This window comes from Saccostrea cucullata, unplaced genomic scaffold (genome assembly GCF_032062105.1).
Source record: "Saccostrea cucullata isolate Sc308-1 unplaced genomic scaffold, CSIRO_AGI_Scuc_v1 ctg406, whole genome shotgun sequence".
Taxonomy (NCBI): Eukaryota; Metazoa; Mollusca; class Bivalvia; order Ostreida; family Ostreidae; genus Saccostrea; species Saccostrea cuccullata.
The window spans coordinates 651921-712868 of record NW_026930103.1 but is presented as its reverse complement, the minus strand read 5'-3'; the positions used below and the strand labels follow the sequence as shown (position 1 = coordinate 712868).

General features: G+C 34.5%; 9 protein-coding genes across 14 annotated transcripts in view; 5 read left to right on the top strand and 4 right to left on the bottom strand.

The window, feature by feature from the left end:
• The first annotated feature begins 2794 nt into the window (after positions 1–2794).
• LOC134282894 (secreted frizzled-related protein 5-like) lies at positions 2795–9059 on the top strand. Its single transcript, XM_062765308.1, has 3 exons — positions 2795–3889; positions 7378–7455; positions 7738–9059. The coding sequence occupies exons 1-3, from the start codon at positions 3400–3402 to the stop codon at positions 8292–8294; spliced, it is 1125 nt and encodes a 374-aa protein (XP_062621292.1). The 5' UTR covers positions 2795–3399; the 3' UTR covers positions 8295–9059.
• A 6330-nt stretch (positions 9060–15389) lies between these two features.
• On the bottom strand, positions 15390–40991 carry LOC134282893 (glycine N-acyltransferase-like). Of its 4 annotated transcripts, none has more exons than XM_062765306.1 (6): positions 40868–40991; positions 18428–18520; positions 18106–18210; positions 17703–17823; positions 17360–17471; positions 15390–16761 (listed from the first exon to the last, which is right to left on the bottom strand). In XM_062765306.1, the coding sequence occupies exons 2-6, from the start codon at positions 18503–18505 to the stop codon at positions 16344–16346; spliced, it is 834 nt and encodes a 277-aa protein (XP_062621290.1). In that variant the 5' UTR covers positions 18506–18520; positions 40868–40991; the 3' UTR covers positions 15390–16343. The 4 variants fall into 4 exon arrangements, with proteins under 4 accessions (XP_062621290.1, XP_062621289.1, XP_062621288.1 ...); XM_062765305.1 differs by having other exon boundaries at positions 15392–16761; positions 18428–18506; XM_062765304.1 differs by lacking the exon at positions 40868–40991 and adding an exon at positions 23137–23157 and having other exon boundaries at positions 15392–16761.
• On the top strand, positions 23577–27186 carry LOC134282890 (uncharacterized). The gene is made up of 3 exons (XM_062765301.1): positions 23577–24166; positions 26019–26243; positions 26351–27186. Exons 1-3 carry the CDS (start codon positions 23829–23831, stop codon positions 27159–27161), a joined length of 1374 nt encoding a protein of 457 aa, XP_062621285.1. The 5' UTR covers positions 23577–23828; the 3' UTR covers positions 27162–27186.
• On the bottom strand, positions 27168–32686 carry LOC134282889 (uncharacterized). Of its 2 annotated transcripts, none has more exons than XM_062765299.1 (9): positions 32373–32686; positions 32103–32196; positions 31860–32018; positions 31332–31466; positions 30874–31208; positions 30013–30604; positions 29240–29409; positions 28534–28857; positions 27168–28221 (listed from the first exon to the last, which is right to left on the bottom strand). In XM_062765299.1, exons 1-9 carry the CDS (start codon positions 32433–32435, stop codon positions 27340–27342), a joined length of 2754 nt encoding a protein of 917 aa, XP_062621283.1. In that variant the 5' UTR covers positions 32436–32686; the 3' UTR covers positions 27168–27339. The 2 variants fall into 2 exon arrangements, with proteins under 2 accessions (XP_062621283.1, XP_062621284.1); XM_062765300.1 differs by having other exon boundaries at positions 31860–32015.
• LOC134282891 (acetylcholinesterase-like) lies at positions 40630–42761 on the top strand. The gene is made up of 2 exons (XM_062765302.1): positions 40630–42248; positions 42364–42761. Exons 1-2 carry the CDS (start codon positions 40714–40716, stop codon positions 42599–42601), a joined length of 1773 nt encoding a protein of 590 aa, XP_062621286.1. The 5' UTR covers positions 40630–40713; the 3' UTR covers positions 42602–42761.
• A 158-nt stretch (positions 42762–42919) lies between these two features.
• Positions 42920–44201, bottom strand: LOC134282846 (uncharacterized). The gene is made up of 2 exons (XM_062765232.1): positions 43754–44201; positions 42920–43467 (listed from the first exon to the last, which is right to left on the bottom strand). The coding sequence occupies exons 1-2, from the start codon at positions 44091–44093 to the stop codon at positions 43319–43321; spliced, it is 489 nt and encodes a 162-aa protein (XP_062621216.1). The 5' UTR covers positions 44094–44201; the 3' UTR covers positions 42920–43318.
• Positions 44202–50029: 5828 nt separating this feature from the next.
• On the bottom strand, positions 50030–51097 carry LOC134282923 (uncharacterized). Its single transcript, XM_062765350.1, has one exon. The coding sequence runs from the start codon at positions 51095–51097 to the stop codon at positions 50030–50032; it is 1068 nt and encodes a 355-aa protein (XP_062621334.1).
• Positions 51098–54357: 3260 nt separating this feature from the next.
• Positions 54358–55188, top strand: LOC134282922 (uncharacterized). Its single transcript, XM_062765349.1, has 2 exons — positions 54358–54899; positions 55103–55188. Exons 1-2 carry the CDS (start codon positions 54488–54490, stop codon positions 55186–55188), a joined length of 498 nt encoding a protein of 165 aa, XP_062621333.1. The 5' UTR covers positions 54358–54487.
• A 3515-nt stretch (positions 55189–58703) lies between these two features.
• Positions 58704–60948, top strand: part of LOC134282845 (uncharacterized) — a 6696-nt gene continuing 4451 nt past the window's right edge. Inside the window, exons 1-3 of one of the 2 annotated variants that reach the window (XM_062765231.1) lie at positions 58704–58887; positions 60678–60731; positions 60902–60948. The exon at positions 60902–60948 is cut by the window's right edge and continues 75 nt beyond it. In XM_062765231.1, the coding sequence (XP_062621215.1) occupies positions 60684–60731; positions 60902–60948 (95 nt within the window). In that variant the 5' untranslated portion in view covers positions 58704–58887; positions 60678–60683. Of the gene's footprint in view, positions 58888–60258; positions 60732–60901 lie in introns of those variants that run through there. The other variant, XM_062765230.1, reaches the window with a different exon arrangement.

Genomic DNA, 60948 nt, shown 5'->3' with positions numbered 1-60948 from the left:
TATGGAAATAAATAGTAAATTGAATCCGTAACACATTTGGAAAAGTCTTACATTCTTCATTCTTTAAACTACTCATAAAAATTAATTGTTATTGATTATACAATAGTAATACACATATACTAAGTACGTTTTTTTAAATAACCAATTTGAATGAAGTCTAGACGAGAGCAAACAAACGTCTTTTAGATGTGATATAATGTGTGATTCCTGTTTTGGCCCGGCTGATCCATATTCATTGAAACGACCTGTTACCCAACATGCAAGTTACTTATCCAGCTCCATATATGGCCATGGGAAGCAATTAAATTTGATTTATTGAAAATTGAATTTCAAATGAAGGTTTAGGTTAAATTTTTGGATGGATTGATTCTCGTTTATTCAAGCAGATAGTTTTCAGTCGTAACCAGATTAGTGATTTCCAAGCGCTGTTAAGTTAAGGTTTGTTAACTTTGTTGGGAAAAAAATATTCTTCTCCTTTTGCTTGTTTCTCGTATATATCTTTCCTTCATGTGGAGTTGTGTCTGAATATTGGTCCTGTAGTAAGTATAATTAATATGCTCAATTACCTGTGCTTTATGCATGCTTCTTGTTTAGGAAAAAATGTGAAGATCATTATCAATTTATGAAAGATTTTATTTGTAGTAAAAATATACAAGTGCTGGAGATGTTTACCCTATTAAGGATTTTTTGGTCTTTTGAAAATAAAATCTTTAGACAGTTTTCATAGCGAATAAATACCGATGTCTTACCCTTTTATATACAGGTATTTTTGGATTTTGAAAAATTAGAAAAAATTGTCTTTGGTTATTTTCCCCAAAACCTTGAAGCTTAAGGTTCCTACTTTTCAGTAAATGAGTAATGACATTTTAACCCTATATGGAATTTTGTAATATTTCATAAAATTGCTGATGATTATGATGATAATTTTCCCACTGCATTGTTGTGTATACCTTTTAACAGGTGTCTGCACTCGTTAATACCTTTACCTGAATGTTTTAAAGGCTCGTAATGACATTCTTTTTACCTGTGTTAACGTAGAAAGACGATCCTCCAAAACTGGATGGGGGGATTAAGTCCTCGAGTGTCAGATGGCAGGATAATTTGTAATGATGACAAATAAATAAATTAGGATTGTGAAGGTGTAAAGACCACTCTACGATTTAACACTTTTAAGGTTTTTTTTTATGTCGGTAATTTAAGATGGTTGGAGTTGGACAGTTGATTCTGAACTAAGACCAAATCGCCCTCATCATAGCGTTGTGGGAAATTTTCCAATTATGATTTTCGTCTGAGGAAAGCTTTCGAAAATCTATATGTATGCGTAAAAAAAATGATACCATAAAGAAAATAACTTATTTACAACAATGTTTTAATAATTAAGCGACCTTTGGATGCTGAAATGGACATGCATACAATTACGTATGTTAGTGCATTTAGTCATGAAAATATCAAATGTATTTGCCAAAAATTCATGTTTTAAAGATAAGGTTTATATGCGAAATTAGACATGTATATACTTTTGAGGATGCATTTAATTCTAACATTTATACCAATTTTTATCTTAACACTTTTATTCTGATATTTAAAAAACAACCTTCTTATCTTGTGTTTTAATAATTTTTAATCTTCACTAGTCTTTTATGTTTATCGTACTATTTCAGTTATATACAGCTGTACTGACATTTAAATTCTCAGAGTCGGCTTTTTAATTTCTCCACTTTAATTAAACCAGTGGTATTTTACCATCAAAAACTTTATTAAATTCAATTTAAAACATTACAACAAAAATCAATTTTTTAAACTCTCTTGGTTTGAAACTGGCAGATAAACAAGCATGCAGATGAAAAAAAGAAGAAAGATTCATTGAAATGAAATTAAGGAAATTAATAGAAAATCTCTGATCTCTTGTGAAATAAAATTTCTGATATTCAGGAAAAGGGCATACACACAGGAATGTGGGAAAATGTACTATTGAATGTACGGAATGTATACAATATTAAATGGTGTAGCAAAAAAAAAAATTAATGAGAATAGAAGTCTGAATTAATGTGCCATACGAGGCGGATATCTTATTATGTTAATAAGGGAAGTACTATCTATATAGTACATGCATCTATTTTACTTTAAAAATGCCGATGAATTTATGAAAATTACAAATAAATCAATATTTTTTTCTGTATGGTAGTTGTACTCTCAGTTTTCGATATTTCTTTCCTTTTTATACAAATTGAATCTTAGCATTCGTTCTTACTTCAACTTAGCGCGTCTTTTAGTGCATAATTTGAATGTACATGCAGATGAAGATAAATGTCTTATCACTCACTTCGTTTTTACACTTTTATCAATGAGCTTTTTTCCCCTGATTACATTAGCAAAACAAAATTATTTGCGAAATCTCGCGAGCGAGTTGTGATATTTGCCTCATTAAAATTTATCAACACGAATTTTTCATTTGTGAGGATGAATCGCAGACGGAAAGATGATGATAAATAAAATGCTAAAAGAAAAAAAAAGCTCAAGCGTTGTCGACTCCCGATTCTCTTTGATCCTCAATGTATAGGTATGACAACTATTCGGCATGCGTAATCGTGCGCAAAGTGCAACAATTTTTCTCTCTCCCTATACTTAACGTTCTTTTCAAATACGTTCAAAGATTTCAGCCAAACATTTAAATGACAGAAAACCCAGATAAAATAGAGAATAATATATTCAGTTTTCAAATCTTTCAAGTTGTTTTATCCAAATTAAATTCTACTCTAATTGCTGAGTAAATATGATCTTATTTCTAACATAGGATTTATAGGTTGTTGAAATGAAAGAAACAACCTGCCGATAAGACTATGGATCCTGCGCCAAGAAAGAGGAGGGCTTTGTAATTCGCTGATTATGTAATGACGAATCACTGAAAGAAGAGCTCATGCAACTAAATAAATCGACAAGAAATTTCAACAGGAAATTTTTTTCCCCCAAGAAATTCTCTTTGCCGAGTGAACTTGCTTTGGTGTGAAAGGTAAAATCAGTGGCGTGTCATCGTCTGATATTCCCTATTTAGCGTTATATTCAGGCAAGGTGACGTCGCATCGGGGCTGATTAGAAGTTGTTTAAAAATATTTAACATAACCACATCGCTTCTTAGACCCCGATGTGAGAGGAAGGGTCTAACACGCATCGCTGAGGCTTAAAAAACCAATTGGTTAAAACAGATTCGTCTGTGGTCGAAGACGAAGTGCATGAAGGAAAAGGGAAGTCGGATTCATTTGGAGACAATGTGATTTATCTGATATTCCTGAAGGAGGATAGGTGTAAAGAATTTTTAAATGTTTTTGTAGTTGCAGTATGCGATTGAAACGACATCCTAAGTGATTTAAACGTATTGGATAAATATTGAAAACTTCCACCATGTGGTTCGTGCTGTTGTTCTGTGCTCTTTTACGTTTTCCGGAGTGTTATTCCTACGGTTCCAATGATGGATATCTACAGGATATAGATCCGGACTGGGCCATGATAAGTGGACGGATTAACCAGCCAAAATGCATCGACATTCCGTCCAATTTAACCTTATGCCAAAATCTCGGATACCATCAAATGAGACTACCGAATCTTTTGGATCATGACACCATCAATGAAGCTATCCAACAATCCAAATCTTGGATATCTCTTTTGGGAGTGGAATGCCATCCCGACACCAAATTGTTCTTGTGTTCTTTGTTTTCTCCAGTTTGTCTGGACAGAAAAATTTACCCGTGTCGGAGTTTGTGTAATGCCGTTAAAAATGGCTGTGAACAAACCATGCTATTTTACAATTATAGCTGGCCAGATATGGTCAAATGTGACCAATTTCCGGAAGATTCGGATCTCTGTATACAACCATTACATAATGTGTCAACAGGTGAGTATAGTTTCATGAAGATGTTGATCCTTCTTAGAGTACAAAAATTAAATTCTATGGGTGTAGAATTAAATTTCAATTTTATGAATTATGAAGATATTTTTGACCCCAAAACTACCATACAAGTGTGTTTTGCATTCTGCAAAAGGTCTTTTTAATCTGAGTTTTTTGCGTCAGGTAAGTGAAATACAGCTTGTTTGTGTAACCTTTATTGTCCCCATACTGACGGATTGTCATTTTGGAGGAGGTGAGTCCATCTGGCACTAAATCGGTCACCAGGGTGACCAGTGTGACACAAGGAATTTGTTTTACTAATGACGAGCAAATATCTTGACGTGTAAGCCGCGGTACTCTGTCCTTAAAAGAGGTCATTTCGGTTCACACGACACCTTACAATTTATATCGAATACAGAGACTACCTTGCGAAATTTTTAATCTAGTAAGCATTTTCCAACATCTTCAACAGTCATTGTGCCTTGGCAGTTTAATACTTTATACATATTCATCTTACTGTAGAAAAAACTCTTCATGCTAAGCAGGTATGCGTGTTTATTCTTACAGCTCATCTTTAAACCTCATCAATATTTCCCTTCTTTAACCTTAATACCTGCTTATCTGGAAAGATTAATATAAGCAGACGATAGATATGTAGGTAATTTCATGGTCCTCGCACAAAATTTATTCAAGAAGTATATTTCATAAACTCGACGCTCAGAATGGAAGAGATCATCAATAGGCCACATTAAATGTTTTGAAAATCATTTTATGGTTTCTTTTATCTATCGCCATGATAAAATCCCACAACGCGACATATTTCCTTTTAACTTTTTACAAGCTACTCATAAAGAATTCAAAGGTTCCTCAAATGTTCTTCTTGTTTAATTAACAATTTCAACCCAGTGAATGAAGTTATAATTATCAATTTAGTTTCTAATTATTATTATGTAACACACGTCACTTCTCTTTCAACTCCACTCTGTGAAGATCTCCTTCTTACACAATCTTTAAAACTCTTGAAATTGCAGCAAATTATGCAACTGCCTTGAAGACATTGATCTATTACTCTTCGTTAGTACTCATTAACTTCCATTTCTTCAATTTTAGAATTCTTAAAATTGTGAACAAAAACGAAAGTGATTTACACTTTACACAATTTCAACAGAGGGTTTTCCCATTAAATATATCAAATTAGACTTCGCATACTTGACTGCAGGATCCAGAAATTTGGAAAATTTTAATCAAGTTAAGGAAAAGTTGGGGTTATTGACCTCTTCTTTTAAAATACGACGGAAAATATCCCTCCAAATGTGATTTACATTAACAACGATGTTCTTGGCATCTTTTAATAAATATTTGAAGAATTATATGGAGAATTTTGAGATATATTCATTAATTTTAGAAGTTGTAGTGGAATATTGTCACACCAAAATAAATATCGCAATCCAAAACAGAAAAGGATCATAATTTGATTGAATGAAAAATAGCTGATATAATATAAACAATTGCAAACATTTCATGCTGAATTCAATTGAAGCATTTTGAGATATAATTCAGATGCAATTTTCTTTTAAAATCAACTATTTTGGGGAAAAAAAACTTTTCCAGGTCCTACTGTTGAACACAATTTGAATTCAATATCATTAAAAAACATCCCTTTATCGTTTGCCCGAATTTTGTCTTCTGAAATAAAATGGGCTGCAAGAAATGATGATTTTTCGGTTATCATACATTGCTCCCGTCGCAGCTTGACATAACTTGGTACAGACCGCTTCGGGTGTTAACATAAGAGACACGGACGTCAATCAACTTAACACGGGCTATGAAATGATTAATCCTGATTGTTTCTGATGACACAGATTATTAATAAACCAACGGATACCGGTTCATGTCTTTCTTAAGTGAAAAATCAAATGATTTTTTCGGCCTATATTTAGGTTAACGAACTTAAAACTGTTCTAGGTTAAGGTTAGTTATCTTTTTAAAGCCATAAATTAAAATTAACCATTCAAAAAGTTTTGACAGTTACAGTTTCACTTCCATAATAGGGTAAGCAGCAATGACGAGTCAGTTATAAGAAGGTCATATACATTTCTTGACGGATGACATCGTTATGTGAAATTAATGACTATCATTTACTATATCTTTCAAAACTGTAATATATACACTGTGAGAAGAACGTTTTTATCAAAGTCTGAAGTGTCAAAATTTGCAGCTGAAACGCTCCGTGAATTGCTTGTCTCGTTTCAGTCTACTCCTGTAAATATCCGATTTCCTTCATATTTTGTGTTTAGCGCTTAACACGTAACGTAATCCACAATAAATTTACACAGTCTTATAAATACCTGCTAATTATGACATGTCGATTCCATTCATCACAATGATGTGATATGCCTCTTGAAATGTATTAATAAGCCCTCGGTCGTCGTAGGTTAATCCTTTCCATTTATTGAAGCGGATAAAGTTGACACGTCAGGTGTCAAGAAATTACTGTACACATGTAACAAACATGTCTTGGTTTACATATACCGGACGTTCATTTGTCACTGCGATTCCTCTCGCTGTACAATTACATGTACCTTAAAGTGCCAAACAAACGTCATTTATCATCTCTTAAATGGGGTTTTAGTTTTGGATCAGTTTCAGCAATATTGCTAAATCATGTTGTAGTTTAAAAAACTAATTTATTAATGAACAATTATTCAGCAGTTCAGATTTCAGACATTCTTATTTTTTTCAAAAAGGGGCTATACATTTGACTTGATATATATTTTCATATACAGTGCATTTAAGAGATGGAGTTTGCATGATTAGCTTGCAACTTCTACAGGCATTTTTAAGGAGGACATTTCCGATACATGCACATGAAATGTAAAAAGCCATACCCCTTTAAGTAAAAATATTACAAACATAAAAATCTCCAAGAATATACTTTTAGAAGATTATCCATTTACCACATAATAAAATAGAAGTAGATTTTATAAACATACAAAAAGATGCAATCCGCTGCTTAGAACGGAATGTGAATATTATTGACAGGGAAATCTCATATTTTGGGGTTTTTATTTTTTAATTTTTATAATAATTAAAAAAGCGAAGAATTTCCACATTTCAGGTGCCTGTAAAGTTTCCGTCAAAACTTATTTAAGGTATAATCTTAGCTGTCCCTTAGACCCACTTGCAACCACAGAACTATCATGGAAATGTATAATTTTCGCCTTTGATTGGCCCTATGAAGACATCAGGGTCTTAATTTGTCATTCCTGACATTTTTTTAAGGCAAAGTACTGTTTAAAATTTCATTGTTTATCTTTAACCAATAAACTGTTTTGAATTACAACATGTACCTGTATGAATTTTTTAAACAATATTTAATTTTCGCGCTATCCATTCTTTTCCGGTAACATTTGGAAACTTTTTACGAATTTGAGATTTCTGTTGTCGAATGCGAGATAACAATTTAACTTCCCTGTTTTTTTTGTTTTTTTTAGCTCACAATCTCTGTAGTGCTTGTCGACAACCTGCAACAGTAGAGGGACTTGTTGACGGATTCTGTCGATCAACGTATGGTAAGTACTACAATGTAAATAGAGCCATTTGTTATTCATTTTTTTAACAGAAAAATCTACATATCATTCTTCAGGAATTTCATCACTTTTTAAAAAAGGTAAATGCAACTGAGACCTTTTGGTGTAGAGGGCATATTGGAATTAAAAGTTGCAGGGGTTTAGATTAGCATATAGCTGGCATAATATTACTACATGAAATAGAAAGTCTTGATAACTCTTACGGGATTATTGTATTTTCTGCATATCAATTTCGACAATAAATTGAGTTTGATTCCTTTACAGTTGTCAGAGCTAAAGTAAAACAAATCAAGCATCAAAATGAAAAGAAAATATTGGTGCTGGAAAGGAGAAAGAAATTCTTCAAAAAGAATGGCCTCTCTAAGAAAGATAAAAAATCACTTAGTCCCTATATTCAAGGTGGAATTCATTGTGATTGTGATCGCATTAATGTCACACTAAATGAAAAATACATCATTATGGGAAATAATACGTCACCGGGCGAGTTTACCGCCATGTATATAGCAAAATGGCGAAAAGAAAGAGATTTTCGCAAAGCGGTGAAACTAATGCGTAAGAAGGGCATTTGTTCAAAACCATTGGACATAGGAGAGAGCGAACATCAAGGAAAAGGAGGCAAAGGGAAAGGTGGCAAAAAGGGGAAAGGAAAGAAAGGAAAGAAGGGGAAGGGGAAGAAAGGAAAGAAAAGAAAGGGAAAGAAAGGAAAAGGGAAAAAGGGCAAGAAGGGAAAAGGAAAGAAGGGAAAAGGAAAAAAGAAAAACCGAAAAAGAAAGGGTAAAAAAGGAGGAAAAGGAAGGAATGTGGTATCTCCCCCTTCGTAGACTTTGGAGAAGAACATAAATCCAATTTGACCCAGAAATGTCTGTGATAATGGTATTTGAATTTTGACACAAAGTTAAAGATGTGCAATCCGGAACCGTGATTCTAAGGAATCTTATAGATGGATACAAGTGTGGAACATGTGATTAACTGACATTGAATGGATATGAAAGTGCAAAGCAATGTGATAGAGTTGTATAAATTTGTTTTGTTTTATAGCATTTTGACATTGTGTATGACGTTTCTTGCAATGTTTGTGCAAAACTGCTTCTTTTTTCCAAGAAGTTGCACTGGCAAATCAAGTGATGCTTTCATTTCCTAGTAAACCGTTCCTGCACTTCCGATTATGTGATTTTAAATTCATGTTCTTTCAGCTGCACCGTTTATTCTATCGATGAACGCAACTCTGAACAAGACCCCTGCAGAGAATAGTGCTATTTATTCAAGACGTCTTTCAGAGTTCATTTACTATAAAAGCTGTGTTTGTGCATAATTACGGTGAAATTGATTTTTTTAAAGGAAAATTCACTCTTTTTTTCTACAAAAGTTTTACACTCAAAGAAAACAATGCATTACGATTAAATTCAAATCAGTCCCCTTTTTCTTCCAAAGACAGGATAAAGGAATGGTACACTTAAACATTTTGTTTGAAGAAATACTTGTCACAAATGTTTTAGAAATTTGCATAATATGTTTATGTTAATTACATTTTGTACATTACATTAATATCCATTCACAATTTTTTAAATAAAAGAAATTCAACCGTTGTTATGAATATATTTAGTTTTATTTCATGTATCCGAGCAATGGCCAACTCAGGTTTTAAATTCCAAGCCAGAGTTTAAAGACCATGAACATCGAACAAAAATAGGTCTACGGGCACAATTGGTACCCATGGGAATCCGAACAAATCGGTGTAAAATTGTTTACATACGAAATATAGATTTTTATTCAAATTCCTCTTCTCGAGAACAAAGCAATGATTAGTCATATTTATGTGGAAGAATAATCGGATTATGTTAAATCAAAGTTGTTCAGATAATTACTATTTTGGATAGGGCGGTGACTCAATACATGATCAATATATGCAGGAAAAGTCTGCTGATGAATAACAGCAGGGTCATAGTGATTCAGGTGAGCTTGGTGGCCCATGGGTCTCTTGTTTCTTATTTCTTCTCTCCTATTAACATCAATGAATAGAGAGACAAATATATATTGAATGTTTTATTTATTCAGTCTTAAAGAAAATGTAAGTGAAATCATGATTTTTGTATCCATCCGTTTATATTTGAGTTTTTTGTCTGCATTCGAATTTAATGAGATGCGTCCCAAATGGGAATAAATGATGTAGGGTTTTTTGCTTATCAGGAATGCAAAATTTTATGGCAACGCAAGGAATGCATGTAAATGAAAAGACTGGACAAGAAGAGAACAAGATTTAAATGTTTGGTCAAATCTGCAATTTCGGATGATGTCCTTTGGGAAAAGTCATTTGTTGTTTCAGTACAATTGGCTGTTTGTTTGTTGAGATTCTATCTCAGTCTACCCCGCGACTGTTGATGTTTTTGTTGAATTACTACACTAACTCCAATTTATCCTACACTTACTTATTTTTTCTTTAGTACTATAAAGTATTGACGATTTTCCGGAAATATGAGTCACGAATATACCCGTTACTTTTAATGTTCCAAGTATTTACCATTATTACAACCCTGGGCCCTTCTGAATGCTAATATTTTCCAGGAATTACATGGCTTGGAGACTATGAGATGTTTATTATGATGTCTGTACAAGAAATTAGAACGAGGTTACTAAGTCAATGCAAGATAATGAGCCATATTAGATTTTCAGAGTCGCTCAGACGCTTAGAGGAAACCAATATTCCATATGCCTGAAACGTCAAAACAACTGAAAAATACCCTTGTTAACGTTATAGAAGAAATTAAATAATTGTTTTAAGAGGAGAGAAACATTGATTGTATAATTTCCACGTGTTTTGTATTAACCTATATATTCAACCGTATATCCTTGTTAATGCCTGAAATTCAATTTCTGCGATTCTCCTTCCACTGAATTTAATTTATGAAATAAACTCACGTACTTTTACAAATTTCTTCTTCGCCTGCACTTTACGTAGTATTTCTAGTTTATCTACTTTAAAAATCAGTTAGTGATTATAACTTTAAAGATAATCAAAATATATACTAGATATTTTGAAGTAAAAAGTGAGTCATATAATTTTTCTTTTCGTAAAATTTATATTCTTTTCTCGTACGTCTAATACATTTTTAAAATTGTTTTACCCTCGACAAATACAATATTTTTTTTCACTATATATGATCTTTCCAAAACTAGGGAAAGAATTACTGTATCAACAATTAAATGCATCATTCTACAGTCTACCAGTTTGAGTTGGTATTGCTGCATTAAGTATTGTTGAAAATATACTTTAGTATTAGAGAAAGTTTGATTACAAAGTTATAAACTGACAAAGATGGAATTTTTACTGTCTGAGACCTGTTGCTTCCAGGAACAGTACACTTAGTTCTGAAATACAAATACTCCATTACATGAATATATGAAAATAATGGATACATGTACATTTGCGATGCAGTCTATTCATTGCCCACTTATTTTTATTAAAAATTAATTAAGATGCATTTGATTACATGTAAAAAAAAATGTGTTAAATCTATGACTACTTTAGCCATTTCATGAAGCCTTGACCTTAAAGCTAAAATGCACCCCCTCATTATATACTATTAAGAATTTAAAATAGAGAAAAAAAAACTGAATATATATACACAGTTTGTAAACAATATCGCTTTTGCCTGAAATATATATATTCCCTTTTTCAATAATTGTGAAAAATTAAATATAAATTTCAACAATGCCCAATAATAATCACACACATGATGTGGAAGAACCGTGTCTTAAAATCCGTAATTTTTTCTTACATTGGGTTCTCGGTCATACTTGGACGAGAAAATCAGCATGAAGAACGAACAGCCTGATAATATACTTTTTGTTCAAAAGACGATTAAATCCTTGATCCTTTTTAGTAGGTGGCAAACGTTTGACAGACTAAGACTAGTGGCAGTGATTGACAGTTGTCAACTGCACTTTTGGTGTGACTAATGACTGGAAAACTCCCTGTGATACGATAGAATTCCATTCTTTTCAAATAAACATCGCCAAAGTGACTCTTAATTAACCCTATTTTAATACCACCTTATATTCTGTCTCTTACAATAATCTTTAGCGCTCGTCTTTTACAGCATATTACGTTTCTAAAAAGATGACATTAAGGGAGGAGGTATGACTGGTTTCTCTTGCATGGCGCCAGTAATGTTAAAAAATATCTGGAGATAACTATATTTCAATAAATTATAGATATCTAACTTTTTACCACATAATTCAGCAACGTTAACACATTCATGATAAACCATCAACTCATAGTGATAGTTATCTTAATTATGACTGACTCGAAGAAAGAAATACGACATAAATAAAATTAGGACGTCGTGAAATTAAGAAAAAGGTTATATATACGAGGCTTCAGTTTGTTTTATTTATTTTGCAGAAGCATATTTGTAATTCAAAGACCTTCAACACAATTTAAAAGGTAAATTTTCATTTGAATTTAGAGAGTTTATATAGGATATTGGTTGATCCCCTTCACAATGCAGAACAGACAACTAGAATGAAGACATAACCAAATTGTATTCCAGAATCATATTCTGATATCCTGTTTCAGATTGCTTGAAAATTAAATAATGAAGCTAACGCTAGATGAATTGCGAAATGATAAGATGTATACTGAAGGCATGCAAGGTATTGTATAAAAACTGTCTATCATTTCATCCTAGTGAGGTTTACCATATGGGCATGCAATTTACATCTACGGCTCGCCGGGCTAATTAAAAAGGCTGCATCCGTTACATCATTGCAGTTTGAAAAAACATAAACTCCGCAGGTGTCGAACGAATGCCATATGGTTAGTTCGTGTTAGTTGTCTTTTGCATCTCCTTCGCTGTGTTGGTGCCGCCCCTAATTACGTCAGTGACAATTAAAACAACATATATATGATTACGCCACATAGTTGTTAGCCGGAAATGTGAGATGCGTCACTTCCGATTAGAAATGAAACTTTTTTGTGTATGCATAAAAGTCGGGAAGCAATATCATTCCGAAGATATATGGAGTGCTTTGTGATAGAAATTCTCAGAGAAGAATGGATACAATAGCAACGAAAATATTTTAAAGCACCCAGTTCCAAAAGAATTGATCAAAACTGTAATTCACAGGAATGAAGCGAGAGCGAAGACTTTTTTTTGAAAATGATATTAAAAAGAACTTATGTTAAAAGTAAAGCAGATGTATAAAATTCTCTTATTCTATAGATAAAAGGCAATAAAAATACAAATTCACTTAATTTATGTAGCGATATACAATGAATTCCTGCACTAGTGATTTATATCTACCAAATGATTCAATACGCGAGAGAAAGATCTGCATACGAACAATTCCTAAACCGATGCAAACTATTGACAACTACCGGTAACTTGATAAAATAAGGATATCAACAGTATTTTTAAAGTCAACATTTCGCAAATTCTTTGGTCGATACAATGACCTAGTCAGCAAATGTAATATATGATTAGGTCGAATGTTCATTAACGTTTTTCATACCAATTGTTAGGCCATCACTTTCAACAGAACTGTCTACGTATTTTTTCTTTTGCCCGATCATGACAATGAGCACGCGGTGGGTGTGGCCAATCGAAAAGGGATACTTACTCCTTTACGATATCTGAACCCATCTCTGATTTTAGAAGTCAGTGTTGCTTTGTATTTAATCTGATTTATTCTAAATAAAAGGACTTTGAGTTTGATTAAAGTTCGTTATTTTCAAATTACATGTACATTGTTTCAAGCACAGATTCTTGTGGACAGGACTCCCCACTCTTGAATCAACCCCAGATTTTAGTGGACATTTTTTACATAAATTATGTTTATTACACTTATTAATCATGTTTACCAACAGGAAAAAATCGTACAATGTACAGTGGTGTATTTTTATTGGAGCGATTGATTTTGGTTTTTTAACGATTTTTTCCTATTGATAAACATGACGAATAAGTGTAATAAATATAATTTGTGAAAAAAATGTCCAGTAAGCCCCGGGTTGAATCGGTGGGTGGGGGGTCCTGTCCACAAGTACCTGTGGTTTCAAGAATAGGTTAATTTAAGTTTTAATATTTTTTATGTTGTGATGTTGCATGAAACAGTCTACCAGAAAGCTAGAAGGTATACGTATTAAAATGAAAATCTATTGTTGAGAGATTGGATGTGATCTGTGTTTAGAAACCATGCGCAGTAGGTAAACGTACTAAAATGAAAATCTTTTGTTTAGAGATTGGATGTGATTTGTGTTTTGCAGCATATATATGCTATTGTTTATAAGAAAAAAATATCCGTAACATGCAAGGTACGTGGCATCCTACTATACCTTGGGCTAGTGTATTAGCCTTATAGCTTTAGCACTGGACTGGCAAGGCAGAGGCCCAGGTTTCAGTTCTAAGCAGAGACAAATAAATGTCTCTGTTACATTTGGCGCCCACGTTGTGGCACAGATGTTCTCTGGCGGGTGGATAGCTGCAGAACTGTAGCTCTCAAAAAAAAAATGTATATTTATAGACTGGAGAGCTACAGTGCCCTCCATCGCAAAAATTGAGTGTATATTTTTTTGCGAACAAAAAGTGCACTCTTTCTCGATTTATTTCTCCGTGTTTTTCAAAGTGCCATTCATTTCTTTGTTACTATGTTTGTCTATTTATTTTCATACCTATATATTGTGTGTTCATCTTGACCTTGTAGGGAGAGGGCTAAAATAGGCTTTGCCTGCTGCCCAATCCCATTCACTTATGTGAATAAAATTTTGTATAAATAAAGTGCTATTCAAATTATTACTAATAGTATGTTCCTAATATTTTCTTTTACTATTTTCACAACAAAATTTTATTTATAACTGTTGTTAATAGCCCTCGCCGGCACGGCAATATATTTTTTTAAATCGAACTTTCGTGCCTTTGAGGTAAGAGAAATTTATCCAGAATCGAGCGCAACTTTTTGTGTGCAATTCAGTTTTTTTCTTCTATGGATGGAAATGGTCGTCCATCCCAATTTTTCAGACCAGCGAGCTACAGCTCTATAGCTAGCGGGTGGGAGTGTTTGCCCCCAAGAACTTCGGCCAACAGCTAGGCGTCGGCACTCCAAAAGGGATAAGGACATCTCATTTTCTAGAGCTGGTATATTTTGTTGTGTAAGATAAATAGCATCCTACCAGCTTGGGCTAGTAGGTTATCCGTTTAGCTCAATTAGTAGAGCACTGGACTGGCAAGCCAGAGGCCCAGATTTCAATCCCAAGTAGAGGTACATAAATGTCTCTGTTCAATATAAATTATTCAATACAGTGCTTGAAGTCCCACCTTCGTCAAGGGACCTTAATTTATATCGTCTCATCCGTAGGAGTTCCACGTCCCGCCATGGATTCGAACCCGCCACGTAAGGATCAACTCTTCACTTCGCAACTCTAGAGGAGACACTCTAACCACTGCGCCACGCGGGCGATTGGAATTTTTGCAAGTCACCTGAGAGGAACTGATGGGGTTGCTCACCGACCGGTATATGGTATCATTTGAGCTAATTGACGCCTCATAAAGACTGGGCTTTGGGAGCAGGGAACGAGAACAGAACGGGTTTAAACTTTCAATCTAATCTTTGAAATAAGTCTGATAGCGAATCAAAATTTTCAAATATTAGAATTCAAATGTTATTCAAAATTGCATTTTTAAAGCAGATGTTAAATAAAACTCAAGATATTTAAAAAATCAGACTTTTGTCTTAACCAATTCTTCATTTTACCGTATAATATTACAACCACTGAAATCGCTGTAATTATTGGAGTAGGAAACCATGGTCAACAATTTCAACCATAAATTAGAACAATTCGAATTTGCAAGTTTGATCGGTCGACCTTACATTTTATTCCTCTCATGCATTGCATATTTATTGTGCAAAACGCCAACTGATATTACTATATTCGATGAAGAGTACATTTTATTTTCTCCGAAGATAAATACCGTCGAGTATTTTTTTTTCTACAAGACGAAAAAAAACAAAAACAAAATAGACTCGCAAAGCAAAGAGCGATAATTCTTTTTAAGAAATAGACTTTGGCGAAAGTATTATCCAATGACTTTTCATCATCTAAATCTTAAACTTTGCCCATTGTTACCTGAAGTGCTTTCGTTACCATACCCGTATACTCAGCTTCTTCTGGGTCTATCAATGTAGAGAGAGAGAGGAGTACAATCCATGAATAATTTTTCGACAATTTTTTGCCTAAGAAGTGTGTTTGTAATAAATCAATATCAAACATTATCAAGTTAATACAAAACCTTTCCTCAAATTTAATTTTTAACAACTTCTAAAATTTTTTAAAAATATATATATTTTCCTATAAGATACAATCAAAATGTTTTCCCCACATACTTCAAAGAATAAAATTTGCCGGTTACTTAGCAAAGACACAATTTCATTGGGTTTAGCATAAACAGTTTTACAACTCCACTAACAGGAATCAATGGCGGCTCCAACACCATACATTACCCATGATCCTTCACTCATTCTTTTAAAAAAGTAATTCATTTCATTTGCAACTGATAAAGTAACAATCTTTTTTGAGAACAGCGTATTTTTCTATTCTCATTACGGAACTTATCGATCACTATCTGTTGGAAAATGAATGAAAAATATGTTTTAGTTAAAGACAAATATGTTGTCCGTAAAGTTCTAGTGAATTATGATCTTTTGTTTTTTAAGTTTGATTAAATCCAGATTTATTGTCCATTAGGTCTGGCTAAATCAAGATATGTTGTCCGTTAGGTCCTATTAAGTACAGATATATTGTCCATTAGGTTTGACTAAGTCAAGATATGTTGCCATGACAAGGTCTGGTATTAATGCAGATACATGTATATTGTTCGTTAAGTTTGGTTATATCCATAATTCACAAAAGCTATAAGAAAATCCGACAGATAATGAAACCCATTCTTTTCATGGAAGGCAAGCGATTGGCTATTTTCGACATTAATGGCGGAGTATATATGGGACCCTTCTTCCCGCAACTTTTGTGCAAGTAACATTGTAACGGCGCTTCCAAGTTTTGCTCTTTTGTACTCAGACTTTACTTGCAGCATTCCAATACAGCCATAGTCTTGTTGTAACACCCAAGCGATGGGTTGTCCCTCCTTGTTCTCTATACAGACGCTTGGTAACACTGCTATCATTTCTTTGATCCACTCCTTAGAATCACTAAACACGCCAGAATATGGCCATTCTTGGACTACTGTATCTAAATGATGCTCTTTCAAATTTGTTATTTTGAAATCATCTGGAATTGGTCTGAAACAGTACAATAGAGTAAAATAAGTAATATATTAATGTCCAAACCACCAACGAAACAAAAACTGCTAAAACATCTTTTCCATAAAACTTGAATAGTTGAACGTTTTGACCTCTTGGCAACAATAAAAATTCATCTATATGGATGAGGACAAAGTGATAGAGAATGAATTTCATTCCAAATGCTTAGACTAATAATCCTAAGAACGTTTTCCATCCTCATTGTGATAGCACTTACAAATGAAGGTCTAGTTATTTTCTGGGTGGAGGTAAATATAAAATTTACATGGTAACTGTTTTCATGTTGCAAATTTTATATAACACGCACTCAAAAATTCTAAAACTACATTATTTATCATTTTCTGTCCGTTTTTTAATTTAAAATTACATCCGTTATCTTTTATGATCTGCTATGGTCGACCACAGATGATTTTATCAGACATCAAATTTGAATTCACTGAATAGGAGTGAACACTCGTTAATTAATACATTTTAAATTTTGTATAAATTTACTCCTATCCATGGAAACTGAAACATAGGTTTATAAGACTGGTTCTCCTTGACCCTTATACATATAAGGCCTTATACATATTCTTACAGAGAAATAATGTTTTCCTCAGGAAGAGTTAGCATGTAGGCATCAGGACTCACACGCCGGACGGAAGAACCCCGGGATTTTATTAAATCATCTACGACACTCGAACGGCAACCTGTAAATATAATTGTGATATAGTGCTCACTGCACACTTTGATAAAGTCACGAAGTCAAACGTTGAAAATTCGCCTTACATTGTACAAAATTATGCTAAAGTCTGTTGAAATTGATTTCCATTGAAATCAATGACAAGAAATAAAGTTTTTAAAAATATATTAATGAAATAATAAAAAAAAAACACAGTGCATATTACATAAAGTATTTGTAATAATTTATAAAATCTTACCAAACATGAGAAGAGAGTTTGATAATTCGTCCGATATAAGACGTAGTACTGAATCCAGAGAGGAAGATTCATGCGTGTCTTTGCAGAAACAATGAATTCGCTGTGGTGAGACATCCTTGTGCTAGAAATTAAAACACGTTAAAAGTTTATAAATCTTTTAATTCTCTAATGAAATCCCATATAAATGGTAGAATGGATAGATAAATTAAAAAAAACATAGGTAGAGAAGCTGAGGGGAACAGAAAATGTCATATTTTAGTTATGAATGTACACACAAGTGGTTTCATCAGAATGCAGAATATTTTTGTAATAAAATCTTTTAAATTTTCTATTACGGTTTTCCGGGATATATCAAACCCAGTTTATAAAAGATAAATTAAAATGCAAAAATAATTTGACTGACCCGGTCGTCTGAAACTACCACAACTTTGAAATCCGGCCATTTGTCTACCCAAACAATTCTGTTGTTTAATAACTTCTTCCGCAGAAGTTTTACCGGATAGTAAGCCTAAAATGAAAGGAAAAAGAAACAGACATTGGAAACTTAAATATTTATATTTTGAATCCAACGAAATGCATGACTATGTAAATATTTTAATTGTAGTTATACATGTACAAACGAATAGTGGCAGTCTTCAATTCAATCTGTGGAAACAAAATAACAACCACTTACAGCAGAGCATTCTAAAAATAGCTTTTTGATTATTTACTTGGACAAGACTTACTTGGACTGAGAAAGGTAATTCCTTTTCTAAGATCTTCTCCAAATCTTCGTATAATCTTTGAGGTATTTTCTGTGGCATTCTTGAAAAATAACTCTGTAACATTGTTAAACTTCCTTAAGTTTCAATTCTTACTATACAAATTGAGAGTTGGCTTTTTGCACAGCCATTCAGAAGCACACAATTGACCGATCCAGGGGTGAAAAACTAGATCGATGTCCGGAAATGTCATGTCCTTCGCGAAAGATTATGAAGTACTTATGTTCCTCCGAGGCCCAGAGGGCCCAAGCTGTAGGGATTTTAAAGAACTAGGGTGCATATAAAATGAATTTGGCTTCAATATGAGCATATCATATCAATTGAGTATTTCGAACTTAACATCTCACAATGCTAAAATGACATGATAAAATAAAATACAACAAATAACAAGCAAATTCAAAGAATTGTGGTCCCCCGCTTTCGGTTTCTTTGTGGATGAGATGTTATTTTTTATGACATATTGTGTCTAATATGAACATCCTATCATATGTCATTTATGTAGAAATTATCATTGAAATTGATTTTTTTTTGAAGGATGAAAACCCTAATCCTGACCGTTAAAAAGTTATGGCCAAAGTAAAAAAGTTTTTTAAAAGTAGGTCAACTCCAAGATCAAGATCAAAAGGTCAAATTTATTTTTATTCAATGAAAGTTTTTCTCACAAGGATAATAATGTGAAGTATGAAAGCCCTAGCCCTTACTGTTCAAAAGTTATGGTCAAGGTTAAAGTTTTTTTCATAAGTACGTAAATCTTTAAGGTCAAGGTCAAAAGGTCAAAGTTGTTGATATCCAATGAAAGGACTTGTCACAAAGAATACATATATAATAAAATATAAATGTCCTAGTATCTACCATTTAAAAGTTGTGACCAAAGTTAAAGTTTTTCTAAAAAGTAGTTATCCAATGTCAAGGTCAAAGGGTAAAAGTTGTTGGTATCCAATAAAAGGTCTTCCCAAAAGGATTACATATGTGAGGTATGAAAGCCCTAGCCCTCACCGTTCAAAAGATATGGTCAAGGTTAAAGTTTTTTTATAAGTACGTAAATCCCTAAGGTCAAGGTCAAAAGGTCAAGGTTGTTGTTATCCAATGAAAGGTCTTGCCACAAACAATATATAAGTGAAATATGAAAGTCCTAGTACCTACTATTCAAAAGTTATTGCCAAAGTAAAAGTTTGGAATTTTTGTGTAAAAGTGGGTCAAACTCCAAGGTCAAGGTCAAAAGGTCAAATTTGGTGGTATCCAAAGAAAGGTCTTGTCACAAGGAATACACATGTGAAATATGAAAGTCATAGCTCCACTAGATCAAAAGTTATGGGCAAGGTTAAAGTTTTTGTGACGGACAGACTGACGGACAGACTGACGGACAGACGGACAGACAGACAGACGGATGAGATTTAATGTCCCCTCGCTTTCGCGAAAGCGGGGGACAACAAGATGGGTTTGTGAAACACAATGCGCCCGTCAGCAACAAATTTAAAATAGGGTAAACTGACCGCAAGTCGAACACCTATTTATATTCGCTGTCGAGGTTGACAACACGGTGCATTATGCGTGGGATAAACCCGGAGATGTATCGAAATGTTTATCTAAAGTGTCATTTTAGCATGCTGTTTACTGTCGCAACCGAATGAAACAGTTGTTATTAAAGGAAAAAGCCCGAGGTACTAAATAGATCGCAAGTCGAACACATTCGACCACAAGTCGAACAGCTAGATATGAAGTCGAACGCCATTTATTCCGAGTCGCACAAATTACATATTTAATGGTGGAAACTGCTTTTAATGATATTAAAATAAATAGGCATATTTCTGAAGAGATTTTTAATTATTTTAAGAAATCTCTCTAGTCTTTCCCTAGATTCATACCAAACATTTAGTAAAATATGTTTATATCAATGTAGACTGGTTAACTTTATACTGCACAATTTTTCAGTCATCCTCCGCCTTTCTGTTGGTTATACTTTATTTCTCTCTGTATGTTTTTTTTCACAGTTTTACATTTTTTTTTTATTTTCCGTTAAACATGTCTGAAAACCTAATTTGAAGTCGCAGCAAAAAAAATTAAAAAGTTTTGTTCACCGTTGTTTAAAGTAGGCCTATTTGTTTCAGACGAATTTTTAAAAGCACTGGTCAAGACTCACTTTGTTCATTATTCAACAACTTTTATGGTAGGAATAATTAAATTTAAACAATATTGCCTCAAAACCAATTCAAGTATATATTTATAAAACCAGAATAAATAAAACGAAAAACAATAGTGCATAGAAGTTTACAATGTTTTCGTTTTTCTTTTAATGATTGAAATGTTCATCTTTTGACACGGCCTCGGTTTTCTTGAGATCAGTCTAAACATATCTCGATTCGCCCCCCCCCCCCTCCCTAGGAACTGTCGCAGATATACTTGCAACATCGTTGTTTTTTTTTAAGGGAAGATCATGACAACTTGCCTTAAAAAGGTGAAGATAGGAAACGCCATCGATCTCAAAAATAAACAAATAAAATCTATACTTACAATCCAAATCGGCGAACAGGATATATCTAGTACTACACAAACACCACCCTGGAAATATCAGAAGTGTGTGTGTGTGTGTGTGTGGGGGGGGGGGGGGGTCCAAGTTTTAAAAAACGCGTAAAGCAGGATACATAAACTATTAGGGTAGGGTAGCAGCTAAACTTGTCAGTAAACATTTTCAAACTAAAAGTACAGTTAAATATTTATATTCGAATATATTTTTCGTGCTTAAGGATCTTTTTAATTCATGACTCGGCTATGTATGTCTTTTCACTGTCGTGTAACTGGCATTAGGAAATTTCTGTTACATTCTTGGGCTCTGGAGAGCAATGAAAATATTGTCCGGCCAGAATTTATTCTCCAGAGGGCGGGGGAGGGGGCAATAGAGAAAAAAAAAAGAATCAAAGATTTTTTATGTTACTTTAAAAAGGAAAATTCTTTCCTAGGGTGAGGATTTAACCACAATTTTTTTAAAACTTGATTTTAGGCATCACTGCCAAAAGAAATAACCTAATGTCCTTAATTTTGAACACGTAAAATGTGGTCTGCATCGTCGAATAATTAAAGTATTCTTGGTATTTCTAATTACTTATGAGTAAAATAAAAATTATTTATATCTTCTAATATTCATTAAAAAAGTTAATTCATTTATATATTCCAATAATTAATTATTTTTTTCTTATAAAGCGTGCATTTCCTCTTATTTGAGGAGTTTTACTACTGTTTTTGATGTCGAACACTGATCGACTTGCGATCATTTTCGGTGTTCGACTTCATATCATTTTTAATATTAATTTAAATGAAGTTTATTTGATGAATTTGCGAATTGAGCATCCAAATCTATATAAAAACAGATTTTAAAATCATTTATATGCATGAAATTGTATTTCAAAATATTGATTAGCTTATTTGGTAATTGTTTGGAGCTTTGAAACAGCATCGATAATTCATTTACGACAGAAAATTCGGACAAATAATCTTTAAATTTCCCGGCATCTAGAACTATTAACATAAGAGTTCGACCTAAGAAAGACAACTCTCATTTATTAGATGGGTAAAAAAGAAGCCAGATAATCAAGAGTTGCCTACCATTTATTGTTTATCGAAAGGAGTAGGCGAGGTTAAAAATGCGTTCGACTCGCGGTCAAGTTCGACTTGCGATCAGTTTACCCTACATACTTTTAGCATAAAGATCACAGTGAAGGTCACAAGGTCATTCATCTTGGTGTCATTTGAAAGATCTTGATCAGTGAAGTATGCATACCAAATATGAAGTATCTGTCTTTAATGGTTGAAAAGTTATGGCGAAGTATCAAAAAGGCTATTTTTAGCATATAAGATACAATCAAGGTCACAAGGTCATTGACCTTGGTGTCATGTGAAAGGGCATCATTAGTGGAGTATGCATGTCAAATATTAGACTCTATCTTTCTTCATTCAAAAGTTATGGCAAAGGTGAAAGTTTGCAAAAAAAACTCCTATTTTTAGCATATAGGTCACAGTCAAGGTCACAAGGTCATTGACCTTGGTGTCATTTGAAAGAGCTTCATTAGTGGAGTAGGCATACCAAATATGAAGTCTCTAGCGTTCATGGTTCAAAAGTTATGGCTAAGGTTAAAGTTTGCAGACAAACAGAAACACAGACAGACAGGACAAAAACAATATACGCCTCGGATCTTTCGATCTGGGCGCATAAAAAGGTCTTGACACTGGTTGGCTTTTTCCCTTCCTGATATACTTTTCATTTCTTTCATTTTATAGTCTTCGTTTCCGACATTTACGAAATATATTGCTTTTCCGACAATAACGGGGATACTTATAAGAACAAAATCATTGATGCATTGGATCAACATAATGTTTTGCTTAGCTTTAAAAAAAAACTATTGTAAAACTTATAAGCTGAAGCTGAAAATATGAAATTTTTATTGAAGTCAATTCTTATTAAAAAAAAACCAGCCAATAAGATCACCTCGCCCTTTTCCGAATTGATCAGATTGAAATACTACAAGATTAATATTGAAGTTACGTTTTTATATTTAACATCATTAAAGGGGGGTAATTAGAATTTTTACAATTCTGCAGATTTTTGGAGTTTTCTTTCTTACACTAGACTTCAAGGGAACGAGTTTGTCAATGAGTAAAGATTTTTGAGACTTTCTCACCGTCTCACCGTTGGCGATACCTCAAATCTCCTATTAGGCCTAATTAGTAGACTTACGTCTTTTGCACCCAATCCAAGAGGTTTCGATCCCGACCAAAATTGCTCTTTGAATAGCTAACCCAACTCAATTAAATAGCAGGGACCAAGTATTTCTCATAAATTATCAGCAACTCAACTATGTAGATGCTATTAAAGCAAATGAACATGTATTCATTGTATTTGTTGTCCTTACCAGGAATTCTTGCTCATTAAAAATTATTGTAACGTTTTCAAAAATTATATTCTGATATTCCAAAATTTAATAATGATAGTCAATAAATCAACAACAATTTATATTTCAAAATATGGTCACACAACGTCACTTGCTAGATTCAAAGGATTCCCCAACACAAGTCTGGGCTGTGATCAACACTCGGCCTTTTCCGTCAAGTCGAGAAAAAACCTCGGATGTAGACGTATGAATACAACGATTTTCATGGAGAAAATGTGAATCGCCTCCGGCGTATTACAGACTACGCATAACAAAATACTAACAAAATAGTAACATAAAAAATAATCTTCCTGCCATTGTTATTGCCAATTAAATATAAGATATTTTAAATTTACCTGTTCTGTATATATATTTGATGTTTTGATGCGGAAAGTATTTGTTATTAGAGAAATCTTCACACGTGGTATCACATGTAAACAAAGATGGCGACTTTCGAAGCTTGTATAGAATATGCCAAGGAGAAAGTTGGGATATACGCATTAAAAGAAAAACAAGAAGAGGCTCTCAGAGCTTTATTTGAAGAGAGAGATGTGGTGTGTGTTCTTCCAACGGGATATGGCAAAAGTGTGATCTTCCAAATACTTCCATTTATGGTGCAGAAGAAAAGAGACTCGGCAACTTTGCCAATAGTGGTAGTTGTTGCCCCCCTTAATGCAATAATGCAAGATCAACTGATGGGCCTTAAAAAGAAAGGCATAGACGCTTGTTTCTTGGACGTTCAAGGAACGGAAGTTGTGACCTGCCACATCAAAGTGAAAAGGTTAGAACAGTTGCCCTCCAACACATATGTATCTAGCTATTTATAAAGCTATATTCAAAATACCTGGCTATAGCTATATGTAATTAATGTATATATTGTGTATATAAAGGTTTTCAGAATTTTTATCCAATCCTTTTTTTAGAAGTAGACAAAAAGTCACAAGTCATATGACTAGGACTATACATGTACATGTATGAAGGACTAGTCATCCAAGTCAAAGATAGTTTACACATACGCTTACATGTACATGTAATTTGCAGCCTTGGAATACTTTTTAAGGAAAAAGATGAATTTTCATTGTTTGAGTAACTGTGCACTAGTATGCAGTTAGGCAAGGATAGGTATCCTGCATTAGCTTTATCTTGTCAACTAAATTAACTGATCTCGAGTGTGGCAATTTACCCAAATGGAAGCACAATTGACCCAAATGAAATGGACTCAAATGAAATATTCAATATACATATTAGCTGCAGATCTGTAGCTCTCCGAAAAAATTATTGATAGACCGGAGAGCTACAGAGCCACCCATTGAAAAAACTGTATATTTATTGCGCACAAATGCGCTCGGTTCTCGATTTATTTCTCAATGTTTTTAAAGTGTAATCTCAAAATATTACTAATCATGTGTTCCTAACATACCGGTATTCAATGACTCTTTCCACAACAAAACATTCCTCATAATTGTTGTTAATAGTCCTGCTGGCCCTGATATTGCGATCATCGGACATTTCGCTTATTTATAATACTGCCATTTTGATTTCAAAGATAATTTGGTCCAATATGCTTCGTTCAGATGTCAACTACGAGAGAACTTGATAGAGGTGAGAGTAATTTTTTGAAATCTTCCATTTTTTGCAATTGAGGTAAGAATTTGGAAAAATTAATCAAGAATCCAGCGCACTTTTTTGTGCGCAATAAATATACAGTTTTTTCAATGGGTGGCACTGTAGCTCTCCGGTCTATCAATAATTTTTTTTCGGAGAGCTACAGATCTGCAGCTATATACATATATATATATCTATTAGCATATTCTCAAGTTGTTACTTGTCTAAAATCTTGAAGAAATTCTACTTAAAAAAATATTTGAATATTATTAAAATTTCTAAATGTATTTAAAAAATATATTTTTTCTGTTTGTAATAACTTTTGCTTAGATTTCTTTTATGAAATCCAGTCAATGTGCCCCCTAATAAAACCGTCCTGGTCAAAGCGTCCCCTCTAAAATTTGGTCAAAGCGCCCCTTATAGAATTTTACAGTAAAATGATGTTGTTACAAGACCGCTATTCTTAATAGCTTAATAAAGCTCAATAACCAAGCAATAAATACAATAAAAGCTTAATCAAAAGATTGTACTGCTTAATATAATAGATTAAATACTTTTGTATTATATGCAGGTACAATCATTAGATTTAGCTTCTTAACTTAAATTATCTACACAGCCTTTTTTCCTACCCGAAGTAGCTTTATTAAGCTTTAGTTTAACTTATTTTTTCAATTAACATTTTTCTCAGGATGTGATGCATTTAACGAATATGACAATACAGGAAGAGATCAGTCTTGAAGATGTGTCTTTTTCTGTGCAATTGCAATTAAGAGGCACAATGAATTAAATTTGGGATTGCATTGATTAAAAGTAGGAGGACTTTTTGACTAGGTGGTTTTGTTAGGGTACACTATGTCTTTTGACTGTATCAAGTTCTACCGGGTAATCACTCAAAACCATCTAAAATATATGCTACATGAGTATTTACAGCATATAAATTCATACCATTTTTCCACACATACAATTTAATAGGTACAGCATCTGTTATAAAAATGATTTTTATGGAATCATTTTCATTGCATTTATAGGATGGATAACGACAATGATGAGGATGAGGATCCAGAAGGAAAGGAGGATGTGGTGTTCTCAAACATATCCATTAACGAAATAAAGAAAGGGGAATTCTGCCTCCTTTATGCCCATCCCGAGACACTACTTAAAAATAAAGAAATAGGCAGAATTCTTAGAAGTCCACTATACCAAAGACAAGTGTGTTGCACAGTCATAGATGAAGTACACATGGTCTCAGAATGGTGTGTAAACTAAAAAGAATATATAATTTGGTTAGATCATTGTTTATTTGTTATTTGTTTGTTTTTCAGCTTTGTTATTGTCAAATTTGTTTTTAATATCTTTACAGGGGGAAAGATTTCCGTAAAGCCTTTTCAGAGCTGGGACAGTTAACATCCATATTTTCCAAAGTTCCACATTTGGCACTCACTGCAACTGCAACTTCATCGGATCTGAAATTGTTAAGTAGTCTCTTAGAGTTCCAGAACACTCATTTCATTGTTGCTAATCCTGATCGGCCAAATATTTATTTAGAAATACGGAAGAGACTACCAAATATCAGAAAGTATGAGAAGTATGATGAAATTTTAAAAACAATTGGAAGTGAAATCCTTGTTCAGTTGGAAGCCTTTCCGGTAACATTAGTTTACTGTGATAATTTAGAGAGTGTTGGCTATAGCTATATGTATATTTACCAAATTCTTGGATCAAAGGCATACTGTGGGAAAGAGGCTATACCCGAGAATAGAATAGTTGCTCAGTATCATAAAGACTATGCTACCCGCATGAAAAACTTCATTGTGCATGAGATTACAAAACCCAATCCTAAAGTAAGACTCATTTTTGCTACAGTTGCTCTAGGCATGGGGCTGAATGCACCATCTGTGACAAGAGTAATTCATTTCAGGCCACCAACCACTCTTGAAAAATACTTGCAGGAAATCGGAAGGGCTGGTAGAACTGGACTACCCTCCCAGGCCATTATGTACTACAACAACAATGACATTGCCCCGAATCGTAAAGGTTTAGATTCTGCTGTTAGGGATTTTGTTCTTAACAATAATGGGTGTCTAAGACTACATCTCTTAAAGTACTTTGGATTTGAGAAATGTATTTATAATGGACCAAAGGAACTCTGTTGTTCCAACTGTAAACAATAAATACCATTTACCTAGAGGTCACATTTTAATGTACATACTTTTGTTGCAAATATATATTACATATGTCAAAACTTAAAGAATTGATATTGTTACATTGTTCATAAAATTTATACATTTACACATAATTGATACAAAGTTATTAAAATACATGTACCATCTAATATGCAATGTTATGTGTTTATTGCTCCTCATCTGATGACCCAGATTCATCCTCAACAGGTACATTGAAATTCATTTTTGAACGCCATACCACAGAGTCTATAAATTTTATGAATCTATCCTTCTTGTCATAAAGTTCATCGTAAACACTCGCTTTAAAGAATTTGAAAGAATTCAATGACCTCCCCTCAGTATACTGAAATGGTTGAAGTTGATGTATGTGTGCAAGTAGAGTTTCTAAATCAGGAATATCTGGTCGAGATTTATGACAGGTGTTCAAAGATTTACAAGTAATTTGCACATCAATGTTTTCGGTAATACTATCTACAATTGGTGCTGCTTTAGACAAGTTAATGATGGAGTTTTCTGTTTTATTAGCACCAAGTCCTTTGATTAATTTTTTCAAGTCCCTCACTTGATTTTCTTTTTCCATGTCGGCAGGTTTATTGGCACCTGGGCCACCATTTGGGTTGACTAAGGAGCTGATTCTAACTTGAAGTGCAAGCCTTGGCTCTAGCAAATGTTCTGTTAGCAAAATAAAATGAATACACTCCACAAAGTATTTAGATAGTTCTGAGTGCGCAAAGAAACACGGTAGCATCATCTTGAGTGCAATATTAATTATAAAAATGTTTCCTTCTCGAATTGCATCTTTAATACACAGCAATATGGAAAAGTAATGAAGGTAATGCTTAGCATAGTTAAATAGATCATCATCTCCTTTGCTCTTGATATTGATACTGGTTCCATTAGGAAACTTCAGCAATAGAGGGTTTGCTAGGGATTTCACCTCAATAGGGACTTGAACAATGCCACCACTACTGTTCAAGTTGAGCACAATTTTATCAGCAGCTAATGGGATAGATGTCTCGACTCCATTCACAAAAATGCTTTTACTGGGCTAAAAAATAAATTTTCCTTAAATGAATTTCAAACATTTAGATGATTACTAGTTATCTGTTAAATAATCAAAATGAAGGAAAAAAAGACTTCAAAAAATGATAAAACAGTGGAACCTGTCTAATCTGACATGCACTGGGATACAAATTTTGTGATGTGAAAAAACATGGTGTCAGATTGCACAGTGTGAAAAAAATAAAAGAACAGTAAAAAAAATTTATGGGAATTGAAATAAGGGTCAAAATTCACAGTGAAGCAGCATAAGTGTCAGATTAAACAGTTTTCACTGTAGTAAGTGAGTGAGTACACGTACTGGTTCAAATTTGCATTTTCCAAGGATGCCAGTTGCAAGATCATTAAAATTTGTCTGAAAGATGCTTTCCTTTTTTGCCTGATGACAGTTTTTTATGTTTTCTGGAATGTGTTTGCGAGGAATGTCATCTAAGGAGTTCATACCAAAGTATGATAAGGCATATTCCAGAAAATAACTTCTTCCTACAAGCATAGAGAAGTCCTCATGTGCTGCATATCTACTTTTCACATTGCCATTCACACTTGACCTCTGGATTAATACTTTTAAGTTCTGCAATGCACCTATGTCCCTTCCATTTTTCTTCATGAATTTTTTGATCATCTTCTGAAATACAAAAACAAAGTATTTTACCAAGGCTTTTTAAAATTTCATAAAGCAAATAAGATAAATTTTACTAGTACATGTATATGTATAGATGTGTCCCTCAATCCCCAAGAAACTTTTAGGTAAAAAATATTATGGAAGATATTGTCTGACAAAAATAAAGCGATTACTGTGGACCTAATTTTGGACAAATTATTAATTAAGTTTAAGGATCATGTATAAAAAGCCTCAATTATTACTAAACATACATGTATATGCATGTGCACTTTTACGAAACTGTAGTTAAAAGAATAGCCAAATGTATATCAGCTTAAAAATGAACCACCTAGGGCATGGGTGTATCAACCATAGGCCTGTCCTTATCTTTGCATTTATTTTTTACCTCCAAAAAATCCATAACTGTATGGAACAGTTCCACAACCACTGGGAATAGAATGTCCAGTCTTTCACGAGCAGTATGACAACCAGCACGAAGAGACTTAGCACCTTGCAAACGAACACGGGTAAGTTGGTCTCCACCTACTGGCACTTTCAAATTGGTCAATTCAGCACCTGTTAAATACATACGAAGGTCATATTACATGAATAAATTCTTATTAATTCTAATGATGACCTTGAATATTTTTTTTTGCATGTACTTGTAAACTAAATCTTATTAATGATTTCACCAGAGACATGTTAAACACATTTCTGCTTTCATGTATCCAAAGTTTCTTTATCTTTAGTAAATAGTTAAATCTACACCCCCCCCCCCCCTTATGTGAATGAAATGAATTAATATAGTCCATTAATAGTTCTAATAAATATTAATTTCATTACTCATTCCATTTCAAAATACATAATTTCAATAACAAAAACACAAGCAAAAAAATCAACATTGTATTTGCTCACTTTAATTTACAAAGGTTGAATCTTGTTCAGAATTGCTAAAAAAGATATTTTTATGCTTATGCTTTTGGTGTATTTTAACAATGTTAGATATGAAGGGAAAAAGTCTGCGAAGATTCTTGCAGAAAAGTCTAGAATGATGTCTGAATACTGAAATTAAACTAGAGCAAAAACAAAATGAAATAAAATATATTCAATTCAAACTAACATGAAACAAAACTCCAAGAAACTGGCAACATTTCAACAGTCTTCAACTGATGGCCAAACCTCTGCCGGCTTTGTTGTACCAGTCTGTTACCATTGTAACATATGATTCCATTATCTGAATACAGTCATCGTACTTTGCTTCATTCTTAAGGAGAATAGGTAATCGGTAAGAAACAGTTTTTCGTGACATAATATCTGACAAAGAATGCTCAATGTGTTTGGGAACTACAGATTCCAGCCACTTAAAGTTTGTACAGGTTTTAGACATTTCTCTACCAAGAAGCTGTGCTAGATAATGAACAAATTTCTTATTTTCATTGTCTGACACCAAAAAATTTTCAGTTGTGGGTTCCAAATCAATGGTACGGTCAATGGCCTCTTGCACTCCAGCATGTTCATTGAAATCTTGTTGCTTGACCCTGTATGGTGTCCAATCAGTGGCAAAGAAGTGGTAATCTTTGTTGTGGTTTGTCATTCTGATATCATTGGTTGTAACAAAAATATCAAGGTTGTCACCATTTAATTTTCCATCTTCTCCAGCTGCAACTGCCTTAATCACTAAGTGTTCATTATAATTAGCATAGTCCTTGATAAGGTTTACCTTACTGTCTCCACTCAGGGTGAGATGAAACTTGTTTAGTCTTGTCATTAACTAAATAAAGATCAGAATACATGTACTTAGAAAAAAATGCAAAAAAAAATGTTCAGTTAAGTTGTCTTGGCTTAGTAAAATGTTAAATGCTTGAATTGATCATAAACTAGGTAGTCCACACAGTAGATTATTTAAATTTATTTTAGTTTAGATCTAAGGGCAGATCATTCTAAATACATGTACATGAAATTAATTCTTTATCATGCCCTTAAAGGTAAATCAAAGGTAAATATAAAGGATTCTTAAATATACAAGTATTGGTTGATTACCATGTTGCTGGCATTACAACTCATTAGAAAAGTTGACATGATCCTCTGCATTCTTGAAGCCTGCTTATTCCTGCTATGTAATATCATGGCATAAATCAAGGCTATGGTACCAGTCTTTGACCCGCTTACTCCAATCATAACATTCAGAAGACTGTACAGAAATGGGAGATGGTTCTTCATTTCATCAACAATTTCAGATAATGTTGAATCACATAGCACTGATGGAGATTTCTTGAACAGTACACTAGCGCCATTGAAGGCTAATTTCTGAAGGGCAGCCAAATGGTGTATAATTATTTCTTTCTTTACCTTTTGCTCTTCATTTGATTCATCAACTGCAAATATTTACATATACTTTAATAAATAACATAGTTCTCTTTTTTTTCCTTCTAAGATATCTCATACTGTCATGTTTGCAATTTTTTTCATTTTTATTTTTTACTTTGAAAAAAGCGTACCTTTGGATAATGTTTCCTTTAGCCACTCAGCAACAGATTTCCTTGGAGTTAAATTGCCGTGTATTTTCTCAGCAACAGATTTCCTTGGAGTTGAATTGCTGTGGATTTTCTTAGCTAGTGTCTCTCCAACAGATTCTAATAAAGAATGCATTCAGTTGAAAAAATATAAATATATTGTATCATGATACTTTGAGAGAGTTGTAATCAGAAACCTTTTAACAAAATACATTTCAAACAAGAGATGTTTGTAAAACACTTATGTCCCCTCCCCCTAATTGGAATTTTTCTAAGTCCAAAAGGGCATAACTCTGTCAAAAATGGCACAATCGTACCCAGCTTGACCTAGATATTCATCTGATAAATCTGTATACCAAATTTCAAAATTTCATTGCAGTATGTGCAACCCCTGCAAAGAAAATGAACGGAAACTTGGTCAACCCTCAGACAGACCTACCGACAGACAGCAGCAAAGCAATATGCCCTCCCTTCTTCAAAGAGGGGCATTATAATGGAAATTTCATTTCATACCCTCATTTTGAAGGCTATAGCCAGGATTACAAGTTTCCTTTAGCCACTCAGCAACAGATTTCCTTGGAGTTAAATTGCTGTGTATTTTCTCAGCAACAGATTTTCTTGGAGTTGAATTGCTGTGGATTTTCTTAGCTAATGTCTCTCCAACAGATTCTACTAAAGAATTCATTCAGTTGAAAAAATTAAAATAAAAATTCAAATAAGAAAATATATTCAAATAATGGAAATTTCAATTCGTACCCTCAGTTTGAAGGCTATAGCCATGATCATGAGCAAAGTCAATACTTCTCCTTGATGAAATTTTTTTTTCAGTAGGCTTGACCTCAGCTATACTCTGTCATAAAATAATGAAGTTAACATGGTTAATAGCCAACAATAAAAAATGATTTGTTTGATATACTCTGACCATACCCATACTAGTATGTTCTGTTTTTCCATTAGTACTATAAAGTATCATATCAGTGCATATTTGCCTTTAATCTAGCACATGACATAATAAAAATAATTTACCTTTAAGGGCGTGTTCATCCGACGACGTTTTGGAGTAGGTCCCTTAGGTGTTGAAGGAGACATAAGAGCCGGTGAAATTGCCAAACTGTTTAACAACTCTGTATTGCCTTTGACCTTTCTTTTAAACTCACAGAATTTTTCACATAACGTAAGGCATGGGACACATATCTTACACGCAAATGTGAAACTGATTTGGAGACATAAAGCGTCAGTTAAAATTTTCTCAATATCTTTTTCGTATGCACGTTTTGTGCCGGTTACCCTCTGAAGATTTCTTTGAATTCGGCCACAAAACGTGCATATGGGCGCCGCCATTTTAATTGTCACGTGACACGTGACCGAGTCCAAGTAATTACATCCGAGGTTTTTTCTCGACTTGACGGAAAAGGCCGAGTGATGTTCCCACAAAACTGACAAATACGGAATTCCCATTAGCATATTGATGTAAACTTCCGGCCCCCCTTTGGCGATTTCTCGGAATGTTGAAGCAGTAGGTCGAGTTTGACGAGGGATTTTCAATATTTGCAAGTGTGATGCGCCTTTCTGGCTGCAGTGTCCGTAAGTTTAGACCTCGAAAGACTGGCCAAAGAAAGAATATGGTTTATTTGACGGAGTTTCAGACGAAAATACAAGTGATGACCTACTTCGAAAATCCAAGATGGCGGATTTCGATGGATACCTTGTTTATTATTCGGTATGTGTATATTTTTTTTTTATTAAAAGAAAAATAAGTAACGTCAGGTGCCTGTGATCCCAACTGACTTCTAAAACTAAATGTTAAAACAAAGTCACGTAGCATGACCCAACGTGACGTTATAAAACGCGAAAACATGACAAATTCTAGGTAAAACCTGTACATATTTTCCCGCGACCGGAAGTAATGGAAAACGAAAGTATACATATGAAATGACAGCATGACTTTTAAATAAGGTAAAACAATGATGTACAACAAGTTTAAATGTAGTTTAAACATTCCATAATGATGAATGAATCTTCCGGTCGGAATAAATTAAAACACAAATAGATAAACACACATTTTGAATATATAAACAGTCAAAATCGTTACATCACCCCCTCACTACAAAAGATTCGTCCTCGAATCTTGGGGATAAAAATGATTTTACACATTTAATAAATTTACCAATAAATACAATCTTCATAACATTTACAAATATTAACAATTTATGTAAACATGAAACCGATGTACCAACTGTTCAACAACAGTTCAATAACACATACATTCAGTGTGAAATACAAAGTCATGTAGATTCTCTTTAAGAAAAGCCCATCTGCGTTGCTGCGTTAACTGTGATCTTGGCAAGTAAATACTGATTCTGGAAGTAGATGAAAGGATGTGATGGAGAAAAGGAAAAATCGGCAGGTGGGGAAAGTCCTACAGGTCCGTCAGAGCAGGTACTGTTCCAGGCAGCAGATGGTAAGCTGAGGTCCAGAGGCTCTTCTAGGGAGGTGACTGCAGGAACGGGGAATGCGTGCTCCACAGGAGTGCAAGCAGGAGTGTCCAAAGACTCAGGAACAAAGGTCTTGGGATCCTTGGGGTCCTGAAACGACATCAATTCAGGAAAAGATATCCCAGAAAAATCCAAGAAGAAGTCCAACAGATCCAATGGGTCCTCCTGATGCAGAGACTCTGCAGAAGAAACGTCAGAGTACACAGGAGAGGGCGGTCTTACAGCTGTTTCTGGTAGGTGTGTCTTGGCTGCTGGTCTTTTGTTTTCAATGACAGGCTTACTCCGGTGCACAGTTTCTTCATGTTTTGTTAGTAGGTACTTCCTGGTTTTTGGTACACAATAGTAGCAGAAGGAACAGAAGACTCTGTCACCATGGGTATTCCTCCTGTGACGAGACAGTTTGTGTTTTGAAAAGAACCTCCGTCAACAGTCATCGCATTGATGCAGGGGTTCCTCAGAGGGAGCAGCAAGGTATCCAAGATATCTGTTAACACTAATAATAAATAAAAATAAATAAATACAAAAGTTCACCAACACAAATTTACATGTAAATATTTCAATCTTTGGTCTGAGTGACTATTTTATTATTGGTCATTTTGGGTCCCCTGGGCACGGGTGTTTCTATCACTGGGTGGTACAAACCACATTCTCATTCTCCCAAAATATGGTTTCAATCTGTTCTCATGTACAACTTTTGACTTGGAAGTTGAAGAAGTCTTAATATCGTAGATCAAATCTGACACTTTTCTGACTATAGTGTAGGGATCCTCCCATTTACACATAAGTTTTGGTGATTTCCCCTTAATTTTCACTGGGTTTAAATAACAAAAACACCATCCCCTAGGGAAAAAGTTTAGTCACTGGTCTTTAGGTCATAATATTTCTTTTGTCTGTCACTAGCTTTCAAAATATTCTCACGAGCAGATTCATGCACATTCCACAATTTTGTTACAAGGTCTTGTACATAATCGGACACTATTTTGCGGTCTTGGCATTTTCCATACAATAAGTCAACCGGTAAAAGGGGTTCACGACCGAACATCAAAAAACAGGGAGATTCCTTAGTGCTCTCTTGAATAGAGGACCTGTATGCTAGCATCACAAATGGTAATTTTCTGTTCCAATCTCTTTGACTTTTGATAATGGTTTTACTAAGCATATCAATAATTGTCCTGTTAATTCTCTCTACGAGTCCATCACTTTGAGGGTGGTAAGGAGAGGTTCTTGTTTGATCAATCCCAAGGGTTTTACAGTGTTCCTTAAAAAGATTAGACTGGAATTGTCTCCCTTGGTCGGAATGAATTTGTAAAGGCAAACCATAATGACAAATGAAATCAATCAAGAAATCGGCAATGGTACTTGCTTCCTGATCTATCATAGGGTAGGCTTCTGCCCATTTCGTGAAATAATCTGTAATAACCAATATATATTTGTGTCCTTTCTGGGTCTGTGGCAACGGGCCCATTATATCAAGAGCTATTCTCTCTAAGGGTGCACCAACATTGTATTGGACCCTAGCTCCTCTAATTGGTTTGGAAGGGGTTTTACGCTTTTGACACACAGTACACTTCTCAATCCATCTTCTGGTGTGGGACATATAATCTGACCCATAGAATCTTTCCCTAATTTTGTGTATGGTCTTGGTTATGCCTAAGTGACCTGAAAGCAAAGAGTCATGTAACAAAGTTAAGATTTCACTCTGCGAACATTTTGGTACCAACAGTTGCAGTCTTTCAGAATTTTTATCAACATCCACCCATCTTCTGTATAGAACACCATTAACAAGTTCAATTCTTTTCCACTGTGACCAATATGATTTGAGGGCTGGGGATAGGTGAGAAACTTCATGCCACTTAGGAGGTTCATCTTTGTATTTTTCTTTCAGGGAGAAGAGATGTTTCAGAACAGGATCTTGTCTCTGGGCTTGTGAGAGTTCATCATTTGACTTTGACTGGAACCAAGAAAGGTTATCGTCCCCTGAAACTGAACTGGGTTCCACTGTAGAAACCGCATTGACTGGATGCTGATCCTCAACTGATTCGTAGTCCAGACAGGACGTTTGGGTTGACATATGGACAACAGCTTCGCTGGAATGAGTGATTTTGTCTTCTTGTCTCTCGCAAAATTTACAAGAAATGCATGGTCGACGAGACAAACCATCAGCATTAGAGTGTTGTTTTCCAGGACGATGCCGAAAGTCAAAGTTGTATGTATCAAGAACTTGGATCCACCTAGCTAGCTGACCCTCAGGATTTTTAAAACGTCGTAACCAGCTAAGAGCACCATGATCTGTCCTAACAAGAAATTTTGTTCCAAATAAATAGTAATGAAAGTGCTTAATTGCTTCGACAACATCTAAGAGCTCTTTCTTGGTAATACAATACTGTCGCTCATGCTTGGACAAGCACCTGTAAAATATGCAACAACATGTTCTCCATCTTCATGAACCTGGGACGAAACAGCACCGATAGCTGTGCCACTAGCATCGGTATCTAATATAAATGACTTGAACATATCTGGGTAGGACATTATAGGTTTTGTCATTAAAGCAGATTTAAGACGCTGAAAAGCAATATCACATTCTTTGGTACATCTGAACTGAACTGTTTTCTCGGTCAGTTTATGCAAAGCCTTCGCAATGTCAGCAAATCCTTTGATAAAACGGCGATAATATGAAATGGTTCCCAGAATGCTTCTTAGGTCTTTCACATTAAAGGGTATGGGCCAATCCTTGACTGCTTCAATTTTACTGGGACATGGTTCGATACCATGTTCAGACACTATATGTCCTAGAAATTTGACCTTTCTTTGAAACATCACGAAGACGATCTAAATGGGTCTCAAAGAATTCAGAAAAGATGATGATATCATCGATGTAAACAAGACAAGTCTCCCATTGTAATCCAGCTAAGACACTCTCCATGAGTTGCTCAAAAGTCGCGGAACTATTACAAAGACCGAAGGGCATCTTGGTAAACTCGTATAGTCCAGTATTTGTTACGAAAGCTGTTTTCTATTGGTCTGACGGATCCATTTTTACCTGCCAGAAACCTGACTGTAAATCAAGTACAGAAAACCACGAAGATCCGCGTAATACGTCTAGGGAGTCATTGATTCTGGGCAGAGGATAAGAGTCTTTTAATGTGACTTCATTGACTTTACGGTAATCGACACAGAATATGGAGCCGTCTGATTTGCGCACAATGACTATAGGGGAAGCCCAAGGAGATTTAGAGGGTTAATAACACCAACATCCAACATTCGTTTCAATTCCGTCGAAACTTTCTCTTTTTGGTTCATGGGTATACGTCTAGGAGCTTGTTTTATGTATTTATTTTGTGTAAAACACAATCTGTTTGCAACCTCTAAAGACGATTTAGAGGTTGCAAACACACTTAAATAGTTACGCAGAAGATTGCACACTTTCGTCAATTCTACATCGCTTAAATTGTTTTTACATGAGTCAAGAACAACTTTGATATGGTCAGGAACAGACATATTGTCTTCTGGTACCTTTAAAAGGTCAAGGTTATTCAAGGTATGCGCATTCATTTTATCACAAGATCGATTTTGAAATGATACTACATCACTCTCAAGAACTATCTCACATTCTGACGTAACCGTATTTTTGTAAATGGTTTGTGGAGTATCAGAAACATTGACAACACGCACAGGTATTTCAGATTTATTAGGGTCAAAAACACTTTTCCCGACTAGAATTCCTTTCTTTGACACAGATGGACTTATATCCGTAACAACAGCCGTTTTCCCAAATGGCTGATCACCCAAAATTCTTGTTGGAATTATCCTTTCGCTCAACGGAGGTATCACCACATTTTCAGTCAACGACAGTTTGAATAGGGTCTGAATTTGGCTGTGAAGTCTACGACTAATCGATTCACCATTTAACTTGAGCGTACCCTCACCAAGTTTCATTTCACAATTATTGTCCCTCAGGAAATCATATCCTAGTACCGCGGGTACCTCAATATCGGCTACTAACATCCTATAGCTATTGGGTTTACCATCAATAACAAAAGTCATCTGGGCGGCTCCCGCCGGGGTAATCATTTCACCATCAGCCACTTTCAATTTCCCACAATTTCTATTCAAACTCGGTTTTACATCCCCCGAAATTTCATAAAAAATTCGTTTATGTAATACAGAAACTGAGGCTCCAGTATCAGTCAAACAATTTATTTTTCTATCATTCAATTTTGCAACAACAAATAAACTATCACTGCGGGCCTCTTTGATTTCAAATATTTGCTCTTTAGGTCTATCACTGTCATTCGGTTCACAACAAGTTTGGGTTTTAGTATCACAGGCTGAGACTTGACCTACAGGCTCAGCCTCTGGTCGTTTAAAGGACCGTGAGCGCAATCACGTGCATGAATAATCTCAGAGGTTTCGGACCTCTCCGCAAAGTTTGGTCTGTCGTTCATTCTTTGGGAGGAAATATTTTCCCGCTTGTAGATCAAACTGGCGTTTTCTACACTTATTTTTAAAATCACCCAGTTTCCCACAATAGAAACATTTCTTTGTCTCATTTCTGTGATTTGAGAGGTCTGATCGCGAGACATTGGTCTGGGAATTTTCATACATACAGGTCTTGATAGCTGTGGTCACTAATCTCCTGCTCGATGCAAATATGGAGTATTTGTGTACTTCCGATTTCTGCTCATTTTGAAGGCTTCAAATTTCAACGCAAGGTTTAACGCTTCGTCAATATTTTCGGACGCGCTCTGACAAATCGCCCATATCTTGGTCATGTAAGGCATCACGGAAACATTTATATGCCAAAGTATCCCTAACTTCACACGGGGCTGTGGGATAAGCAAGTCTGGCCAATAGTTTTATATCTTGTGCTAATTCAGGGAGGCTTTCGTCTCTTTTCCGATACCAACTATTCATTTCTGCGCGGTACATTTCAGTTTGATTCTTTGGTTCGAAGCGAGTTTGGAGAACAAATTTTAACTCATAATAATCGTCAAGCTGATGGGGTCTAAGGTCAGTCAGAACACTTCTGGCTGAGCCTCTCAAACAAGCTGCTAATTGTAGGGCTTTAATCTCACTGGACCAGTTATTTAACCGACATACAATTTCGAACTGAGTGATAAAGTCTGTCCAACTAGATCTGCCGTCATAAGTGTCGGGTTTTGCTCTGACAGTCTGTCGAGTCTGGTTTTGATTTTCATAATTTGGTCTGAACGGATTAAAATCCGATGGTCTATCTAAAATATTATGAGGGTGTACCTGTGTTCGCGAATCAAACGAACAAAATTGTGACTGGTTTGCGTCACTGGGCAGAGTATGTCTATGACCATCAGGCTCACTCACTCTGTCAATTGTTCTGTAATCACTGTACTCACTTCTACAGTCAGTCATGTCATGGTCTTTGTCAACCAAACGATCTAAAGTCCTTGTAAGTTTCTGTAACACCGTAGAAATATCACAAATCTGGGACTGCATAGAATTCACTTTAGTTTCAATATCAGGATTTGATTCACCCCCACCCTTGTCATTGGGGTTCACATTACTACCACGGGATTCTGACATTTTTTTCACCGGGGAAAATCTAGCAATTGAAAATCAAGAATAACAAATATTCTTGCACAAATAATTTTATCCTATCCCACCGCTGCCACCAAAATGTAACGTTTTCAAAAATTATATTCTGATATTCCAAAATTTAATAATGATAGTCAATAAATTAACAACAATTTATATTTCAAAATATGGTCACACAACGTCACTTGCTAAATTCCACGGATTCCTTAAATTTCAGATAAAGTAAATTTCTAATACGAAATTTTATAAATAATAAATAAATTATCACAAATTTCAATTAAATTACCTGGACATCTCACAAATAGTCTGGTAACGACTACAAATTGAGTAAAATAAATTCACAATTCTGGGCTGACTATTCAAAATAACTCCTTAAAAAAATTTACGTCCGTCCACTATCATCTAAAAATCCCAACTGACTTCTAAAACTAAACGTTAAAACAAAGTGACATAGCATGACCCAACGTGACGTTATAAAACGCGAAAACACGACAAATTCTAGGTAAAACCTGTACATATTTTCCCGCGACCGGAAGTAATGGAAAACGAAAGTATACAATACATATGAAATGACAGCATGACTTTTAAATAAGGTAAAACAATGATGTACAACAAGTTTAAATGTAGTTTAAACATACAATAATGATGAATGAATCTTCCGGTCGGAATAAATTAAAACCACCAATAGATAAACACACATTTTAAATATATATACAGTCAAAATCGTTACATTATGTTACCAAAGCGGAAACAACATGTGAGATGCAGTTTATATGTAGGTACTGTACATGTAAATATTTTTTATGTTTGGCTCAATTTGATTAAAACCACATCTTTGCTCACTATCAGAATTTCGGAGCGTAACAAAGATTTGATTTTATTCAGATTGTTGCTTAGCTTCTTTCCATAGATCAAATCAAAAACCGTCATCAAAGAGTTTGTGTTTTTTTTTAGATGATAAATTTATGTAATCTATCTCTTGAGAAATTTAAAAAGAGTTACTAGAGCTATAGTTTATTATAGTTTACGTTCTAGAATTCAATAACAAAACATGGAATAAAATGAAATAATAATGATTTGAAAATACAAGAAAGACCTATATAAATTTGTACCAGTATGAATAAAAGAACATAAAATATTACAATTTGAAATTCATTGTTAAAATACTTAACTTAAAATTTGATTTAATCTTCAAATGTAAAAACTTTTTCTCATACAAGAGCATAACAAAATGAAAAAAAAAATTATATTTTCATATTTTAACGTGAATTTTATCTTCTTTTATCTTTCAGGTCACAAAAATGAACATTTGTGGAGTAATAATCCTTAACTCCCTATCGTTTTCTCTAGGACAATACATAAGAAATATCATACACCATACAAAACTTGGCGACATCATGGGAGAACATGTATTAAATGGAACACAAGCAGGGATTATGAAATTTCTAAACATACCTTACGCAATGCCCCCAGTTGATGAACTGCGATTTGCAAAACCAAAACCGTACGGGGCCTGGAATGAAACCCGAAATGGAACAATTCTGGGACCTGTTTGTATGCAACTCTTGGATGATCCAAACTTCGGCGGGAAAGTGAGCGAAGATTGTCTGAACTTAAATATTTACATCCCTTATCCTTTGAAGCATGCGCACAAAAGAGCAGTCATGATATGGATCCATGGAGGCGGCTACATTTTTGGTTATGGAAGTTACTATGACGGAAGTATGCTTGCTTTAAGTGGTGACGTCATTGTTGTGACGTTAAACTACAGACTTGGAATATTCGGTTTCTACAGTTTAGATAAAGTTTTTATCAAAGGGAATTATGGACTCTGGGATCAGATGTTAGCCATCCAGTGGGTGAAAGATAATATCGAGGATTATGGTGGAAACCCGGAAAAAATAACTTTGTTCGGAGAATCAGCCGGAGGTTTCAGCGTGGGACTCTTGTCCCTTATACCGAAAAATAAAGGTTTGTTTCATCGAATCATTCTGCAAAGCGGGACGGCTAATTCTCCTTTAGCCATTGGAAGTACGAGGCAATCCTCAGAAATAATCACTGACAAAGTCGGATGTAACATGAACACAAACCCAGAACTTGTTCTAAAATGCATGCGGAACTTACCAGTTGATTCTATAAAGCATGCAGTATCCGATTTTGCTAAAGGCTCGCTTAGTTCCATTCACAGACTCATAACCAATGTCTTTACACCGGTAGTGGACGGCGAACTTTTCAAAATGTCGCCCAACAAAATGTTTAAAAGCCCATTATCAGAGGAATATATGTTTTTCAAATCTTTGGATGTAATGGTTGGCAACTGCGACATGGAAGGGTCGCTGTACCTAGAAACTTTCGATGTTCTCACTGCTTACGGATTAAACATGACTGAAGGCATTCCTAGAGATTTCTTTTGCAACCATCTCATTCCAACTGCAGTAACTGATCATTTTAATGGCAAACTTAGCGTAATGAATGCGATGTGCAAGGAGTATGGGGGAAATGACAACATAACTCTTCAAAGTCTTTCCGTATTACACTGGTACTCAGATTTATTTTTCATTGCGCCCAGTTTGTCAACTCTATTCACTCATTCTTCCGGAAACACGACAAACTCGAAAAGATACCAGTTTATTCTTACGGAGGGGCTACCAGTTTTCATGGGATCTCCTCCACCATCTTGGTATAAAGGCTCTGCCCATACCACCGATTTAATGTTTCTGTTTTTCGTAGAAAATTTAACTTTTGTGGATCCCAATTCTAAATATAAGACGAAGGATTCTGATTTGAAGTTGTCAGCCATTATGAGGAAATATTGGTCAAACTTTGCTAAAACTGGGTAAGTGAGTTTAGTATTTTTTCCTCCTTCTTTTTCTTTATAGAATTTTTTTTTTGTCAAAAGTAACTATTGAAATTATTTTTTTTAATGAATGCAAGAATTTTGAATTTTTCAGGGACCCTAACTATGACAACCTCCCCGAATGGCCTCCATTTGATTCATCAACTCAGGCTTATGTGCAGTTAAGTGGTGCTGGCGTTACTTCTAGAATTAAGTATAGAAAACAGGAAATGGATTTCTGGCTTAATATCATTCCCAATGTATCTTTCAGCTCACAAAAATCTCAGTTTGTTTGCAGATATACCATGTATATTTGGTGTATATTTAATTTTTGTTGTCCACTACTCAGTTAAAGCCAAAGAAAACAAGCTTTCGTACTATATGTCATTTTATTATACAGATCAAATTACGTTACCATAAATTAATTACTATGAATACTCGAATTTCTGTTGATGTTACAATAGTCAAAGAGAGTTTTTAATGTTTTGTTTTTTAAAAGAAATTTTTTTTATTATTGAATAACATCAAAATAAACAGATCAAAATTCAGCCTTTAGACGGTAAGTACTAGTACATTGTATATAACTTATTGTAATCCACAAATGAAAACTTTTTTTTGTATTCAATCTTCTTTAATTTCGTTTTTAAATGATTTAACAAGAAATTAAAAAAAAAAAAGAAGAAAGAATATGATTTAAGTGGATGTAGTACTGAAAATCTAAAATACATGTAATTTAACAAGGAATCCCGTTCATTGGGAGCCTTATACATACATGCACAAAGAGACATCGTAAACTAACTGTTTGACGGACTTTCCAGCATGCGTTCTTCATAACTCATTGAAGATCAGTTTTTAAATCCAATTCGATGAATTTCATCAGCAATGCAAGTTCCATATATATGGATACTCATATGGGATGAATTCTTGAAGGAAGTTCAAAGGTGAGGTATATAAAGAACACACATTGAATAAAATACAAATCACGATTAACAGTTTTGGTATCTTTTTGATTCCTATATAGATCTAATTAACTTCAAACAGCTGAAAAATTTGTTCCAGACATATTTTCTTTAATGCTCTTGGAAGCTGGAAACTGTTGATCCATCTCTAGTTCTTGCTGTCTTTGGTCTTTGGGCGGCCATTATCCTCTTGTTCAAAATTTCTTTGCGTCTAGCATTTGCCCTGTCTTGCTTCTTCTTCAGGAGTTTCTCTTTTTCATCTGAAATAAAAATCATATGACTTAATTAATTTCAAATACTGTGAAATCACAAATTTTCTAGGGGGTTTAACTTAAGTTGTTTTCGATTGAGAGACCCACGAATTCATGTCCACCACGAAATGTAAAATGTTACATAACTACTCAAAAATTCTTCATCCACGAAATCAAAACCTCACGAACCAAGAGTTTTTCCTAAAACCACGAAAATTTGACCCCACTAAAATGTATAATTTTACAGTTCTTTGGTACCATATCTATCTGAGAAAGAAAATGAGAGAATAAATACCTTTCCAGTTTCCATGCTCTTCATTTTGGACAACATTAGACGTTGACCTAATTTTGATAGGTGGCAGTTTTGGAACCCTTGATTTGAATTCGATGTTGAACGCCATGCCATCCTTAGTTTTCACGACATCGGACATCTTGTTTTCGGTGCCAGTGTCAGCTTCTTTACCTCCAAGGGAAGCAACGCAAAACATTTTCCAGGAAACAGTTTTGTTGTGAAATTTCCCTTCCAATACTTCATTTTCGATCTCCTTCTCGATTTTCTTATGGGCAGACATTTCCTCTGAAAGGATACCTACTTTATTGCTTCTTTTTTCCAAGCAACTGTGAATTAGACCCATTCTGTCTAACAACGAAAGGCCAAGTATTATGACGTCATAGATATCCAATGAAATTAGTGTGACGTATAACAACTATGACGTGATTCAATTATGACAAAGAAATACTTATAACAAGTAGAGCTTTTTAAGGTAGATCGCGGGTTTGCTGACGTCACAATAGGATTTGACGTAAAAAGCTTACCGTGTTCATATTAGCAAGCAAAAAGTACTATATGCAGTAAAAAGAAAAATATATATTAAAGGTTGTTTGGTGTATTGAAATATTTTTTGGATGTAATTGAGAATAAACGATGTTTTGATCAAGGTTATCTTTTACATTATAAGTAGTTTTTAACGCTGATATCTACTGTGTGTACGTACCTTTCTAAAATACGATTGCCTAATTGTTGATACAATACAAAAACAGATCCACAACCGGTGTGTCTGGCGCCTGCCCTGCAGTTTAATTTTTTGGTTCACTTTTATGATTTTTTTGTTTTGTTTGTTTAATTTAGTCTACATACTAATCTAATTTATTTTTATTTGTTTTACAATTATCTCATTATACAAGGTATCCATTTTCTTCGTGATGATGTACGTCTAGATTGGTAATATTTTTATGCGCAACAATATTGTCTGAATCAAGTGCAGGTATAAGATTTTTAAAACGAGAAAGAAATGGACCGTATAAGGTACGTCAATATGCTGAGTGAACTATCATTTATACATGAGTTTCTCTTATGAGGATTTCAACCCTTCTTTGGACTTTCAGTAGGGCGTGACTTTCTCGACGCTACTTGTTTACCGGCTGTAAAATGATGACGCTGATTCTCATTGGTTGCAACAGCGATGTAGCTGATTACTAGCCCCACCTACGAGCTTCCTGTTTTTTACACTCTATGACATTTGCGCAAGTTCTTGATGTATATTTCTCCTGAGAGAAAAGCAGTTGTAAAGTTCAGTTCAGAATAATGTCGGTCGATGTTATGTAATTTGACAGATTTTTGTACGCAATCATTTCACACAGTCAATCATAACAGTTATAGTATTAAACAACTTTTCAAAAGAGCAAAATGATAAATCTATGTTTCGAGAAAAACCCAGTGGGGTTTGAAGAGATATTTGACTAGAAATAACTATTTTCAATCAGATTCAATCACTTCAGTTTCTGATAAGTTTTCAACATAATCATTTGATTTTAAATTTACTTAATTTCCATGGTTTTCCAGTATGTTTTTGTGACCCGAATTACAGGAATCCCCCTTTTTATTGCAAATCGCTGCTTTTACGACGGTAGCCGCTTTTGTTAACTCGGACAATTACAAATTCTAACGCAATATTCCTACCGTAAAGATTATGTAAACTGTGAGGAAATACACAGTGTTGGTTGACCTCTTTTAAATACAAGTAGCATCGTTTTGTTCAATTTTGTGGAAATAGAATGGAAACAAAATCCATGGATTTCGAGAATGATTGTGACATGAAAAATTAAAACTTAGTAATGATATTTTTCTTGGATCCCAAAGAAAAGTCCTGTGCACAAATTGCATGATAAAATACTACAAATTTATTTTTTTTTCTTTATATATACTTAGTGCATGTGTAACATTTTCAAATCCACATAGAAAAACACTAAAAGTAATAAGTACATGTAATTAACAAAGAACTCTTTACTCCGCCGGATATGTTTCATCTACTTTATTTGAATGACCAATGAAACATTTACAAATTTTTAAACTGGACACTGTTAATCTACATTGTGTAAACCTAGATAAGTTTGAAGAAAAATTTGGGTCGAGAACTTCCCGCACACAAAATCTTAGGGGTGGGGGGGTTAAGGGACTAGCGCCATTTAATTAGATCTGATTATTGGGGGGGGGGGGGGGGTGCATGGAGACGTATTTACTTCTCGAGGACAGCTTCTGTCCAATTAAATTCAGCTTGCTCCCTTCACAGAATCCAAAGATTAGTTCAACTCTTTACAATGTCAACTTAAGCTCAAATTAACTTCGTTAGGCGAATATGCAATCTGTTGCATGAAAGAAGGACAAAGTGTCTGCCATAGTAATTTCGCCGAAGGCTTGTAGTACGGCCTCTTTCATATCTTTATGTAGAGCAGTTACATATCTATCACTCTTGATCAAAGTCTTAACTTTAAGAAAACATTTTTCTGCTGGGTTGAGATCTGGAGAATAGGTGGGTAAAAACAGAACATCTACACCTATAGTCGGTAGCCAATTTCTGAGGATTCTTTCGGCGGTATGGTGGTGAATAGGGGCATTATCTATCACCAGGGTATCCCCCAACTGGAATGCTCTCTCTCCCTCATCTGTAAAACTATTGGCTGCCTCTCCAATAAAGCCAACGTACTTGAAAGTATCTGATGGACCATCAATAATAGCGACATATTTAACACCTGTAATGCCAACGATCAAATTGACGGTATAGTTGGCTGTTCTGTCATATCTGGTCATTTCCACGCATCTTGTACCTTTAATGGAATGTCCGTAGTTTGGCTGACCGTCCACCAACCTGATTCCCATTTCATCCATAAACTTTAATGTGTATGGATCTTTATTCGCGACATAGTTAAGGAATCTTTGTGTATATTGGAGATTGTGAATATTAAATCTATTTTTATGATACAGACACATTTTTTTGTATGTCATGTTGAGATCTTTTCGAATCGTGTTAGAAATCGTTCCTATTCCGACGTGCGTTATACTGTTTGAATGGCGAAGTAACTCATTTTTTATTGTTTTTAATTGCATAGAAGGTTGTTCAGTTTTCAATACTTTAATAAACTCACAGTCCTCTTCTCCTATTTTCCGTGTACTTGCATGAAATGGTTTGCGAGGAGAAACCGAGAATATCTCGTTGTATTTTTTCCAGAGATTTGACACTGTCGATTTCGACACTTTAAATTTGCGCGACAACTCAACACCTAAACCACGAGGAATGGTGGGGTTACCTTTGACAGCACCACCTTGAATTAAGTCATAGATTATTAAACTTCTCATGTCTTTTGAAAGGGCTTTCCCTTTAACATATGGTCTACCACGTTGATTTACAGTCTCCATTTCCTTCTTGTTTACCAGTAATACTGAAAATGATATGATTGAAACTTCACAAAAAATAGCATTACATGTAGCAGTAAATTATTTAATGTCATGTCCGTAAAATCATACATGCATATTGTCATACATGAGCTGATAGACCTAATACCCTATGTTGAATATTGGGGGGTTATGAGAGAAATATTTTCATAACCATATCATATTTTAATTCAGGTAACTCTTTATTTGAACAAAAAATATTTGAGACAAGTTTCTAATTATGAGTAATAAAAAATAAATCCTCATCCCTGGTTATGAGAGTAATTTTCATAACCATATCATATTTTAATTCAGGTAACTCTTTATTTGAACAAAAAATATTTGAGACAAGTTCTAATTAAAAGATAAATCCTCATCCCTGGTATATAAAAGCAATTACTATTAGGTCCCGATTTTCTACAAAGGATCACAACTGTTTTGATAGACAGCCCCCTTCTCTAATAATGATTTATTTAGAAAAAAATATTTAACAAAAATTGTGTATCAAAATCTTATACAGGTACTGTAGATACATGTATATTAAGGCACTAGTAACTATACCTAAACAATGGCACATCGTTTCCAAAGTATCTTAACCATGCAGTAAAAACTACTTTTAATTATTTTATCTAGGTTTTTCTCCACATCATAACATTTAGATTGTTTTGGTTATAGGGTGAAAATCATATAGCTTCCAGCCACACAATATTTATATTAAACTGATTACAATTTCCACGAAATCTTTTGATTATACTCAATAAAATGGGGGGGGGGGCAACGTGTTCGAAGACACTTTGTACAGTAAAAAGGGGAGGGTAAATGAACACTGCACATAGGTGTCAGAAACAAATTGAACAAGGGTACAGGGGGGGGGATTACACACCCCTCCCCCTAAAAAAACATTTGTAGAATGAGCCCCATTGTGCCATGGCTATATCTGTGCAAAAATGGACTACCCCACCCACCCCCGGTTTCGACGCCTGTGATGTATATAAGCAACTTCATTACAAATTCTAAGGATTGGGTGGAGAAGGGGGTGTACAGGAAAAATGTTAATCAGATGAGGAGTAGATTTAAGGCTTAAAGCGACTAAAATTAATTGTTTGACATTATTTGTTCAAATTCTGAATAAGTAAATGTATTCGTCAAAACACTAGTGAAGTTGAATACATAAAATATTTTTTCTTAAAACAATAGGAAATGTATATTACCTCAACTTACTCAGCCCTCCAACTAAATGTTCTCTGATGTAAAATGCAATTTTATTGGCTGGTGTAACTTTTCCCGCGAATTCAACAGACTTTGTACATGTTTGCACGGGAGATTGCATCACATTACAGTATTGGGCGCGACATGGCTGTGTCAAAGATAATTTCGGATGATTATTGTGAAATTGATTTTAAGGTACATTATGATTATTATGGAAGTGAAAGATGTACCCTGATGAGTGTTTCACTCCGAGAACTTTTATCTCTTGGATTTATAGGTCTTGAAGGACTTATCCAAACTCAAATTAAATATTTGGGACGTATGCCGGCCGTGCGCATAATGTATAAAGATGATGAAAATGACTTTATTGATCTATTGGACACAAATTTCAACAGATTTATGAGCATTTCAACCCTTCTTTGGACTTTCAGTAGGGCGTGACTTTCTCGACGCTACTTGTTTACCGGCTGTAAAATGATGACGCTGATTCTCATTGGTTGCAACAGCGATGTAGCTGATTACTAGCCCCACCTACGAGCTTCCTGTTTTTTACACTCTATGACGTTTGCGCAAGTTTTTGATGTATATTTCTCCTGAGAGAAAAGCAGTTGTAAATTTCAGTTCAGAATAATGTCGGTCGATGTTATGTAATTTGACAGATTTTTGTACGCAATCATTTCACACAGTCAATCATAACAGTTATAGTATTAAACAACTTTTCAAAAGAGCAAAATGATAAATCTATGTTTCGAGAAACCCAGCGGGGTTTGAAGAGATATTTGACTAGAAATAACTATTTTCAATCAGATTCAATCACTTCAGTTTCTGATAAGTTTTCAACATAATCATTTAATTTTAAATTTGGTTTTCCAGTATGTGTTTTGTGACCCGAATTACAGGAAGCCCCCTTTTTATTGCAAATCGCTGCTTTTACGACGGTATAATCGCTTTTGTTAACTCGGACAATTACAAATTTTAACGCAATATTCCTACCGTAAAGATTATGTAAACTGTGAGGAAATACACAGTGTTGGTTGACCTCTTTTAAATACAAGTAGCATCGTTTTGTTCAATTTTGTGGAAATAGAATGGAAACAAAATCCATGGATTTCGAGAATGATTGTGACATGAAAAATTAAAAGTTAGTAATGATATTTTTCTTGGATCCCAAAGAAAAGTCCTATGCACAAATTGCATGATAAAATACTACAAATTTATTCTCTTTTTTCTTTATATACATTTAGTGCATGTGTAACATTTTCCAATCCACAGAGAAAAACACTAAAAGTAATAAGTACATGTAATTAACAAAGAACTCTTTACTCCGCCGGATATGTTTCATCTACTTTATTTAAATGACCAATGAAAAATTTACAAATTTTTAAACTAGACACTGTTAATCTACATTGTATAAACCTGGATAAGTTTGAAGAAAAATTTGGGTCGAGAACTTCCCGCACACAAAATCTTAGGGGTCGGGGGTTAAGGGACTAGCGCCATTTAATTAGATCTGATTATGGGGGGGGGGTGCACGGAGACGTATTTACTTCTCGAGGACAGCTTCTGTCGAATTAAATTCAGCTTGCTCCCTTCACAACATCCAAAGATTAGATCAACTCTTTACAATGTCAACTTAAGCTCAAATTAACTTCGTTAGGCGAATATGCAATCTGTTGCATGAAAGAAGGACAAAGTGTCTGCCATAGTAATTTCGCCGAAGGCTTGTAGTACGGCCTCTTTCATATCTTTATGTAGAGCAGTTACATATCTATCACTCTTGATCAAAGTCTTAACTTTAAGAAAACATTTTTCTGCTGGGTTAAGATCTGGAGAATAGGTAGGTAAAAACAGAACATCTACACCTATAGTCGGTAGCCAATTTCTGAGGATTCTTTCGGCGGTATGGTGGTGAATAGGGGCATTATCTATCACCAGGGTATCCCCCAACTGGAATGCTCTCTCTCCCTCATCTGTAAAACTATTGGCTGCCTCTCCAATAAAGCCAACATACTTGAAAGTATCTGATGGACCATCAATAATAGAGACATATTTAACACCTGTAATACCAACGATCAAATTGACGGTATAGTTGGCTGTTCTGTCATATCTGGTCATTTCCACGCATCTTGTACCTTTAATGGAATGTCCGTAGTTTGGCTGACCGTCCACCAACCTGATTCCCATTTCATCCATAAACTTTAATGTGTATGGATCTTTATTCGCGACATAGTTAAGGAATCTTTGTGTATATTGGAGATTGTGAATATTAAATCTATTTTTATGATACAGACACATTTTTTTGTATGTCATGTTGAGATCTTTTCGAATCGTGTTAGAAATCGTTCCTATTCCGACGTGCGTTATACTGTTTGAATGGCGAAGTAACTCATTTTTTATTGTTTTTAATTGCATAGAAGGTTGTTCAGTTTTCAATACTTTAATAAACTCACAGTCCTCTTCTCCTATTTTCCGTGTACTTGCATGAAATGGTTTGCGAGGAGAAACCGAGAATTTCTCGTTGTATTTTTTCCAGAGATTTGACACTGTCGATTTCGACACTTTAAATTTGTGCGACAACTCAACACCTAGACCACGAGGAATGGTAGGGTTACCTTTGACAGCACCACCTTGAATTAAGTCATTTATTATTAAACTTCTCATGTCTTTTGAAAGAGCTTTCCCTTTAACATATGGTCTACCACGTTGATTTACAGTCTCCATTTCCTTCTTGTTTACCAGTAATACTGAAAATGATATGAAACTTCACAAAAAATAGCATTACATGTTGCAGTAAATTATTTAATGTCATTTCCGTAAAATCATGCATGCATATTGTCATACATGAGCTGATAGACCTAATACCCTATGTTGAATATTGGGGGGTTATGAGAGAAATATTTTCATAACCATATCATATTTTAATTCAGGTAACTCTTTATTTGAACAAAAAATATTTGAGACAAGTTCTAATTAAAAGATAAATCCTCATCACTGGTATATAAAAGCAATTAAAAGCTATTAGGTCCCGATTTTCTACAAAGGATCACAACTGTTTTGATAGACAGCCCCCTTCTCTAATAATGATTTATTCAGAAAAAAATATTTAACAAAAATTGTGTATCAAAATTTTATACAGGTAGATACATGTATATTAAGGCACTAGTAACTACCTAAACAATGGCACATCGTTTCCAAAGAATCTTGTCTAGGTTTTTTTCCACATCATTAAATATAGATTATTTTGGTTATAAGATAAAAATCATATAGATTCCAGCCACACAATATTTAAATTAAACTGATTACAATTACCACGAAATCTTTTGATTATTTTGCAATAAAATGGGGGGGGGGGGGGGCAACGTGTTCGAAGACACTTTGTACAGTAAAAAGGGGAGGGTAAATGAACACTGCACATAGGTGTCAGAAACAAATTGAACAAGGGTACAGGGGGGGGGGGGGATTACACACCCCTCCCACTAAAAAACATTTGTAGAAGGAGCCCCATTGTGCCATGGCTATATCTGTGCAAAAATGGACTACCCCCCCCCCCTCCCCCCGGTTTCGACGCCTGTGATGTATATAAGCAACTTCATTACAAATTCTAAGGATTGGGTGGATAAGGGGGTGTACAAACATGTTAATCAGATGAGGAGTGGATTTAAGGCTTAAAGCGACTAAAATTAAGTGTTTGACATTATTTTTTTCAATTTCTGAATAAGTAAATGTATTGTCAAAACACTAGTGAAGTTGAATACAGAAAATATTTTTTCTTAAAACAATAGGAAATGTATATTACCTCAACTTACTCTGCCCTCCAACTAAATGTTCTCTGATGTAAAATGCAATTTTATTGGCTGGTGTAACATTTCCCGCGAATTCAACAGACTTTGTACATGTTTGCACGGGAGATTGCATCACATTACAGTATTGGGCGCGACATGGCTGTGTCAAAGATAATTTCGGATGATTATTGTGAAATTGATTTTAAGGTACATTATGATTATTATGGAAGTGAAAGATGTACCCTGATGAGTGTTTCACTCCGAGAACTCTTATCTCTTGGATTTATAGGTCTTGAAGGACTTATCCAAACTCAAATTAAATATTTGGGACGGATGCCGGCCGTGCGCATAATGTATAAAGATGATGAAAATGACTTTATTGATCTATTGGACACAAATTTCAACAGATTTATAAGACAGGTGAGAACGTTTCAGGCACGGTGCGATTTCCCAGTTGTTAACCTTAAAGTTGTCGAAGGGTCTTCCCCAGCTGGGATAAAATCTGTCAAGTTAGATGCCGGCACCGGATCTTCATGTACGCGATTGGAACAGAATTGCGAGCCTGTAGCTAGGAGAGAGCTTGATTTTCAAACCGACCATGAGCCAAATTTTTTGGATTATTATGAATACAAATCTCCCCTTGATCATTCAATTGAGGTCATTGAAGAGGAAATTTCAGAACCTGGAGACTCAAACCCAATCAGCGAGGGACCGGCTCACCGATCTTACTGACAAATATTGCTCCGTTGTTCAGGGCAGGGGAAAGCAATGCTCAAATTGCCATCTTAGGCTGGACCATAATATTCGGCAATGCAGGATAGACAAGTGCGTGACCCCGGAACAGTGCGGGGACCTAAGTAAACATCCTGATGAAAAAATGCTCGTGGATTCCGCAAGTGATTGCCTTAAAAAAGTCGAACGTGAGTTACTGAATAAACGAACAGAGTATGAAACAAGACTGAAAGCGAAAAATAGTTCAGCTATGTCATTTGCGCAAAAAGTAAGGACCCATTTGATCAACAGCAATAAAAAGAAGTATCTCATAAAAACGACAGAAGGCTATGTCCCGAAATCGGCAACTGTAAATATCGATCTCGCCAAACTTGAAAAACATTTTAAAGGATAAGTACCGGACGACCTGGACAGGGTATCCGAGCTGTTTGAAGGGATAATCAACAAGTTCGACAATTCAAAGCGCCCACCTTGCACCCCAACACAGGGAAACCCGGCGAAACGTCTACTTGAAGAAAATACAATTTTTCCTGTGAAGTTTCCCAACATTAACACTGGTAAGAACATAATTTATGTTTTATTTCTTTTTAAATAGAATTAAAAAAAACAGTCATTAAATTCCATTTTACATGAATATAAGGTCTAAAAATTGATCATTTTATAATAATCGAAAATCAAAGTCCTTTGTTATAATATATTTACGTTATTTTTTTGTAAATATCTAAAACATATTTTGACAGTTCAATTTTTTTGTAGGATCTCAACATGTTCACAGTGCCAGCGCAAGTTCTGCATGTGCCCCCACTTGGGGAACTCCGAGCTGTTCACTGCCGCCGAAAAAACGTTAACTAAAGATACATTTTAAGCTCATGTTATTACCTTTGTAAAGTATATGGATAGTAATAACGCTCAATTTTGCTTTTTTGTTTTTTTGTTACTACTACATGTATGAAATAATACAATTTCAAACTAGTTTGTGGTGTTATTTTTGTTCTACGTAAACAATGCTATGAATACTGATGAGTTTATCTGGCAACCAATGAGAATCAACGTCATCATTTGACAGCCGGTAAACAAGTTGCGTCGAGAAAGTCACGCCCTCTGAAAATCCAAAGAAGGGTTGAAATGCTCATATAAGACAGGTGAGAACGTTTCAGGCACGGTGCGATTTCCCAGTTGTTAACCTTAAAGTTGTCGAAGGGTCTTCACCAGCTGGGATTAAATCTGCCAAGTTAGATGCCGGCACCGGATCTTCATGTACGCGATTGGAACAGAATTGCGAGCCTGTAGCTAGGAGAGAGCTTGATTTTCAAACCGACCATGAGCCAAATTTTTTGGATTATTATGAATACAAATCTCCCCTTGATCATTCACTTGAGGTCATTGAAGAGGAGATTTCAGAACTGGAGACTCAAACCCAGTCAGCGAGGGACCGCTCACCGAACTTACTGACAAATATTGTTCCGTTGTTCAGGGCAGGGGAAAGCAATGCTCAAATTGCCATCTTAGGCTGGACCATAATATTCGGCAATGCAGGATAGACAAGTGCGTGACCCCGGAACAGTGCGGGGACCTAAGTAAACATCCTGATGAAAAAATGCTCGTGGATTCCGCAAGTGATTGCCTTAAAAAAGTCGAACGTGAGTTACTAAATAAACGAACAGAGTATGAAACAAGACTGAAAGCGAAAAATAGTTCAGCTATGTCATTTGCGCAAAAAGTAAGGACCCATTTGATCAACAGCAATAAAAAGAAGTATCTCATAAAAACGACAGAAGGCTATGTCCCGAAATCGGCAACTGTAAATATCGATCTCGCCAAACTTGAAAAACATTTTAAAGGAAAAGTACCGGACGACCTGGACAGGGTATCCGAACTGTTTGAAGGGATAATCAACAAGTTCGACAATTCAAAGCGCCCACCTTGCACCCCAACACAGGGAAACCCGGCGAAACGTCTACTTGAAGAAAATACAATTTTTCCTGTGAAGTTTCCCAACATTAACACTGGTAAGAACATAATTTATGTTTTATTTCTTTTTAAATAGAATTAAAAAAAACAGTAATTAAATTCCATTTTACATGAATATAAGGTCTAAAAATCGATCATTTTATAATAATCGAAAATCGAAGTCCTTTGTTATAATATATTTACGTTATTTTTTTTTTTGTAAATATCTAAAACATATTTTGACAGTTAAATTTTTTTGTAGGATCTCTACATGTTCACAGCGCAACTGCATGTGCCCCCACGCGAGGAACTCCGAATTTCTGTTCACTGCCGCCGAAAAAACGTTAAGATGCATTTTAAGCTGCATGTTATTACCTTTGTAAAGTATATGGATAGTATTAACGCTCAATTTTGTTTTTTGTTACTACTACATGTATGAAATAATACAATTTCAAACTAGTTTGTGGTGTTATTTTTGTTCTACGTAAACAATGCTATGAATACTGATGAGTTTATCTGGCAACCAATGAGAATCAACGTCATCATTTGACAGCCGGTAAACAAGTTGCGTCGAGAAAGTCACGCCCTCTGAAAATCCAAAGAAGGGTTGAAAAACTCCTACTGATGATTTTTTTTCTTTTGAGGCGGGGGGGGGTTAGATAATTTTCAACAGGAGAGAGTTAATGATTTAGGTAACATCACCAAATAAAATATGTACGTCCTATATATTGTCATCTATAACTCAGACCCTTTTATTATTGGCAATCAATAGCGATTCGGCTTACAGCTGCAATTGGTGTTTTGTGGAAGGGGGGGGGGGGTCAAGGCAGGAGTTGCAGGCCCGTATCAAGCAATTTCAGTTAGGGCACAGCTACTCGTTTATATTTTCAGTTGGGGTTACTATCAACAACCAAAAATCCCTTGACAAGCATAAAAAGGAGGGAGTATCAGGCGTTGTTATTGAGAGGACAGGAGCATATACACTGTAGTAGTAAATACTAGTAATGTTTTCTTTGGTATTAATACCTGTTTTCTATATATAGTATACTGTATCTGCTTTCTGTAGTATTCTATATATCGGCAAAGTAATGAAAAGAAATGGCCTTTTCGACATTTTGAAAGGAAAATTGAATCAAAATTAATTCAACTGCAGTATTTCCGATTTAGAATCGGGTACAATTTATTAATAGATAAAAATGATGCAAAAAATATATATGTTTGAAAAATGTTCTCAAATCCAGTAAGATGTATTTTTTCTTACCATTCATGTACATTTGTTATAATTTTTTTGTACTTTATTGCGAGAAAAAGAAAGCACACATTGAAATAGTCCCACGCTGTTGGTAAACTATGGTAATGATTATATCGGGAAATTGAATTCACCGATCGCATGCTTTATTTTGAGTGATTTGTTGATTAATTTAATTTTTTTTCGAGTCATGCAGGCACACGAAAATAATGACGTCGCACCAACGTAATATAACGTCGTATACAATTGTTATACAATATATATATACAATAGTCGCAACAAGAAGCTCATTGTGAATCAGGTTAATTAAACAATTTATTTTAATTTAAATATAGATAAGCAAATCCTTTATGATATAAGCGGTCTACACAAACGTAAAATTAGCCAGACAACTTTTAGGACTTTGCTCATATCACGCTCAAAAAAAGTTTTGTTACCGGTAACTCACTTGGCACACCTCGGCCGATTCCTACCTGAAGGTGACGAAATCAACCTAGGTTTGCCGAATGACCAGTAACTGTCACCGTCTTTGCGATAGTTATTTTAGATTTACCCTAAACTTTACATGCATGACACATGGGTATTTTTTTTTTTTTAGCCTAGACAAAAAGTGCGATATCTTAAACAAAGGCATGTCCGCCAGTTGCTGACAGGTGTTACTGAAATTTACGTTGTTTTTTCATATCTTTTCACTCTTTTTTTTCCTTTAATGTGTAAATTATCTAGTAACTGAACTAAATGGGTTGTTAAACAAACAGGTTAAACGTCCTTGAATATAAATGAAATGAAAAAATATAAATAAAGAATGCATGTACTTGTATGTGTTGCACAGGTATGACAAACAGGTTTGTTTTTTTTAGTATTATTTAACTCCCTCTTGGAAGAGGGTGTTAGAATACTATAAATCACTTTTTCTTGGTTTTCATTACATATTGTCTGAATCATTTAAGTATACATAATATTATGGATGACAGAATAGATTTTAATTCTAGTAATGGATTCATTTACATTGGTGGTAGAGATGGTCATCGAAAGAAGCCACCTTATCTACGAGGGTTGATCCAAAAGTAATGTCACAGCTTTGATAAAATTGCTGTAAATCGACGTAAAACAACAAAATTATACATGGTAAAAGCTTTATTTATTTCAAATCAGACCTGAAAAATTCAGAGGAACGTAATGTTTACTTTCTAAAATATCGGATTTTAAACAATGTGCGTTTATGGTAGTCGCCGCACTTAAATATAACGTCATATGACGGATATGCGCCGTCATGTTTTTAAGCGTTTCCCCTTCGTTTCATTAAAAAAAATTGATTCGCAAACACTTTTACCAATTTCAATTTCTTTAAGAATTCTTGGTACCATTATACACTCACTCTTTTCATAATTTAGCCTTCTGTCAAAATTTTTTGAACAGTAGCATATGACAAACTTGAAAATTCACATGTCATTCTATCCGTCTGTCTTTCTTGACAACGTCAGACACCACTGAACGTTTCCGTCCGATCTCCTATCTTTCGGTCTTGTCCTCTGCTGATCATTCAATGACCAATCACCCGCCCAAAATTTCTGAAACTATCTATAAGAAGTCTCTTATTTACATTCTTTATTCTTTGAGTCTGATTAATTAACGTAATTGTCGCTAGTGATGATTCCCATATTTTGAAGCAAAAATGCATTATAACTCGTCGAGCTGTAATGTCTCATTTCGACAATCCTTTTGTTCAAAATTCAACAGAGTAAAACAACAATGTTTATGATCACAAATACCAATGCCGTCATTTAATTTTCAATTAAATACTAAAAAATGACGTGAATTGTGTCTTTTAAAAAATTGGGAGATTAGGTGCTTTTTAGGATCTTTTTAAAGTGTTTGTCTTTTTCATTCTAAGAAAAAAAAAAACTTTAAAACGTGACGTTCAGTTGTGACGAGGCGACACCCCTATGCTCTATGTTTTAAACATCTATAAGATAAATTAAAATAATTTAATTTTGTTTGTATTCTAGTCTCTCATTGGTTGATTTCCAAAAAGGAACGCAAATTATTTCTCAATAACCTGGTTTGGTATGGGGAGACACCCCCTTGACAACCAGCTGAATCATCTTTATCCATGCAATCCCCTCATTTCCAGTCCTTGGGATTCATGGAAAATTCCAGATTTAATAAATGTACCTTTAACTTCAAACAGTAGCTTGATCTTACCTCATGTAAACAAACATCATGGCTGCTAGATCTGTGTATCAGTTATTACCTCCCCTTGTTTCATATCACTTCCGTTACTAGGGATGTATTATTGAGCGGCAAATTTGAACTCATAAAAAGCAGCACAATTTTACACCCACAGTTGTTTAATTATTTTAAAATTAAATTATAAGGAATGACTCTAATTCTTGGCTAGATTATTCGATAATAACCTGGTTTGGGTCAGTTTACGCTTTTTTATAATCCGCTTCGCGGATTATAAAGCGTAAACTGACCCAAACCAGGTTATAATCGAATAATTTGGCCAAGAATTAGAGTTATTCCTTAATTAAATGTATTTGTGCATCTTTTGGTATATTGTATTTGATATGACGCTAAATATGAAAGATATAGACACTGTGACATTACTTTTGGATCAACCCTCGTAGTAAATAGGTTTGATGGTCCATGGGTCGTTTCATTTCTTATTTTAGCATTTTGTTCCATTTGCTTTCTTCTTCTCGTGGTCGACTGAATTTTAGCATTAAAGATACTTTAGTTGTCACGGAAACTGAACACGTCGCAGCTTAATTTTTCCGTAGATAACTGAAAAGGTAAGTTAAAATTGAGATTATTTTCTTCCAGTTTTCGCACCATTTTTAGCTTAGATATTTTTTTTAAAAAAAAAATTCACCTAGAAAATCGTACACACATAATTAAGACTTGATAAAGTTTTTAAGATTCCTAGTTTTGAACTTCATATTTCTATTATATGCATTCTTATTTAATCTAAAAAAACTGGAAAATAAGTCTGAGTTTAAATGTTTGCAAATCCTTTTAATTATCTAAACAACTTTAATTAAGAGAGCAGTTCCGAGGGTATTTCCGATGCAAAATTGCTTCAAATCAACGATAAATGTATATAAAAAATCAAGTGAAAACAATGTAGCCTAATATGCATTTGAGAAAAGTTTTAAAGTATCTTTACTTTTTTTAAAATTAATTCAAATTGTATCCATTTTATATATGTGTTTTACTAAGAAGTATTTGGATGACTTTGTCTATGTAGAAAATTGTGGACAGTCATTTTAGTCGCAAAACGATTAGCTTTATAAAATAAAAATTTAATACCCTTTGTGGGGAAACATTGTAATGATATGGGATTTGTTATTTCGCAGTTTGATTCATAACGTATTAACCGCGTATAATCAATTTTCTATAAAACGATGAAAATATAATCTTTTTAATAATATCTATCTAAAAATCAAAATTCTCAAAAAGAACCTTCATTTGAACTAGACTTAAAGAGTGCATAAACAGATTGTAATCATTTTATGCTCTATATAGGTGACTATGGTTTCCTATACACAATAATTCAGCAACACTTTAAAGTTTCTTAGATATTTAATATTTATTAGTAAGTAAAATGTATTTATTTATATTTATTAACTGAATTTTACTTGTATATAGCCAAAAAGATACCTATTATAAACATTTTACATGTATTTAGACTTACAAAAATGACCCCAGATTCAAAATTCAAAATTATTCATGAATAACGAGTCAACTCCAAAGATAACTTTAATGGTCAAGTCAGTTTCTTTTAATTGCTCTTAAGTAGGGAAAGAAAGGTCAACACCTCTAACCGTGTAAATGAGAAATGCGAGAGTTATTTCAATAGTAACGCTCCTAAATTTTTACCCCCAGGCTATGGTGTAGTACAAATATAAATTGGTCAAACTTGATAATTCAGTTGTAAAATGGTCAGTAAAACGGATGCCTGTTATACAATTTTGCAAAAGTTTTATCAATTATACTTGTTGTTCAAACTTAGTATTAACAGTCTAAATTTAAAAAAAATCTTAATTTTTGCCGAAAAGGAGAACTGGAAGATCCACTATGTAATGACTTTGACATTGTCATGGTCTTTTTGAAATATCGAGAAATATTGGTTTTCTTTTTAAATTTTCTTACTCTTCTGTATGTTTTTGTGTTTTTTTTTTTTCGTTTTTTGCATCTTCTGGTATATTGTATTTGATAATGTGACGCCAAATATAGAAGTTATGGACACTGTGACACTACTTTTGGATCAACCCTCGTACCATTTTTTGGCAAACAACATAAAGTTGAACCTTGTGTTACGTTTTTTTTAGTGTTTGACAAAATTTATGTTCGGGTAATACAAGTTTATGAGGTCAATAACCTACTGTAAAACACATTATATCCAACCTGATGAATAATTTGTAAGACCTTGGGTTCTAACAATAGATATCAAAGCTCGTATACCTACAATTTAAAAGGAATTATAACCTTGCTACAGGCCATAAACTTTGGTCAGTGTGTGATAAAATGAATATTATCTGATCAGCATCATCTACACTCTTTATGTTTTTTTCTCCTATAGGCGAAGATGGGGCTTCTTGGTGATAGAAAGAAAAAGAATACGAAGGGACTGCACGTAAAAAAATTATTTCAACATTTAACTATTTAGCTGTTTTTATTTTTGAAAAAAGGGGAGGTCCTGTTATATTGTAATTTATGAATATACCGGGTGGTAGTAAATACAAAAATTCAATATAGGTGTGTGTTTCATTTGACGTTTTTGTTTTTTGTGTGCCATATTTCCAGGCACTCGCCGAAGGGTCACTATCCTTAGCGAGAGCACATGCCGTCCT

Excerpts from the sequence above, each read along its gene's own strand:
- LOC134282894 (XM_062765308.1), top strand. The coding sequence starts at position 3,400 with ATGTGGTTCGTGCTGTTGTTCTGTGCTCTTTTACGTTTTCCGGAGTGT. Across the intron at positions 3,890-7,377 it reads ATTACATAATGTGTCAACAG|CTCACAATCTCTGTAGTGCT; the intron begins GTGAGTATAGTT and ends TGTTTTTTTTAG. Across the intron at positions 7,456-7,737 it reads ATTCTGTCGATCAACGTATG|TTGTCAGAGCTAAAGTAAAA; the intron begins GTAAGTACTACA and ends ATTCCTTTACAG.
- LOC134282893 (XM_062765303.1), bottom strand. The coding sequence starts at position 18,529 with ATGTTACAGAGTTATTTTTCAAGAATGCCACAGAAAATACCTCAAAGA. Across the intron at positions 17,824-18,105 it reads TGGTAGTTTCAGACGACCGG|CACAAGGATGTCTCACCACA; the intron begins GTCAGTCAAATT and ends TTTAATTTCTAG. Across the intron at positions 16,762-17,359 it reads GAGGAAAACATTATTTCTCT|ACCAATTCCAGATGATTTCA; the intron begins GTAAGAATATGT and ends GTACTGTTTCAG.
- LOC134282890 (XM_062765301.1), top strand. The coding sequence starts at position 23,829 with ATGGCGACTTTCGAAGCTTGTATAGAATATGCCAAGGAGAAAGTTGGG. Across the intron at positions 24,167-26,018 it reads TGCCACATCAAAGTGAAAAG|GATGGATAACGACAATGATG; the intron begins GTTAGAACAGTT and ends TTGCATTTATAG. Across the intron at positions 26,244-26,350 it reads GTACACATGGTCTCAGAATG|GGGGAAAGATTTCCGTAAAG; the intron begins GTGTGTAAACTA and ends ATATCTTTACAG.
- LOC134282889 (XM_062765299.1), bottom strand. The coding sequence starts at position 32,435 with ATGTCTCCTTCAACACCTAAGGGACCTACTCCAAAACGTCGTCGGATG. Across the intron at positions 32,197-32,372 it reads GGATGAACACGCCCTTAAAG|AGTATAGCTGAGGTCAAGCC; the intron begins GTAAATTATTTT and ends ATTTTATGACAG. Across the intron at positions 31,209-31,331 it reads AAAGGAAACATTATCCAAAG|TTGATGAATCAAATGAAGAG; the intron begins GTACGCTTTTTT and ends AAATATTTGCAG.
- LOC134282891 (XM_062765302.1), top strand. The coding sequence starts at position 40,714 with ATGAACATTTGTGGAGTAATAATCCTTAACTCCCTATCGTTTTCTCTA. Across the intron at positions 42,249-42,363 it reads TCAAACTTTGCTAAAACTGG|GGACCCTAACTATGACAACC; the intron begins GTAAGTGAGTTT and ends TGAATTTTTCAG.
- LOC134282846 (XM_062765232.1), bottom strand. The coding sequence starts at position 44,093 with ATGGGTCTAATTCACAGTTGCTTGGAAAAAAGAAGCAATAAAGTAGGT. Across the intron at positions 43,468-43,753 it reads AGAGCATGGAAACTGGAAAG|ATGAAAAAGAGAAACTCCTG; the intron begins GTATTTATTCTC and ends TTTTTATTTCAG.
- LOC134282923 (XM_062765350.1), bottom strand. The coding sequence starts at position 51,097 with ATGGAGACTGTAAATCAACGTGGTAGACCATATGTTAAAGGGAAAGCT.
- LOC134282922 (XM_062765349.1), top strand. The coding sequence starts at position 54,488 with ATGCTCGTGGATTCCGCAAGTGATTGCCTTAAAAAAGTCGAACGTGAG. Across the intron at positions 54,900-55,102 it reads GTTTCCCAACATTAACACTG|GATCTCTACATGTTCACAGC; the intron begins GTAAGAACATAA and ends ATTTTTTTGTAG.